We start from the raw sequence: 60,948 nt of genomic DNA, 5'->3' as shown, positions 1-60,948 counted from the left end.
CTCAAGCTAAGATTCTCCGCAAAAAAAAAATCTTCTATGCAAAAGCTTGAGGCAAGCTTTAATGGTTGGGGGAGCTATAAAAAACTTTAATTATTGAATCTAATCACAATTTCTCACCAAAAGATCTGCAAAAAAACTAAAAACTAATCAACGAGAAGAGATATGAGAAATCATGGTGGGTTTATTTGAGAAGAAGGAGATCGGGTGGTGGAGAGAAGTGGGTCTAAGTGTCAAGGTCTCAAGGAGAAGCCATGGCAGAATTTATTAATCAAGGAAGAAGATGACTTAATTTAAAAAATTTAAAAACTAAAAAAAAATTGGCATCTAACACAAAAATTCTTTGTTCACGCGACTCATTTGTTGGAAAAAACACGCACTGTCCATGTGGGCAAACTAGTGTGTATTAGATACACTTTGGAAAGGTTGAGTGTGTAATATGATTTCCATTCGCAAAAAATGTGTAACATGAATTTAGTCCATAGATTAGGGAGTAACTTATGTATTTTGCCATAACTAAACTATAAATCAAAGTAGCAAACGATCCTCATCGTATAGTTTAGATTTTTGGCAAGTAGGATCCATAAATTTTTCAAGTAATGATATGTCTAACATAACTAACTACATAGTCGTTTGGTATGATTTATAAGCAAAAATAATTCTGGATAAAAATTTGATAACCCTTTATCCCTTACTAATCTTGGGATAAGTTATCATAGGATTAAAAATAGTACCACGATAACTTATGTACCTACCAGAGGGTGGAATACTAATTTCAGGATAAAGCTGTACAATTGACAATCTCAGTATTAATGCAACATACCAAACAATCAATAAGAAATAATATTTGGATAACTAATCTCAATATAACTTGTCTTCAAACCAAACAACTCATAAGTAAAGTAGTTACTTATCCCATTTTAGTTTGAGACATACTTTCTTTGATACACACATTTAATAACAACAACTACATACCCAATATTATCCTACATCGCGGGGTCTGGGAGGGTAGTTGTAACGACCTGACCGGTCGTTTTGAGTGTTATAGCTCCGTTCCCTCATTTATTGCTTATTCTTTGCTCAATTGCCGTTATGTGACTTACCAGAGTAGTTGGTTTGGTTCCGGGGATGTTTCAGAATGAGTTGAGACACTTAGTCTCAAGGTTGGAATCTTAAGTTGAAAATATTGACCAGATGTTGACTTATGTGTAAATGGCTTCGAAATTGAGTTCTGATGGTTCCAATAGCTCAGTTGGGTGATTTTGGACTTAGGAGTGTGTCCGGATAGTGATTTGGAGGTCCGTAGTTGATTTTGGCTTGAAACAACGAAAGTTGAAAAATTAGAAGTTTGGAAAGTTGAGTAGTTGGAAAAAAAGAAGAAAGTTGAGTAGTTTGACCGAGAGTTGACTTTGTGTTTACCGGGCTCGGATTTTGGTTTCGGAAGTTGGAAAAGGTCTGATTGAATTTCAAAGATCTCGCTCGCTGTTAAAGCACATTGTGTCATTTGTGACCTGTGTGCAAAATTTGAGGTCAATCATACTTGATTTGATGAGTTTCGGCACCGATTGTAGAAGTTGGAATTTCTTAGTTTTCATTAGCCTTGAATTGAGGTGCGATTCGTGTTTTTGATGTTGTTTAATGTGATTTGAGGCCTTGACTAAGTTTGTATCGTGTTTTAGGACTTGTTGGTATATTTATTTGAGGTTTCGGGAGCCTCGGGTGGATTCCAGATGGTTAATGGACCAAAAGTTGGACTTGTAGCAATTCTGGATTTTTGCCTTCTAGTGTGACCGCACCTGCGAGGGATTTAGCCGCAGGTGCGACTGATGTGGCGCAGAAGCGGAGCTGGGCTGGTCTGGGGTTTGTCGCAGGTGCGAGGGGTCTTTCGCATCTGTGAGCCCGCAGATGCGAGCAAGGCTCCGTAGATGCGGAGAATGGGAGAGTGGTTTGTCTTCGCAAAAGCGGAGGGATAGTCGCAGAAGCGCATCCGCAGGTGCGGACCTTGTGGACTTAAGTGACTTATTCAAAAACGGGATTTTTATTGCAAAAGCGACTCTGCAGGTGTGAGGCCAGGCTCTGCAGGTGCGGATATGCCTAGGCAATGTTTAAATTTGAGGGTTCCGAGATTTTTAATCATTTTGGACTTTGCAAGCTCGAATTAAGGCGACTTTTGAGAGGGGTTTCGAGTGATTTCTTGAGGTAAGTCACTTTTGATCATTGTTATGCAATAATATTGTTTACCCATTGAATTTTCTACCTAGTTTGTGTATTTTTTAGGTGGAATTTTGGGAGTTTTGGGTTAGGGATTGGAGAGTTAAATTTGGGGATTTGAGTGACGATTTGGTGTCGAAATTTGTAAATTTTGTATGGTTGGACTCGTGGTTGAATGGATGTTCAGATTTTGTAACTTTTGTTGGGTTCTGAGGTGTGGACCCGGGGGTTGACTTTTGAGTTGACGTTTTGAATTTTGATTAAGAACTTAGCATTTTCATATGGAATTGATTCCTATAGCTCGTGTTGATTGTATCAAATTATTTGTGGCTAGATTCGAGGCGTTCAGAGGCCGATTCGCGAGGCAAGAGCTTGCTTGTGGAGTGATTCGATTTGGTTGAGGTAAGTATCATATTTAAACTTGGTTGAGGCACCAACTGCCTGAATTGTTGTGATAGCCACGTTCTTTTGGGTGCGCACATGCATGGGGATGAGCCCATGTGCGGGCACCAGGGTTATATATTCATGTTCGGGTTGTGCTCGGGCTCTTATAAGCCTAGAATTGACTGTTAAGCTTTAAGTTATGATATCTCACATGTTGTAATAGTTTATGTGATCAATTTTAGCCATGCTGAGGCTACTTAGAGGTTTAACCCCTGAACGAACTTGTTAAATGCATTTCAGTGATGAAATTGCCGATTTGAGCTGCGATAGCACACTTTGCACATGCCTATACTTTAGCATATTATTTATACCAGTCCAGGGACATGGGAATCTTATTTCACTCATCACATACATGTATACTTGCTTTATTGCTTCTGTATGATATGTTTGGACTAGAGGCTTATGACTATGCCGGGCGGATTATGTTATTGGCACGCGACTTATCCGTGCAGCACTTGAGTTATCTTTGCGGATCCATATATTGATATTATTGGCATGTGAGTTGTCCGTGCAGCACGTGAGTTGTCTGTGTCGCACGTGAGTTATCCGTGCGGATCCATATATTGATAATATTGGCACGTGAGTTATCTGTGTCGCACGTGAGTTATCTGTACAGATCCTATTGTTAGCACATGAGTTGTCCGTGCAACACGTGAGTTGTCCATGCAGTGTGTGGAATTTGTATTTTCTGGATCATTTATCTGATTTACTTATTCCCTTCCTCTACATGCCATAATACTGTTTGAGCAGGGTATTTGATAAACTGTGCACATGCATACACGGATATTTTTCTCACGAAGCTTAATGATTTAGTTTTAAATATTGTGTTATGCTGATATAAAAAAGCATAATTATTCCGGAATAACTAGTATCCTTAATAATTTAAGATTCTCTTACCTTGCCTTGGTTATTTATGATACTTATTGAGTTGGTTGTACTCACGCTACACCCTGCACTTCGTGTGCAGATCCAGGTATTTCCAGGCATGGTGGTTGTTGACCTTGGAGTTTCAGCCGTTTTTGAAGATTTTTGAGGTAGCTGCCTTGGCGTCCGCAGACCTTGACTCTCCTCCCCTATCTCTCAGTTTTACTTATTCTGTTATACTTTCTTAGATAGTGTATTAGACTATGTTATTGTATAGATGCTCATGTACTTGGTGACACCCGGTTTGGGAACTTCTATGTTGAGTTGTGGTATTTCATCCAGTTTTTATGAAATTCTTATTTACTTAAACCTAATTCAGTATATTTTGGAATTTAAGAAGCTGGTATTTGTGAGTTGTCGCCTTGCCTAGTATCATGATAGGTGTCATCACGACACTTGTGATTTGGGGTCGTGACAGTAGTGTGTACGCAGACCTTACCCTTACCTTATGAAGGTAGACATGTTGTTTCCAATAGACTCTCGACTCACATTAATTAAAAGATAGACAATGAGGGACAACACCAAAAAGCCATGTAAAAGCAGCACAGAAACAACACGATAATAAGATAAACAAAATGGAAGAAAATGACAGGTAGTCATAGAAACCTATTACCAACAGACTGCGAAAGTGCGTACTAATCCTACTAGTATGAACAATCTACCACTTACCCTACTTTCCTAATCCTGACCTCCACACCTTTCTGTCAAGGGTCATGTCCTCAATCAGTTGAAGCTGCGTCATGTCTTGCCTAATCAACTCTCCCCACTTCTTCTTCGTCCTACGTCTACCTCTCTGTAGGCCCTCCAATGTCAATCTCTCACACCTCCTCATCGGGGCATCTGTGCTCATCCTCCTCACATGTCCAAACCACCTAAGTCTCGCTTCCCACATCTTGTCCTCAATGGGGGCCACACTCACCTTATCGCGAATAACCTCATTCCTAATCATATCTAACCTGGTGTGCCCGCACATCTATCTCAACATCCTCATATCTGCTACCTTCATCTTCTGGACTTGTCACAATCCAAAATCCTAACCTGTCGTGATGGCGCCTATCGTGGTACTAGGCAAGCCGACATTAAAAAATATTTCCAACACTTTTAACAGAAAGCAAATTAAAGCAGTTTAAACTATAAAAATTTTCATAAACGAGATAGAAACCTAAAATACAATGTGGAAATTCCCAACATCGGGGCGTCACTGGATACATGAGCATCTATACATCACAAGTCCGAAAACTACTGTCTATGATAATATGAAACTAGATACAATAAGTGGAAAGATAGAGAAGGAGAAACAAGGTTTGTAAAACTCCAAGCAACTACCTCGATAGTCTCCGAGAATCCGAACTCCACAACTCAACAACCGCCGTGACCGGATGCACCTGGGTCTGCACACAAGGTGCAGGGTATAGCGTGAGTACAACCAACTCAGTAAGTAATAAGACTAAATAAAGAACTGAAAGTAGTGACGAACTTCATAGTTATAGTTCAATTACAGTGATTTCAATATAGGAAAGTAGACATGCTCTCAAGTTCGATAAATTGGGTCAAACAGTTATTCCATGACAAGTTTAGGTGAAACAATGTGTAATATCTTTTAGAAATTTCAAGACAGCGATACATGGCAGCTAAGTGCAACAATAATGAAATCAAATGCATCCTCTCAGGGTCACAGTCACTCAGCCTTCCCATCCACTCAGCACTCGCACTCAGTAGCTACCTGCGCTCACTGGGGGTGTGTGCAGACTCCGAAGGGGCTCCTTCAGACCAAGCGCTATAATCCGCATGGACAACTCACGTGTTATAGTATAATACCTGGATCCGCACGGACAACTCACGTGCTATAGTATAATATCTGGATCCACAAAGACAACTCACGTGCTATAGTATTACTATCTCACAATCAGGCCCTCGGCCTCACTCAGTCATAAATTTCTCTAGTCTCTCGGGCTCTCAGTAGTCATGAAAGTCATCCCCAACAGAAATGATTTAATGTATCATCAAGGAACAATAGAGACTGAGATATAATAAACAAGTAAAACTGTGACTGAGTACAAAATAATAATTTAGCAGATAATTCAACATGTACACGACCTCTGTGGGTCCCTACAGTACCAACACATAGTCTAAACATGATTTCTAACATGATTTGTGGTTCTATTTCTCTACTGTATGGAGAATGTACAAATAGCAACATATTATACAACTACACGGTTTCATGGAATTTGACCAAGTCACAATTCCTACAGTGCATGCACACACGCCCCATTCAGTCAGCTCTGAATCTAAACTCAATAATTACAATTCGATGATCTTATACATGATTTCAGCGAAATGTTCAAGTCAAAGACCGTCACCTAGCATGTGCGTCACCTCAAAACTAAATACATGACACGTAATACGGGATTTCCTACCGTCAGAACCAAATTTAAAACTGTTACTTACCTCAATCCGAGCAAATCTATACTCCAATACACCCTTGCCTCGCGAAACGGCCTCTGAATGCCTCGAATCTAGCCATAAACAATGTGATATAATCAATACGGGCTAAAGGAATCAACTCCATAAAAAAAATGCTAAGATATTAATCAAACCAGAAATCGGCTCAAAAGCTGGCACTCGGGGCCACGTTTCGAAATTGGATAAAATTCACAAAACCCGAAAGCCCACTCAAACACAAGTCTAACCATACCAAATTTATCAAAATCCGACACCAAATCGTCACCCAAATCCCCAAATCAAACTCTCCAAATCCCTAGCCTCAAACTCACAATTTACACCTTAAATACACACCAACTAGGTGGAAAAATCAATGGGAAAGCAAGATTATTGATAAAAAATGAGCACAAGGGACTTACCTCAAGAATCCTCTAGAAAACCCTCTCAAGAATCGCCTAAACCGTGCTTGAAATGATTGAAATGAAGCCAAAATCACGAACCCTTGTTTTAATAGTCTACCCAGGCTTTTCGCACATGCGACCAAATATCCGCACCTGCGGAACCGCTTCTACGGTAAATCCTCCGCTTCTATGGAGAACGCTTAAGTCCCCCAAGCCCGCATCTACGCTCCAGGTTCCGCACCTGCGGAGCCGCTTCTGCGGCTTGCCATCCGCTTCTGCGAAAACATACCTCTCCCTCAACTCCGCATCTGTGGAGACTCGCTCGCAGATGCGGTTAACCCCTCACACCTGCGCCCTGCCAAGGCCAGGCCAGCTCCACTTCTGTGCCCTTAATGCCACATCTGTGTAACCTCGTACCTGTTACCTCTGCTCACTTCCTCCATGGCCATTTTTGCGGCTCCCTTCTCGCTTCTGTGAGAATGCACTTGCGATCCCACTCCGCAGGTGCGATTACACCAAAAGCTGGTGAGCTTCAGCAATGCACTAAGTCCCCTTTTCGATCCGTTAACCATCTGAAACCAACCCGAGGCCCCAGGAACCTCAACCAAACATACCAACGAGTCCTAAAACATGATACGAACTTAGTCAAGCCTCAAATCACCTCGAACAACATCAAAAATACGAATCACACATAGATTCAAGCCTAATGAATTTTGAACTTCCAATTTCTACAAACGATGCTGAAACCTATCAAATCACGTCCGATTGACCCCAAATGTTGCACACAAGTCACATATGACATTACATACCTACTTCAACTTCGGGAATCGGAATCCAACCCCGATATCAAAAAGTCCACTCTCGGTCAAACTTTTTAAAAATTCTAACTTTCGCCATTTCAAGCCTAATTCCACTACGGACCTCCAAATCACGATTCTGACACACTCCTAAGTCCAAAATCACCTAACGGAACTAACAGAACTATGAAAACTCCGTTTCGGAGACAATTACTCAAAGATTAACATTCGGTCAATCATTTCAACTTAAGATTTCAACCTTTAGACTAAGTGTCTCATTTCATTCTAAAATCTCACCGGACCCAAATTGACTACTCCGGCAAGTCACATAACTGCTATAAAGTACAAAATGAGTAGTAAATGGGAGAACGGGGCTACAACTCTCAAAACGACCGACCGGGTCGTTACATCCTCTCCCTCTTAAACAAACGTTCGTCCTCGAACGGGTCTAGAAACGTACCTGGAGTCCCGCTCGGTCTCCCAAGTAGCCTCCTCGACTGGCTAACCTCTCCAATGCACCTTCACTGAAGTTATGTCCTTTGACCTCAACTTTTGAACCTACCGGTCTAAAATAGTGACCGGCTCCACGTCATAGGTCAAATCACCGTCCAATTGAACCGTGATGAAATCTAAAACATGAGATGGATCGCCGACATACTTCTGGAGCATGGAAACATGAAACACTGGATGCACACTCGACAAACTAGGTGGCAAGGCAAGCTTGTAAGTCACCTCCCCAATCCTCTGAAGTACCTCAAACGACCCAATATACCGAGGGCTCAACTTGCCCTTCTTCCCGAACCTCATAACACCCTTCATGGGTAAAACCATAAGCAGTACCTTCTCCCCAATCATGTAAGCAACATCACAGACCTTCCTGTCGGCATAACTCTTCTGTCTAGACTGCGCCATGCGAAGCCGCTCCTGAATCATCTTAATCTTGTCCAAAGCATCCTGGACCAAGTCAATACCCAAAAGCCTAGCCTCGCCAGGATCAAACCAACCCACCGGATATCTACACCGTATCCCATACAAAACCTCATACGGAGTTATCTGAATGCTCGATCGATAGCTGTTGTTGTAGGCAAATTCCGCGAGTGGAAGAAACTGATCCCAAGAACCCCAAAAATCAATGACACAACTGCGTAGCATGTCCTCCAATATCTTAATAGTGCGCTCGGACTCAATCTGAGGGTGAAACGTTGTGCTCCAATATCTGAGGGTGAAACATTATGCTCAACTCAATCTGGGTACCCATCTCTCACTACATGGCTCTCCAAAACTGCGATGCGAACTGTGCGGCCCGATCTGAAATGATGGACACTGGCACGCCATGGAGGCGGACAATCTCTCGGATGTAAATCTCAGCCAACCGCTCCGAAGTATAAGTAGTCCCAACTGGGATGAAGTGTGCGGACTTGGTCAGTCGATCCACAATCACCCAAATAGCATCGAACTTCCTCGAAGTCCGTGGGAGCCCAACTACAAAATCCATAGTGATCCTCTCCCACTTCTACTTTAAAATCTCTAACCTCTGAAGCAATTCACTCGGTTTCTCATGCTCGTGCTTCACCTGCTGGCAGTTAAGGCACCGAGATACAAACCCCATTATAACCTTCTTCATTCTTCTCCACCAATAATGCTGCCTCAAGTCCTGATACATCTTCGTGGCACCCGGATGAATGGAATATTGCGAACTGCGGGCCTCCTCGAGAATTAACTCACGTAGACTATCTACATTAGGCACACAAATTCGACCTTGCATCCTCAATACTCCATCATCCCCAATAGTAACATCTCTAGCATCACCGTGCTGAACCGTGTCCTTAAGGACAAGCAAATGAGGGTCATCATACTGACGCTCTCTAATGCGATCATATAAAGAAGACCGAGAAACCACACAAGCTAGAACCTGACTAGGCTCCGAGACATCTAATCTCACGAACTGGTTGGCCAAGGCCTAAACATCAACTGCAAGAGGTCACACACCAACAGGAATGAATGCAAGGCTACCCATACTCACCCTTTTTTACTCAAGGCATCAGCCACCATGTTGACCTTCCCGGGATGATACAAAATAGTGATATCATAGTCCTTTAGCAGCTCCAACCATCTTTGCTGCCTCAAATTTAGATCCTTCTGTTTGAATAGGTGCTGGAGACTTCGATGATTTGTAAACACCTCACAAGACACACCGTAGAGATAATGCCTCCAAATCTTCAATACATGAACGATGGCAGCTAACTCCAAATCATGGACAGGGTAGTTCTTCTCATGAGGCTCCAACTGATGAGAAGCATAGGCAATCGCTCTGCCTCCCTGCATCAAGACACACCCAATACCGATATGAGAAGCATCACAATATACTGTATAAGAACCAGAAGCTGAAGTTAGAACTAGAACTAGAGTTGTGGTCAAGACAGTCTTGAAATTCTGAAAGCTCTCCTCACACTCATCCGACCATCTGAAAATACCACCATTTTGGGTCAATTTGGTCAAATACGATGCAATAGATAAGAAACCCTCCATGAAGCGACGATAATAACCGGCCAAGCCGAGAAAGCTCCGAATCTCTATAGTTGAGGACGGTCTGGGCCAACTCTGAACCACCTCTATCTTCCTCGGATCCACCTGAATCCCCTCACTGGACACCATATGCCTCAAGAATGCCACTGAACTAAGACAAAACTCAGATTTGGAGAACTTAGCAAAACGTTTCTCCTCCCTCAACCGCTGCAACACAATCTTCAAATGTTGGGCATGCTCCTCCTGGTTTCGAGAGTGCACCAGGATATCATCAATGAACACAATGACAAACGAGTCAAGATGAGGCTGAAATACACTGTCCATCAGGTACATGAATGTTGATGGGGCGTTGGTCAGCCCAAAAGACATCACAAAGAACTTATAATGACCATAACGGGTCTTGAATGTTGTCTTTAGAATATCCGAGTCCCGAATCTTCAACTGGTGATACCGAGACCTCAAGTCAATCTTAGAGAACACCCTTGCTTCCTGAAGCTGGTCGAATTGATCATTAATGAGCAGCAAAGGATATTTGTTCTTGATTGTAACTTTGTTCAACTGCCTATAATCAATGCACATCTCCATGGTACCATCCTTTTTCTTCACAAACAAAACTAGTGCACTCCAAGGTGATACACTAGGCCTGATAAACCCCTTATCAAGGAGTTCCTGAAGCTGCTCCTTCAATTCCTTCAACTCAGCTGGTGTCATACGATATGGTGGAATAGAAATGAGCTGAGTGCCCGGTACCAAGTCAATACCAATATCAATATCTCTATCGGGCGGCATGCCCGACAGGTATGCAGGAAACACATCCGAAATATCTCGCACCAACGGAACAAAATCAATAGTAGGAGAATCGGCACCAACATCCCTCACAAAGGCCAAATAAGATAAACAACCCTTCCCAACCATCCAATGGGCCTTCAAATATGAAATCACTCTGCTGGGAACATAGTTTAGAGAACCTCTCCACTTGATCCTTGGCAACCCCGGTATCGCCAACGTTACGGTCTCAGCGTTACAATCCAGAACAGTATGACATGGAGACAGCCAATTCATACCCAAGATCACATCGAAGTCCACCATACTAAGAAATAAGAGATCACCTCTAATCTCCAATCCCCAATAGTCATTGCACACGACAAATATACACGGTCCACAACAATAGTATCGCCCACTGGCGTAGATACACGAACATATGAAACTAAGGACTCACAGCGCATATCCAGATAATGAGGAAAATATGATGATACATACGAATAAGTGGAACCAAGGTCAAATAATGCAGAGGCATCCCTGTGGCATACTGAGACAATACATGTGATCACTGTATCGGAGGCAACAACATCTGGTCTGACAGGGATAGCATAGAGTCGGGCCTGACCGCCACCTAATCGGCCTCCCCCTTTAGGGAGACCCCTAGAAGACTGAGCCCCACCTCGAGCTGGCTGAGTGGGTGGTGCAACTGCTGGTACTGGTGCTATCGGACGAGAACTCTGTTGTGGAGCCCCACTCAACAACCTAGGGCAATCCCTCTTGATATGACCAAAGTCTCCGCCCTCAAAACAACCCTTCCTATGACGGAACTGCTGCTCCTGATAACCCGAAGAACTACCTGTGGAGGCCTAAGCGGACGAGGCATGGTGAGAACTCTGCGTTGCAAGTGCACTGAATGAAGACTGGCCTGAGTGAGCACTGTAAGAACCGTGGCTAGCTGATGCACCACAATGAGCTGGGCATGTCATTTAAGCGGGCCTATAAGGATGACCCATGCTGTGGTAGGACTGCCCCTAGAAGATACACCACCGAAACCGTCCGAACCTCGAGGCCTTTTGGCCTCCCTCTCACCACGCTCCTAGCTACGGACCATCTCTATCTGCCGAGCAATGTCAACTACCTCGTCAAAAGTAGTACCAGATACCATCTCCCTAGTCATAAGCAACTGCAGCTGATACATGAGGCCATCAATGAACCTCATGATCCTCTCCCTATCAGTGGGAACCAACCAAACTGCGTGGTGAGCTAACTCAGAAAACCTCATCTCGTACTGGGTCACAGACATGCCATCCTGCCAAAGCTGCTCAAACTGTCTGCACAGCTCCTCCCTGTGAGACTGCGGCATGAACTTCTCCAAAAGGAGAACAGAGAACTCCTGCCATGTAAGTGGTGCTTCACCGACCGACCTGCGCCTCTCATAAGCCTCCCACCATCTGAAGGCAGCCCTAGAAAACTGAAAAGTAGTGAATAAGACCCCACTAGTCTCCAGAATACCTGTTGTACGAAGCATCCGCTGGCACTTGTGCAAGAAGCCCTGGGCATCCTCTGACTCAGCACTGCTAAATGATGGAGGCAGAAGCCTCCCAAATCTCTCAAGTCTCCTCAGCTCATCATCAGCCATAACTGGGACCACCTGGGCCTAAGAAGCTATAATCGGCTGGGTGGGTAGTACCTCCGGCGTCTAAAGTCCCTGCATCGCCTGCACTGGAGTACGGGCAGCGGGGGTATGAGTACCTCCCCCGGCCTGAGAAGTGGATGGTGCGGCCTGAGCTGAAACCACCTGAGCAAGACCAGTGCAAACTGTCAATATCTGGGCCAACGCCTCTTGAAGGCCTATAATCACAATGGGCACAGCTGGTGCCTGAGCTGGCCCTACTGGCTCAACTACATCTGGAACCTGCTCCTCAGCTGGAGCAACTGGTGGATCTGCAGGTGCTGCTGTACGAGCTGCACCTCTACCCCTATCGCGACCTCGGCCTCTCGTGGCCCTAGCTAGTGGCATTGGTGGCTATCCATCCTGTCCGATAGCACATGTCCTCATCATTTGCGAGAGAATAGAATACAAAAGTTTATCTACCGGAAACAAAAAATCCACACGACAAGAATACAAGAATGTGAAATTTCCTAAGGGTTCGGCAGCCTCTCGAAGATAAGTATAGACGTCTCTGTACCGATCCGCAAGACTCTACTAAACCTTCTCATGACACATGAGACCTATGTAACCTAGGCTCTGATACCAACTTCTCACGACCCAAAATCGTAACCTGTCATGATGGCTCTTATCGTGATACTAGGCAAGTCGACATTTAAAAATATTACCAACACTTTTAACTGAAAGCGAATTAAAGCAGTTTAAACAATAAAAAATTTCATAAATGGGATAGAAACCCAAAATACAACGCGGAAATTTCCAACATCGGGGTGTCACTGAGTACATGAGCATCTATACATCACAAGTCCGAAAAATACTGTCTATGATAATCTAAAACTAGATACAATAAGTGGAAACATAGGGAAGGAGAAACAAGGTCTGTGAAACTCCAAGCAGCTACCTCGATAGTCTCCGAGAATCCGAACTCCACAACTCAACAAGACTAAATAAAGAACTGAAAGTAGTGACGAGTTTCATAGTTATAGTTCAATTACAGTTTCAACATAGGAAAGTAGGCATGCTCTCAAGTTCGATAAATTGGGTCAAACAATTATTCCATGACAAGTTTAAGTGAAATAGTGTGTAATATCTTTCAGAAATTTCAAGACAGCAATACATGGAAGCTAAGTGCAACAATAATGAAATCAAATGCATCATCTCGGGGCCACAGTCACTCAGGCCTCCCATCCACTTAGCACTCGGCACTCGCACTCAGTAGGTACATGTGCTAACTGGGGTGTGTGAACACTCCGGAAGGGCTCCTTCAGCCCAAGCGCTATAATCTGCACGGACAACTCACGTGCTATAGTATAATATTTGGATCTGCACGGACAACTCACGTGCTATAGTATTACTATCTCACAATCAGGCCCTCAGCCTCACTCAATCATAAATCTCTCTAGTCTCTCGAGCTCTCAGTAGTCATGAAAGTCAGCCCCAACAGAAATGATATAATGTATCAGCAAGGAACAATAGAGACTGAGCTATAATAAATAAGTAAAACTGTGACTGAGTATAAAACATCAATTAAGCAGATAATTCAACATGTACAAGACCTCTGTGGGTCCCTACAATGCCAACATATAGTCTAAATATGATTTTTAACATGAATTGTGGTTCTACTTCTCTACTGTATGGAGAATGTACAAATAACAACAGATTATACAACTACACGATTCCACAAAATTTTACCAAGTCACAATTCCTACGGTGCACGCCCACACGCCCCATTCAGCCAGCTCTGAATCTGAACTCAATGATTGCAATTCGATGATCTTATACATGCTTTCAGCGAAGAAGTCAAGGACCGTCACCTAGCATATGCGTCACCTCAAAACCAAATACATGACACGTAATACGGGATTTCCTACCCTCATAAGCAAATTTAGAAGTGTTACTTACCTCAATCTGAGCAAATCTCTACTCCAACACACCCTTGCCTCGCGAAACGGCCTCTGAATGCCTCGAATCTAGCCATAAACAATGCGATATAATCAATACGGGCTAAAGAAGTCAACTCCATAAGAAAATGCCAAGTTATTAATCAAAATCAAAAATTGGCTCAAAAGCTAGCCCCCCGGGCCCACGTCTCGAAATTTGATAAAAGTCACAAAACCCGAAAGGCCACTCAAACACGAGTCTAACTATACAAAATGTATCAAAATCCGATGCCAAATTGTCACCCAAATCCCCAAATCAAACTCTCAAAATCCCTAGCCTCACACTCCCAATTTACATCTTAAATACACACCAACTAGGTGGGAAAATCAATGGGGAAGCAAGATCTATCCTGGCAAGTTACATAACAGCTATTAAATACACAATGAGCAGTAAATGGGGGAACGGGGCTACAACTCTCAAAATAACCGGTCGGGTCGTTACAATGGGCAATCTTGATAGGCCAATACTCAGCCCCATATAACATAGTCGGTCTGACCACCACTCTATAGATCTTACCTTTAAGTTTTAGTGGCACCTTCTTGTCACACAAAACACTAGAAGCAAATCTCCATTTCATCCATCCTGCCTCAATACGATGTGTGACATCTTCATCAATCTCCCCATCCCCCTGAATAGTAGACCCAAGGTACTTTAAACTTCCTCTCTTAGGGATGACTTGCGAGTCCAGCCTCACCTCCCTGAGTCTCATCACTGAATTTACACTCCAAGTATTTTGTCTTGGTCCTACCCAGCTTGAAACCTTTAGACTCCAGGGTCTGTCTCCACACCTCTAACCTCGCATTCACACCGCCTTACGTCTCGTCAATCAATACAATATCATCTGCAAATAACATGCATCACGGCACCTCCCCTTGGATGTGGCACGTTAGAACATCCATCGCCAGGGCAAACAAAAAAGGGCTGAGTGCGGACCCTTGGTGCAACCCCATCATGACCGAAAAATGGTCTGAGTCCCCTCCCACCGTCCTCACTCGGGTTTTTTCTCCATCATACATGTCTTTAATCACCTTAATGTAGTCAACATGTACACCTCTATCCTCCAAACACCTCTACAAAATCTCCATCGGGGCTTTATCGTACGCCTTTTCTAAGTTGATGAACACCATATGTAAGTCTCTCTTCCTCACCCTATACTGCTCTATCAAACTCCTAATAAGGTGAATGGCCTCTGTAGTCGAGCGCCCCGACATAAACCCGAATTGATTCTCAGAAAGAGACACACTCCTCCTCTTCACCCTTAGCTTCACCACATTCTCCCAAACTTTCATAGAATGGCTAAGCACCTTGATACCTCGATAGTTATTGCAATTTTGGATATCACCCTTGTTCTTGTACAAAGGAACCACCGTGCTCCACCTCCACTCTTCGGACATCTTCTTCATTCTAAAAATGACATTAAATAACCTAGTGAGCCACTCCAAGCGTGGTGATAAAGTATGAAAAGTGCATGTTTTGAGTGTGTTAGTGTGTTATTTCTTGTGTGAGTTACGAGAGTTCACACCGCTTTTGAAATAAAAATATACTCATTACGTGTTTCTTATGTGTAGGAACAAACTTATGCGGAAAATGATCAAATAATAGAAACATTGGTGAAAAAAGAGCTAAAGATAAAAGTCCCGAACAGCGAAGCGGGGTTCACTTCGCCAGACGGGACCCGAGCAGAAGAAACGAGAAAAGTCCCGGACAGCGAAGCGAGGTTCACTTCGCCAGATCGGGACCGGAGCAGAAGAAATTAGCTTTTCCAATCCGAAATAAGAGAAGGGAAATTCACCCCATACAAACCCTAGTCGCTATAAATACATCCTAAAACGTGCTTTTGAAGGGGATATAATACTTTTAAGAGAGAGAAGACTTTAGGGAGGCAAGAACACGCTTGCAGCAAGGAGAAGGATTCAACTTCACGTTTTTTCCTCTTTCTTCCTATTTCTCCATTGTTATGAATTCTAGTGTTGTATTTTTACATACTAGCATGAATAGCTAATTTCCTATCTAGGGTTTTGATGGAACCTTTTGAAGGATGAATTCTTGTTACGTTTTGATATAATTGAGCCTTTGAATTTCTCTACTTGTTTAACTACGTGCTTATTTCAGTTGATTGAAGAGCTCTCAATTGATTGTGCTTATTTAGTATGTATTGCTTGGAAAAAGGTACATATTTAGGTAGTTATTGAACAACATCACTCCTAACGTATATGAGCAATCAATACGGAGGGTTTAAAGAGGGGATTAGGAATAACGAAAACTTGGTGCGATTTTAGTGAGCGGTGAATTAGTGTCAGCTAGCGTAGTTCGAAAGAATATGTCTAGTAAATTTTGGTAGTTGTTCAGAAGAGAATTACGACACCCACAGTACTCATGATCGGTAAAGAATACATAGGCAAATTTATAGGAGACATAGTGAGGAGAATTCTGACGATTGGGGAAATTGTAACACTAGACTTTTCAAATCTTATCTCCAGCCCTTAGTCTTCTTAGTTGATAATTTTACTGCTTTTAATAGTTGCTTGTTAATTAGTTTAAAATAAGAATCACAATCTTTATAACTTAGGAATTGTTTGAGCTGTTATTCTTAGTAGTATTGAACAGTTATAGCGAAACCTTAATTCTATGTAGGATTCGACTCCGAACTTTTAGATCAGATTATATTTGTAACGACCGCTTATCCTTTTTAGGACTAGAGTTGGACGTGATCAAATTTTGGCATCATCGATGGGGAACTAACGGTGTAGCTGTTGCTGTACATATTACTAGGTTTCAAGTTTGAACTTTTATTTTATTTTCTAGTATTTGATTTATTATTTTAGTTTTATTTGTTAATTTGAGAAATATGGCATCTTGGAATTATGAGAGTTTCGATGTTGGTAATTCTACTGTTGATCTTCCTTGTGCTTATTGTGGAGGAAACCACCTGTGGCAAAATTGTCAAAATATTTTTGAGAGCGAGTTATGTGCACCAACTCAATCTTATGTGTGGAATGTGTGTGATATGTGCGGTGGTCAAGATGGTCACTTTCATGGTTGTGCTTATATTTCTTATCCTCCTCCAACCCCTTACTGTGATGGTTCTACTTTCTTTGTGAAGTTAATAGGAACAAAGAACCCAGGGATGATGACCTAAAAGAGATCAAGGATATGCTAAGGTTCCTTGTGGAATAAAATAATGAGAAACAACTACACATACAAAATCAAGATGTTACTATCCGCAACTTGGAGGCTCAAGTGAGTCAACTAGTTGAAACTTTTAATACTCAACAAGTTAATATTATAAATAGTAGCCAGGAGCAATATGCATTAGAGACAGAAATTGAGGTGTCAATTGAGGGGTCTAGAGTAGAACACCAACACTTTAACCAACTAGAATTTGATGATATCAATGTTGAAGAAATGATACTAGAGTCAGGCAAGGATATTAAGGATACAAATTTAGTTGACTCTAGTGTAATTTTTATCGAGGAGGTTGAAAATCTTGAAGTTCGAGTATTTGAGCGTGTTGGACCTCATTATAAATACTTCTCTACATTATGTTCGGATGGTGAAATGAGAATTGATCCTTATGAGCATAAAAAGAAGTCAAGGGCAGAGGTCAATGAACCTTATATTTTGAAATTTTCAAGGCCGTCTAGGCAAGGTGACACTCCTCGGCTGAGAGCCAAAAAGTGCATGAAAATTATTTAATTTTTGGCTCGGAAGAATTTGTACCGCCCCAAGAGAATAATCATAAGCTTGAAGCAAAAATTGGGGTTCAATTCATAAGCTCGAGGTGGAGGCAAAAAGTGATTCGCGTCGTGCCGCGACGTTAAATCAAGCATTTGTTGGGAGGCAACCTAACTTTACTGCTTTATTTTTTTTATTTTTTATTATTGTATTATTCGTGTAGTATTGTTTTTGATTTCTCTAGGAGTATGGGAAGCAAGGCCATTGGAAAAAAGCAAAAGCAAGTGAGATGGTTAGAACTAAGTGTGAGGTGCCCGCACAAAGATCCAAGTATGGGAGAAGTCTGAGTATCCCATGAGTTGCTAATGCTTCGGTCTTTGGCCTACCACAGAGTTTCTTTTACTCTTTTGTATTTATGGGTGTGAATTGGGGACAATGCATAAATTTAAGTGTGGGGTGAAGAGACTGTTTGGGTGAATTTCGATTTTATTTTAGTCGTGTTATTTCATGTGTGTTGAAAAAAAAAAAAAATAGAAAAAATAAATAGGTAGAAATAATTCTTCTTGGTTTTTCTTATGGCCGCGGTTCTTTTCCAAGGGATGTATCTTTGAACGGGGTAGTAATTATTTTCTTGTAGGTAGACTTTTTATAAAGTTTTGGACTTTTCCGGACGATGGACTTTCTGACAGTTTTCTTGAGGGTTTAAAGTCCAACGAAAAACACAAAAAGATTTTCATTATTTTTTCTTTTTGAATTGATAATGGAATGGGAAGAAGCTTGAGTAATTTTTGCTTTTAACTTGTTTTATATCGAGGCTTAGGTGCGGAGCATTTGAACTGAATACTTTCTTCATGGTCGTTATAATTACATGCCTTAACAATATGTGTGGCTTTATTTTGATACTGAGGCTCATCTTTTGACTCTTGTGATTAATTCACGGGTGCTTAAATTTTATGATGACTGTGCTAGTTGCTTTAACTTGAGAAAAAAAATGATCCCAAGGGACTTACCTCAAGAATCCCCTCAAAAACCCTCTCAAGAATCGCCTAAACCCTGCTTGAAATGTTTGAAATGAAGCCAAAATCGCGAACCCTTGTTTTAATAATCTGCTAAGGCTTTTCACACCTGCGACCAAATATTCGCACCTGCGAAACCGCTTCTGCAGTAAATCCTTCGCTTATGCGGATATCGCTTAAGTCCCCCAGGCCCGCATCTGCGCTCCAGGTTCCGCACTTGCGGAGCCGTTTATGCGGCCTTCCATCCGCTTCTGCAGAAACATGCCTCTCTCAACTCCGCATCTGCGAAGTCTCGCTCGCACCTGCGGGATCGCAGATGCGGTTAACCCCTCGCACATGCGGTCTGCCCAGGCCAACCCAGCTCCGCTTTTATGCCTTTAACGCCACATATGCGACCATGCATGTGCGGAAATAACCTCGCGCCTGCGACCTATACTCACTTCCTCCCTGGCCGCTTCTGCGGCTTCCTTCTCGCTTCTGCGAGAAAGCACCTGCGATCCCCACTCCGCAGGTGCAATTACACCAGAAACTGGTGAGCTTCAGCAATGCACTAAGTCCGCTTTTCGATCTATTAACCATCTCAAACCAACCCGAGGCCCCCGCGACCTCAACCAAACATACCAACGAGTCCTAAAACAGGATACAAACTTAGTCGAGCCCTCAAATCACCTCTAACAACATCTAAAACACGAATCGCACATAGATTCAAGCCTAATGAATTTTGAATTTCCAATTTCTACAAACGATGCTGAAACCTATCAAATCACGTCCGATTGACCCCAAATTTTGCACACAAATCACATTGTGTGCAATATTACGGACCTACTCCAACTTCCGGAATCGGAATCCGACCCCGATATCAAAAGGTCCACTCCCGATCAAACTTTTCAAAAATTTTGACTTTCGCCATTTCAAACCTAATTCCACTACAGACCTCCAAATCACGGTTCGGACATGCTCCTAAGTCCAACATCAACTAACAGAGCTAACAAAACCATCAAAACTCCATTCCGGAGTCGTTTATTCTAAGATCAACATCCGGTCAATCATTTCATGAGCCGTCCTGAGTGAGTCATGTGCATTGTGTGAGGTGAGATTCTGGTATACTCTGTGCCATCCTTTCTAGTCTAGAACTTTCCCCGTGTGTGAGTCGAAGCGAAATGATTAAGTCTTGTAAGTTTGGGAAGTGATATAGGCTTTCCTTGATTGACCATCTAGCTTATTTGCCTACCAATGCTAATATTATCCGTAGTCACCCCTTTTGAGCATGTAGACCTTTTCTTTGGCAACCACATTACAAGCTGAATCCCCTTTGTTCTTAATCAAATCTTGTTGAACCTTTCCTTCCTAAAGCACTTAAGAGCTAGAAGAGTAAAGAAAGAGATTGGGTAGCTTTTGAGTGGAACCATAGAAAGACCGAAAAGGTGCACTTGTGTACAGACAAAAAAAGGTACTAGCCGAAAATACCAAATTAAGGAGAGTGAAAAAAAGAATAATTGAAGAAAAAAAAAGAATAATACCCCCAGTGCCTTTGTCCGGGCTAGTATATATCTATATATTGGTGTGCTTAATGAAGAAGGGCTTAAATGTGCATGATTTCATGGCATGAAATTGAAGTGGTCATGACAAGAAGGTGCTTCGAAGTAATAGTGTATTAAAGTGCTTAGGAGGGTTAGTCACTATTTTCTCAAATATATCCAACCCGTCCTTTAGCCTACATTACAACCTATAAAGTCCTACTTGATCCTAAAATTTGCAAGCTTAAATTAGTGGAGACATACACTATGAGCAAGCCTATGATACGAGCTTTGGTGGCATAAGAGTTTCTTTGTGAGAGTGAGAAAATTCTTCTGATTTGAGAGACCTTAAAATATACTTGAACTTATATTGAGTGTGTGGACTGCTTTCTCTATGGTTTGTTGGTGAGGGCACATCATTTGCAAAGGATAGGTAGGGACCTTTATTTTTGAGTTGACACAAGGAGCGAGTCATAGTGTACAATGCATTGGAATCAAGTTTTAAAGTGAGGAGGTTAGAAAGAGTCACATGAATATTTTAAATAATCTTGGTATGAGTTTAAAACTTGAGGAAATGTATGAAGAGTGTATATGTTGGATTCTAAACATTGATATAAACCATTGTCATTGGTGTGATGCTTGAGTATGTTTTGAAAGGTATTTCTTGCCTATGCACTTAATTTTAAGTTGCTCGAGGACGAGCAAGAGTTTAAGTGTGGGATGATGATAAAGTATGAAAAATGCATGTTTTGAGTGTGTTTGTGTGTTATTTCTTGTGTGAGTTACGGGAGTTCACACCGCTTTTGAAGTGAAAATATGCTCATTACGTGTTTCTTATGTGTAGGAACAAACTTATGCGGAAAATGATCAAATAAAATAAAAATTGGTGAAAAAAGAACTGAAGAGAAAAGTCCCGGACAGCGAAGCGAGGTTCACTTCGCCAAACCGGGACCGGAGCAGAAGAAATTAGCTTCTCCAATCCAAAATAGGAGAAGGAAAATTCGCCCTATACAAACCCAAGTCGCTATAAATACATCCTAAAACGTGCTTTTGAAGGGGATACACTACTTTGGGGAGAAAGAAGACTTTGGGGAGGCAAGAACACGCTTGGAGCAAGGAGAATGATTCAACTTCACGTTTTTTTCCTCTTTCTTCCTCTTTTCCCATTGTTATGAATTCTAGTGTTGTATTTTTACATACTAGCATGAATAGCTAATTTCCTATCTAGGGTTTTGATGGAACCTTTTGAAGGATGAATTCTTGTTACGTTTTTATATAATTGAGCCTTTGAATTTCTCTACTTGTTTAACTACGCGCTTATTTCAGTTGATTGAAGAGCTCTCAATTGATTGTGCCTATTTAGTATGTATTGCTTGGAAAAGGGTACATATTTAGGTAGTTATTGAACAACATCACTCCTAACGTATGTGAGGAATCAATATGGAAGGTTTAAAGAGGGGATTAGGAATAACGAAACCTTGGTGCGATCTTAGTGAGCGGTGAATTAGTGCCACCTAGCGTAGTTCGGAAGAATATGTCTAGTAAATTGTGGTAGTTTCTCGGAAGAGAATTACGACACCCGAAGTACTCACGATCGGTAAAGAATACATAGACAAATTTATAGGAGACATAGAGAGGAGAATTCTGACGATTGGGAAAATCGTAACACTAGACTTTTCAAATCTTATCTCCAGCCCTTAGTCTTCTTAGTTGATAATTTTACTGCTTTTAATAGTTGCTTGTTAATTAGTTTAAAATAAGAATCACAATCTTTATAACTTAGGAATTGTTTGAGCTGTTATTCTTAGTAATATTGAACAGTTATAGCGAAACATTAATTCTATGTGGGATTCGACTCCGAACTTTTAGACCAGATTATATTTGTAACGACCGCTTATCCTTTTTAGTACTAGAGTTGGGCATGATCACATGCCTTGCCCACACTCTTCCAAAACTCCACCGAGATTTCATCCAGCCTGGTCGCACTGCCCCTGCTCATTTTACGCATAACCCTCTAACCTCCTCAACTCTAATCTGCCTACAATACCCAAAGTCGCAATAACTCCCGAAAAATTCCAAATCACCCAGTATAATATTCTTGTCTCCTTCCTCGTTTAAGAGACAATGGAAGTAGGTCTGCCATCTCTGACGGATAAGCCCCTCATCCAACAAAACTCTACCTTCCTCGTCCTTGATGCACTTCACTTGGTCCAAGTCACGGGCCTTCCTTTCTCTTACCTTGACTAACCTGAACAACCTCTTATCCCCACCTCGGCCCTCGAGTTCTTCATTCAAACGACCAAAAGCTGCAGTCTTGGCCGCCGTAACTGCTAATTTTGCCTCCTTTTTAGCTAACTTATGTTGCTCCTTATTCACCCTTCTCTCATCCTCTACACTTTCCACTAGCTTTAGGTATGCCGCTTTCTTGGTCTCCACTTTTCCTTGCACCTTTCAATTCCACCACCAGTCTCCTCTGTGTCCACCAAAGTAACCCTTCGAGATCCCTAATACCTCCCTAGCAGCTTCACAATCTAAATTTATTTAAATTTTACTTTTAGTTTGTATCTTTTGCTTTTATTATTAACTATTTTTAACTGTTTCATTTCATTATTTACATTCAAACCATCGTATAAAAGATGGAAAATTAGAAAAACTACAGTATTATTTATGTGACACAGACTAAAATGGCATCCAGAAATAGTGACATATTAGTCTAGCCTTTGAAATTTTCTCGCAAGGAATCGATGCTACCAGCTCTTCCTATTTCTTTTTCCATCTACCAACTATAACAAAGATATTTTTATCTAAAGAGACGTTGTTAGTGTCCAAGCATGAGCAGATAGAAAATGATTTTTGGAGCCATAAAAGCTCAAATCCCACAACTCAAATATTGTCTTTATTCTAGTAAAAATAAAAGCTTCTGTGGCAGTCAACTGGCTTGTGAAGCTCTAACTACACAAACAGTAGCACAAGAATCTCAAAATCTTAGCGGAATCTTCCGTGAGAAATTTTGTATTGTAAAATATACAAACATCAATCCAACAAAGGGCCACCGACACCTATGACCTAGTAAATTTTGTCAGAGAATTAATATTTTAAATGAAAGATCTTACTGAGACCTGTGTAAATTTCTATAAACTTCAAGACAAAAAAAAATTAATGCATGCATTCGATTTTTTCTGTAAGGTAAATGATTTTAATTGCATTCATTTCCTATTAGGTATTATATGACAGCAGAAATTGTCAGTAAGTTGGTAGCTGTTGCAACATCCAATTGCTACATTAGTTGGGCAGTTCATATCAGGAGGTGTTCTCTCCCATACTCTCGCACAATCACAGGCACACTTGTAGTTGGTATCTGGAAAACACCGAAAGACCATGAAATGAGTAGGGATAAAAGGATATAACGGGAAAAACTTACCCGCACACCCGGCCATTAAACAATCAACACATGTCACTTTACAGAATTATTAGTATTTAACTATTGTCAACTAGTTTTGAGATATATCAAATATAATAATATTCTACTAAAATACTTAATATTTCCACATCTCCATTATGCTAACAGTAACATCAAATCGACAGTACTTTTTTGTTTTTGTGCCACCAAGGCCATCATCGGCCATTACGCCATTACCAACATAATTTTTTTTACTTCTACTTGCTGTAAGTATAATTAATTATACAAACATATTTTAGCTTTTATCTGGAAAAGAAATTTTTACATCTGTTTTCATATCGTATGCGTAGTTACAACTAATAATATATGCTTACCTGCAAAACTTATCTACCATAATATATACTTATGGTTGAGTTCTTGGCAAAATACTTTGCATTACTTTCCGGTAACTATCATTGTAAAGGTAAATTCAATTAAAATCGAGCAAAACACCATCATGCTTTATGAAAGATTCTTGCCATTTAAAAGTAGAAAATATAAAAGCTTAAATAAAATTTCTTTATGTTATGTCTCTTAATCTGAATTAGTAGGCTATTGTTTCGGAATACGCAAAGAATGAAGAAAGAAGGCCTCTTAGGCCTTACTTCTTTTACGTTGTTATTTCTTTCTTTTTAATTTTTTATTTATTTAAAATAAGGCTCTTAGATCTTAGTTGTCTTCTATGGTTAGCTTAATTATATTGGGTGTAAACACCCGGTGCAGGTAAGTTTTTTCCGGATATAACTCCTAAACATTTCACATTGCAATTATGAAATCTAAAGAACTAAGGTTGCAAGCAATATTGTGAAATCCACTTACCATGCCATAATCTGTGATGATCATCGAGACACAGTCTGAAGGAGTAACATCATACCTGTTAGAATCATGGATTTAAGTATTAGATGAATGAGAAAATCTTATTTGTCTAATTTCCTTTAAGGGTGGACAAAAAACTTCACTGAGAAAAAGTTCTTCTACATTTGTTCATACGTTTTCAAAAACTTATTACCAGAAGAGCATCTTAGGAGTCGGACTTTCTTTTTGACTAGTGTCTTTTTTTTTGATAACCGTGGTGTCCGGGCCAGCTTGCGCGCACCTCGACTAATTCCACGGGATACCTGCCACCTCCCACCAGCAACATGTACCAGGTAACTCTATCCACCAACGCTTGGATAGATGGGAAGAAATCACCTAGTATTTGCCTCCGCTGGGATTTGAACATGAGACCTCATGGTTCTCACCCACTTCATTGACCACCAGGCCACATCCTTGGGTGCTTGACTAGTGTCTTAGGACTCACATATATGTTTTCTAGCCTAAAATTTTGCACTACAATGAATCTTTGTTTTTCTGACTCACTTCTAGTTGACAACATTCGATTTCTTAAATAACCATTTTTGTCCGGAAACTTTAAGCAAGTTATAGCTTATGAAGGTGTTGAGGCAGTGATTTTAAGAGGAGCAGAGCAGTGGAAAATGACTTTTTCCTAGGTGGGCTCAAGGGCAACTCAGTTTGTTCTTGTAAATATTTTGGGAGGATTCTAAGATTTTGTGCACTTCTACTCCACATTCTTCATAAAATTAAGGTTCAGCCTTTTCTTGATGGCATGAAACTTCTCTTTTCCTAGGTATACATGAATTTCTTTGGTCCCACCCCAATGCCCTTGTAATGTATCTAATGCACATGGTGAAGAAAGCAGATAGACCATAACAAACTCCCCAATCACTAGAAACTCCATTTAACAAAATGACACTATGGACACATAGTTTTATAAAAATCAAAGGAAACTAATAATTTATCCTTCAGTTGTGAGAGAAAATGAGAAGAAGAAAATCACTCACATCAAATTCAGAAGCTGAATATTATCTTTACTTATCCAGTTATCCGAAGAATTTACATCCAGTCTACCAGGAACTTTGGAAATGGCATCTGGTTCACCTGCAATTGAGTTAATAGACAATAAAGCCACACAGATGATATTGGAAATATAATCTATGAATAGGACATACCTAGCTCATTGGAACAAACAGAGTCAAGCTGCACTCTCTCATGAAACTTATAAGCTTCACAACAAATCAGTAGAGGAACACGGAATGCATGAGCAACCATAGCAACGCATGCAGTCCCAATTCTAGAGTAGACGGTCCCATTAGATAATACAGATGCAGCACCCATGAACACTCTAGTGACTTCATGCATAATGTAAGAAACAGCATTTATATGAGTGTATGTACAACACAGGCCCCCCTTCACCAGCCTCCGAAGTAGTGCCTTGCCTTCAAGTTTAGGGCGAGAATCTACCACTATTACACGGAATCGCTTCCCAAGCTCATAAGCATGTAACAGAATCATTTCAACAACAGAGGAAGAACCATATGTGAGAAGAACATCACCATCTCTGATCTTCGTAACTGCCTGTCTTGTTATTACTCTGTCAGCTAATATTATCTTCTCATTAATGAAGCGCTCAATATCTGAGTAAAGAGCGGCTTTTGCTTCTGCCTCAGAAAGAGTTAAAGATAACTTGGCTATACGAGCTTTTAGAAAGCGAATTGCATTCCCCATGCTAATAGAAAGGGGTCTACACTCATTAAAAAATGAAACGTAGCCATTGATTCTTGCTGTTAAATCTCTACCTAGAGCTTTTTCACGAGGTGTAGAGTAATCTTTGATGGCTTGTTGAAAAGCTTGCAGCATTGCAACACAGCGAGCATTGCCCCCAACTACATCCCCAGCCAAATACTGCAGTCCGACCTGGTAAGAATTTCACAAACAATCGTGAAGACATGTGACATTCCTAAGCCATTTAGTGTCATACTAGAATTAACAATGCTTTAAGTCCACATCAAATAAAAATTTATTGGGTATAAGGATATCATAAAGCAAACAAAATTAACCTAAAGTAAGAAAATTATAGAGGATAAATTAGGGAAAGATCCTGTAGCTCAGTAGTTAGAGCATCTGCTTCCTGAAGTACGAAAATATAGAAGATAAAATGAGAGAATATCATCCGATATGGTTTAGCCGTGTACTACTTAGATCTCCAAATGTATCCGTATGTAGGCGAGGTACCATGGTGATTGGAGGGTTTAAAATGGGACGAACGGAATGAAGTTATCTCAAAAGACATATAATTTCTCCAAAACAACGCAAACTTAATGAATAATCGAAAGTAAAGAAAGCGAAAAAATCCATATAGGCCATGCCAACTTATGAGATTTAAGGTTTTGTCGTATTAGTACACTTCCATTAGGTTCAATCATTCAATGTTTGCTAAAGTTCTTTTTAGTTTGTTTAGAGATTTGTATGTCCATAAAAACTGTAGGGGATATCTAGTGTTTGAGAAACCTAAATTATTGAGTAATGGAATGAAACTGGTTCAAAGCGAAAAAAATATAGAGGATTCATATAATGACTCAAATTAGGTTGGGACTGAGGCATAGTGAAAGTCACAACAGCAGTGATCTCAGCAGTCAGGTGGTAATACAGTCGTAGTGTATCTGACAACAGATGCAAGATCAAGAAGCAAGATGATAATGTGCATCTGTCCTTCTCACTTGCTGACTAAAGTCCTCCATGGCAAGCTTAGTATCTTATACAACTACTTCTGTGAAATGTTTCCCACTTTAAAGCAGAAATAAACGAAAATGGGAGATGACGCATAGGGAAGTTACCTTGTAAACTGCAGGATGCATAGGGTCAAGGTGGAAAAACCTTGATTCAAGATCAGGTAGCTGAGTTCCTTGTTCATACTGAGGTAAATGCCGAAACAGTTCTACCCTATTTCTAGCTTCAGTCTTTTTAACTACTGCACGCTTCTTAGCTTTTTCAACACGATTCTTATCATCAAATTGCATCCTAGGAGCAGGTACATCTTTCTTGCGATCTTTCTCTAGGGGTCGGTCACCTCCTTTTGTCTCATGAGTAGCTACAGATGATATCATCGGGCCACTATCTTTCTTTTGTGAAGGCTGCTTAGTAGGTTTACCAGACTGTCCGCGTAACTTTGTCCCAGATGTTTCCCCACCTACATATGATCCAAAAATAAAATAAATTTTACAGAAAGATGATTTAACGACTCAGCAAAAAGATTTTCTGACCTAACTTCAATTAGCATACAGCTTTTGAAAGCTCCAATTAGTATTCACTATTCAGAAATCCTTCCAAGGTAATGTCACAACTATAAACCTTCATTCATGTTTCAGAAACAAAAAAAAGAACAACTATTACTACTACGCTTCAATTCTGAGCTAGTTATGGACTTGTGGTCGACTAATGAATCTTCAATATTCATTTTGCTCCATTTACTGTCGTTTCACTCCAATCCTCAATGATTCAAGAAAGTAAATAAAAAACGAAATGAAAGGAACCAATTCATATCTTAGGGGCAACAAATGCAGATGTTGTTGCGACCGGAAAAGCTATTCAAGAAAAAATTATTATAGGCTCATGCATAACTGATTCATATTGGCAAAGTCAAAGCAGCTTATACAGCTCAAAAAAGAATGTATTTATGGCCAAAAAGGGTAGAAAAATATTAGGCTGAAGAGCTCCTGATGGCTAATGAACAGCACCTAAATTATCAAAGTACCCCATAGTAAAAAATTCTAGAAATGCTACAGATATGAATATAAGAAGGAAAACCTGAAAACAATAATTAAGACTAATAAATTTCTTTGACACAATTTGGTGGTTACAAATGAAAATAAACACGCCTTCAGACATTGACCTACCTAGGTCCTTGAGAATTTTATGGATGGCAAACACATATATATAGTGTATCACTCAGCTAGCTAGTACATTTAATGACTTTACTCAGAGACACACAACTAGATATTCTCAACATCACAAAACGATGGATATTTAAGAATAATGCTAATAACACTTGTAAGAGATGCCAGGTGATGGCGTAGCTTTTTCTCAAAAGGAAAATCAGGATATATGGAGTCTCACAAACACAAGTCATATAAAAACTTACCAAGTATAACTTATCAACTGAAAAGAAATAAAAATATTACCAAGTATATACTCTATCCTCTATCAGTTCCACTATCTTTATATATTTTTTATTTTCTATTAGTTCTCCCATCAAGCATGACTATCAAACAACATGATTGATGTTCCAAAAGCAGCATATCGAATAAACTGAGTTATCCATTAACAAGAAAGAAGCACAAGCAACTGGAAAATGAGGGGATTGCTGACAAAGAGAGGCGTTTAATAGAAATCACAACGTTGATCAAGTACGTAATCCAGCAAATCATATGATTCTAGAAAATGAACAATAACAAAAATCTGAATAATAAAGACACAAACTAGTTAACAGAAGTTGTATCACAAAGAAAGGAAACTCTAAGAACCTTGTTTCCGCACTCCTCCCCTATGTGGAGATAATGTATAGTGGTTGCTTTCCTAACTAAATAGGGAAGATGATTGAAACCTTTTCCAGTAGCTTTTGCAGCTCGTTGAGCCTCCTGCAGTGCACGCCTTTCAGCCTTGGTGCTCTTCCCTTTTAGTGGCTTTCCATTTCTTTCTACTTCATTCGATGTTTCGGCAACTTGTGCACTGATCTGTTCTGCAAGACAAAAATGTTTTTTATCATCATCTGAGAAACACTGGTTCTAGCAAGATCAAAGTTCTTGGGAGGAAGGATCGCTTTTCAGCCCACCTAATTGTAATTAATTGACGAATAAAGGAGTTCAGTGCAAATAATGCAAGCAGGAAAGCATTATTTATCACCAGCATTCTTACTGCTCCTAAGATGTGAAAACTCAGAAATGATAGCTCAGACAAAAGCTTTGAACAACATCAGTAATAATGCTCCACACGTCGTCCTAATTATAACATCAAACATTACCATATAGGGTCCCATACATAATAAGCTACAAGATGATACTGAATGTGCAGAGTATATGGTCTCAGAAGAGTATACTACATAGAATCTCTGGATCTTGTGTTCAATTGATATTTAGGATTGGGTTAATCTAATTGTCATCTACTCCAAATCGAGCAGAGAATGAAATGAAGAGACCTGAGTGGACAGAGTTACCTGCTACGTGTGTTGGTGTGAGGTCACAAGTACCTGTGCAGGTGGGAGGCAACAGGTACCTCGGTGCTGGTGGGAGGTGAGAGGTACCTGGTGCTGGTGCGCGGTAGGTGCGCGGTAGCAGGTATGCCAGGAGAGGTAGCACTTACCTCGTGGAATAATCAAAGTGCGTGCAAGCTAGGTGGAACATCACCATCATAAATAATAAAGAAAAAGAGCAAAAGTTCGTCCTACCATTTTAAACAAATACAACAGGACATTTTCCACATTATCTAGCATTGCAAATACCTATACTAAAACTGAGGGATTCGAAAAAAATCATAATGCCCAGTTTATATGGGCTAAATTACAAATGCTAGAGATACCTTGATCGTCTTTCGACTCCGTCAATCGGGCAGCTGAAGTCAAACTGAAGCCGTCAGTCTGACGAATCCAGTGTGTTGAGTCCTCGGAAAACTCTCCCTCTACGCCAATTCCACTAGACGTCGGCGAAGTTCCAAGCACCGACTGCATAGGATTGTAACTTCCTACCACCAATTGCTCACTCTCGTCAAAAGAAGACCGCCGAGGCCGCGACGTCGACGTAGAATTAGGAACAGGGACAGCCTGTGAGACGCTCTCGAAGGCGTGAGGGATCACCGAATTGCCGGGCGGAGATGAGGAAAGCCCGGGATGGTTATCCGGGTCGGAAGTGTGTGGGTCGGGTGCGAAAAAACCCACCCGACGAACTTTTGGATCTATAACCCGAGAGGGACGACGAGGATCCATAGAACCAAAGAGTTAGGGTTTGAACTAGCAGCTGAACTTTTCCTCTGAAATGTTCTTTCGCAGGCAATTCAAACACACTGCTAATGGAACGCTGCCAGAAACTTATATGTTTCTCGCGTTTGGATTTTTTCTTTTTTGAAAAAGAAAGATTTCAAATAAAGTTTGTATAGTAGCATGTCAAACAATGTTCCAATATAATATTCCAATATGATAATGTGATATTCGAAATATTACTTCCTTAAAGGAGAGAATTAAGGAAGAGAATATATTTATATCAATAAGAAATTTTTTAAAATTTCATGTACTTTACTATAGTACATTTGTACATGAAATGTTTTAAATGCCTTTTATATTTAGAAATATTTGAAAAATTATAACAAAGAAAATTGGTTGATTAATCAAAATATATATATGTTGAGTAAAACTAACAAATAATCTCTATATGAAACTAAAAACCTTGTTAGTTCTTTATATTCTAGTAATGAATCAAAGCAGCAAACCAATATAAATCCTAATTCAACTCTACAATTTCATGTGTATAAAAATGGAAAACATTGGAATTAGAATAGAAAATCAATATAATCAAGTTTATCAAAGCAAAATATTCTTAACAAAATTTGAATTATCTTGCGAAGGTATTTCCTTTTTCAATCAGGAAAAAAATTAAAAGGACAAGGATTTTCTCTATATAATATCAAAATTATCATCCATACTATCTAAAATAAGTTTAAGAATTCTATTTATACTAGGTGTATAATGGGGCAGAACACAAACAAAAATACTAAAATAACTTGTTGTAGTGTCCGACACACGGGACGTGCTTAATTCTTTCTACTTTCATTTATATAAGAAGTGGTGTAGAAACAGGTGAAGCAGGGTGTGCTCTCCGTTGACATACCTGCTTCACCTGAGGACATTTTGGTCATTATGAAGTTATTTTTGTTTTAAAAATGTATATTATGCCATTCTGATGGTGGACTTCTGTAGTTCAACAAAGGATTTCTTGATTTCTTGGTAATTTTAAGAATAGATTTCTTGGTAATTTGCTTCGTCAACACAACGCTTGTTAATTAATAAAAGGTTCTGCTTGTTTCATAAGTTCTATTTTACGTGTTTTATTTTTCTAAATGTAATTGCATAGTTAAAAATTAAAGTTACTTTCTATTTTCAACGGTGGTGTGTTTGTTATTGTAATATTGGCTAAGGTAATTAATAAATACGTTTTCTCTCCCCTTTATTTTTTTGGTTGTGATGTTTTTATAATGCCTTTTTAATATTTTGAATTGTTAAGTTTTTTAAACTCTATGATAAAGGTTGAATTGAATCTACTAGGCACTGCAGTTAAACAACTAAGTTCTTTGTATTCTAACCTTTTAAGTTCTGAATCTTGTTTCTTAACTTCATATTTTATGTAGCCATTGTTGAGGTTTTTTTAAGCTTAAAAGAGGGTAAATGAGAAATGGGGGGAAATTGAAAATATTTGAGTTTCCCTCCTTGACAAAGGGACATTGTCCCATATTGGAAGAGAAAAATATTTTGATGGGTATATATACAATTGAACTTCTTCTAGTTCTTAAAGAGTTAAGAAGAAGGCAAGCCTCGCACCGTCGTCGTCGCTTGCTCGCTCGGCTACGACTTCGGATTCAGATTCGGATTTGGTCAAGTGATAATGTATCGGATCTACTTACAAAAGGCCTAACTAGAGAGGCAGTTGAGAAATCATCGAGGGGAATGGGACTATGGCCGAGAACAAGCCATTGTGGCGGTAACTCTACCTAGAAGACTGGAGATCCCAAGATCTAGGTTCAAGGAGATCAAACAAAGTCATTAATAACGATTCAGCATTGTCAATTAAAGGTTTGGTCCATTCTCGTGATAAGATAATGTTCAGTACCAAGGATAAAGCATTAAGGCTTTTTAATAATTTCTAAATTTGATACGGGGTATATCAAATAATGTATCGATGGGATGACACGTTTAGGAATCACCTATATAAGTGTGAAGTATTAGCCGCTTCAAGGAGAACTTTGTAAGGCCAATTCTCTACACACTTATAAAACCAGGCGGTGTTCAAGGCTGAAACGAATACAACAATGAGAGCCAAAGGCGGTTAAGGGTTGGTTGTGTGATTTATGCTTGTCTAGGTATACACCAAAGTTTGACGATTCAAAGATATCAAATCTAACGATTGACCGAGTATATCCGACATAAGTTCACTACGGAAAGTTCAAAGGAAAACCTACTTATCCAGATGCAATTAATCCTTGCTTGCGAATCACACAGTTTTTCATGTATATTTTTGTGATATAGCCATTCCCCATTCATGTGGGAGATTGTTGGGTTTTGTTTTAATCTTAAATGTAGCTTAAAAGAGGGTGAATGAGAAATGGAGGGAAATTAAAAATATTTGTGTTTCCCTCCTTGACAAAGGGACATTGTCCCATATTGAAAGTGGAAAAAATTTTGATGGGTATATATACAATTGCACTTCTTCTAGTTTTTAAAGAGTTAAGAAGAAGGCAAGCCTCGCGTCATCGTCGCTCGCTCGGCTCGGCTTCGGCTACGGTTTCGGATTTGGTCAAATGATAGATTGATTGATTAATTTTTTGGACTAATTTTTTTTGTTAATAATAAATATTAACAGAAATGTTATTAACTCTTATCCAACATAAATGATATTTTTTTTAAAGCTTAAATGTAGCTTAAAAGAAGGTGAATGGAAAATAGAGGAAAATTAAAAATATTTGAGTTTCCCTCCTTGACAAAGGGACATTGTCTCATATTGGAAGAGGAAAAAGTTTTGATGGGTATATATACAATTGCACTTCTTCTAGTTCTTAAAGAGTTAAGAAGAAGGCAAGCCTCGCGCCGTCGTCATCGCTCGCTCGCTCGGCTCGGCTTTGGCTACGGCTTCGGATTAGGATTTGGTCAAATGATCGATTGATTGATTAGTTTTTTGTACCAAATTTATTTGTTAATAGTAAATATTAACAGAAATGTTATTAAATATCCGATTTTTTATAAACAGAATATTAATATTAAATTCGACATAAATGATATGCTGATAATGAGTAATGAGATATATGTGGATGATATGCTGATAATCTGGTCCAAACCGTTGGCACCAATATGCATAAATTGCGATAGTCAAGCGGCAATTGGAAGGGCTGGGAGCGTGATGTATAATGGTAAATCTCGTCATATACAACGAAGACATAAAATCGTTAGGCAATTACTCTCTAGAGGAATTATCACGATTGACTATGTAAAGTCAAGCGATAATGTATCGGATCCACTTACAAAAGGCCTAACTAGAGAGGTAGTTGAGAAATCATCGAGGGGAATGGGACTATGGCCGAGAACAAGCCACTGTGGCGGTAACTCTACCTAGAAGACTGGAGATCCCAAGATCTAGGTTCAAGAAGATCAAACAAAGTCATTAATGATGGTTCAACATTGTCAACTAAAGGTTTGGTCCATTCTCGTGATGAGACAATGTTCAGTACCAAGGATAAAGCATTTTGTAATGCCAATTCTCTACGCACTTATGAAACCAGGCGGTGTTCATGGCTGAAATAAACACAACAATGAGAGCCAAAGACGGTTAAGGGTTGGTTGTGTGATTTATGCTTGTCTAGGTATACACCAAAGTTTGACGGTTCAAAGATATCAAATCTACCGATTGACCGAATGTCACGACTTAATTTTCTCTCCATTGGGTATCGTGATGGCACCTAGTCTTAGGGACTAGGTAAGCCTAACAATAATTAAAACAACAATATTATTTAATTAGAATCTCTTAAAATTCCCAAAACTAGTAGTACAAGTCATAAGCTCTACAGAGTGTTTGCTAGAAAACTTATAAATACAACTGTCCAGAAGTAAGAATAAACAGTGCAAAACAAAAACTGGAAGGTGACTCCGAAGCCTGCGAACGAAGCAGCAGGTTTACCTTGAGTTTCCACAGCAACAGTCCACACAGCTAGCTAACGAACAAGTACCTGGATCTGCACAAAAATATACAGAAGAGTAGCATGAGCACACCGCAGTGGTGCCCAGTAAGTATCAAGACTAACCTCGGTAGAGTAGTGACGAGGAATAGTCAAGACACCCACTGGTCTAATAAACCGAACAAATATAAGTACATGAATAACAAAAGTATGATGTCTACATAAAGACTATACAATATGACTCACAATACAGTGATGCATTAAAGCAAGAATCAACAAGTATCAGCGGAATATCATGAAAATGACGCAGACAAAGTGAGTGAAACACAACCTAAATCCGGAATCACAAATACAACAAGGACAATAATAACTCAGTAATTACAACCGCTTTTACATCAGGTTTTAGTCAACAACTCCACGAGGTACCGAACCTCGGACAATTTACAATCTCACGGGTCTCAATACCTGAACCCTAACACTTGACAACCTGTGCTCTCATAACACCTCATAACCACACTGACGACTCACGTGCCAATAGAGCCATTCTCACATAGAAGGCAAGTAAACAAGGGTGAGAATCTATGCTCAATAATATCAAGAACACCTCTTATTCGATAAGAGTGCTTAATTACGTGTATGCTTGTGCAAGTGTCCTAACATAATCCATACCAGCAAAATAGCATAAGGAAGAAGAAGAACAGACAACACGTAGAATATTTTCTCACAGCTTTCACAATATCAAGCTCACACAGGTACGTATACCACTACACAAATATCAACAACAAGAATGCCCCCAGGCCATAAATCATCACAAATCAATCCATGACACAGCCCACCTTATTTCGCCACGTGTGCAATAGAAACATAAATGCCCGCCTTGTCTCGTCACACGTGCAAAATAATATTCCCACCTTGTCTCGTCACATGTGTAACCCACACATATATATATCCCACCTTGTCACGCCGTATGTGCAAATATCAATAGTAACAATAGCACGACAGAAACCTCGTGCAATCCCATAACAACAATCGCACGACAGAAACCTCGTGCATCACCACAACAAATACAACAACAACAATGGCAATAATACAAAGTACGACAAGTAAATCAACTCAAGAACTTTTAAATCACAGGAAAATGTGGGACCAAATCACAAGGAACAACCACAGTAAAGAATGCTAGGCGTAAAGAGAACAACTCAACAAAGGAAAAACTAATGTGTATCAACGATCCCACAATATACATTTCAACAACAGGGAAACTAACATGAGTCAAATAGTTCCAAATAAAACAAGTCGACTAAGACATAGGATATCTAAAACTTCTTTTAAGGTTGAGAAATTACTAAGGATTTTCAACAATTTAATTAAGGATAAGCAGCGAAAAGATAATCATAACCTCAATTAAGACTGAACAAATTATTGAATGAAATAATATAAATTCCAAGTAAAGATAAGCAGTTATGAAAAGATAGCATGACTATAAAAGAGATAACAGTTTCAATTAAGGCACATATGAATCAAGTAACGATAATAGTGGATCATGAAATAATTTATTCTAATTAAGCAGGTAGATGTGAATCTAGAAATTTAGATATATAATCATAACAAGAACAACTGCATATTCAATGAGTACAAGGACCTAAGGACCCTAAAAAGGCCAACTTTACACAAATAAGCCCGTGCACGCGCTCATCACCTCGTGCACACGGGCTACAATCAACATAGAAGACTCAAATCCTAAGGGAAAAATCCCCCACACAAGGTTAGGCAAGATACTTACCTCGAACCAAGCTCAAACAATCAGTGAGAATGCCCTTTTCTCAAATATCTGGCTCCGAATGGTCCAAATCTAGCCAAACACAATTACATAACATGAATACAACAATAATAGACTTATCTAATCAATAAAATCAATATTAAATAAAAATTCCGAAATTTGCCCTAAAAAGTTGACCCGGGCCCACATCTCAAAATCGAGTAAAAATAACAAAATACGAACACACATTCACTCACGAGTCCAACCATATACGAATTACTCAAATCCGACCACAAATCCCCCTTCAAAACTCAAAATCTTTATTGAAGAAGTTCTTCCAATTTTTCTCAATTTTAACACCAAAAATCGGAAACTAAATGGAGAAAACAACTATAGATTAATGGAATACAACCAAAAACGAGTTAGGAATCATTACCCCAAAGCTTCCTCTGAAAATCCCTTGAAAAATCGCCAAATTCCAAGCTCTCAAGTCCAAAAACGAAGAATGAAACCAAACCCTCGAATTTCTTTTTTCTGCCCAGGCGTGACCGCACCTGTGCATAATTAGTCGCATCTGCGCGACCGCAGGTGCGCACGTCCAAATCGCACCTGCGCTTCCTCTCGCTTCTGCGGAGCCGCTGGTGCGCACAAATTCTCCGCACCTGCGGAGACTGTCAAGTCCAGCTCTTCTCGCACCTGTGCCTCAACCTTCGCATCTTCGGGCATCGCAGATGTGGAATTTTCCTCGCACCTGCGACCCCTGGCACTCCTCCATTTTTCCGCTTCTGCGCTTGCCTCTCCACACGTGCGCTCTCGTACCTGCGATCTCTTCACCGCAGGTGCGAAAATACCAGAAGCCTAAAGACTTAGAAGTAACACAAATCAAACTTTTAATCTGTTAAGCACCCGAAACTCACCTGAGGCCCCCGGTACCTCAACCAAATATACCAACCGATCCTAAAACACCATACGAACTTAGTCGAGACCTCAAATTACATCAACTAACGATTAAACTATGCATCGCACCATGAATCGAACTTATAAATTTCAAATCTTTCAACTTCTAAAACCCGTGCCGAAACCTATCAAATCAACCCGGAATGACGTCAAATTTTGCAGGCAAGTCCCAAATAACATCACGGAGCTGTTCCAACTCTCGGAATCGCATTCCGACCCCGATATCAAAAAGTTCATTTCCGATCCAAATCTCCAAAAATTTAATTTTCGCCATTTCAAGCCTAAATCAGCTACAGACCTCGGATTTATAGTTCGGACATGCTCCTAAGTCCAAAATCACCCAACGGAGCTAATGGAACCGACGGAACTTCATTCCGGAGTCGTCTTCATATAGTTCCGACTACGGTCAAAAATCCTAAGACTTAAGCTTCCATTTTAGGGACTAAGTGTCCCAAATCACTCTGAATCATCCGGTAACTGAATTCAACCACGCACGCAAGTCAATACACATAATATGAAGTTGCTCAGGCCTTATGCCACAAAACGAGACTTAAGTTCTCAAAACGACCGATCAGGTCGTTACATCCTTCCCCTCTTAAACAAACGTTCGTCCTCGAACGTGCTAAGCATCGCCTCGAAGTTTTGAAATCACTGAAAGTATATATCCAACATACACCCGTGGGTGACCCCACGTCACCCCAATCCACATAAGCCTAACGACACCATCCCAACTGTAATTTATCCTTTCTATCAACACCGATAAGCCTTAGAGTCAAAATTCTCACCTTCCATTTGTCTTTAAAAGACTCGATTCTAAATCCATAACCGATATCAGTCTCAACCAGCGGTAACAACTCATGCCTACACCCACAAGGTACGACCACACAACAAGACACACCACATATAGGCCCATAATAACATCTCTGATCACAATAGCTGCCCGAAATCAAAACCAGCACCGGTAATTAGACCCATATCCGTTAGCGACCCGTTTCAAAACTCCACAACGGTGACAATGATGCAAGAAACATGAAGACCTCATAACTATACACCCAAATCGACAAGTCACAACTAACACTACCGGGCACACACCCCGTAGGCGAAAATTCAAGAAGCACATAATGAAATTGACTAAATAGGTAAAGAGAAACACATAAGATAAATATCAAACAAGCCCGACAGGCATAACTTTCTAACAATACCTTACTACAAATCAATTCAAAAGGAAAAATCAAAGTACATGAACAAATCATAAGGATCTCATCCTGGTATCACCCTCTACCGCGGCACGCAGCCCGGATCAAACATATCAAATCACATGGAATCGCGAGGGTCTCGCCCTCAACTCTGAATCACAAGTCGAATACATATCATACCAATGAAAATCCTCCACTAACTCAATTCTGCCAATAAAATCTCAACACTTGTTAAATTCTCACCCAGTAGAGTATCAAATCACAAATTATAACTAATTTACTCAAGAATCACATCAAACCTACCATAATGGACAACGTGAATTCACTTATAATCTCGTAACTTTCGATAATAAATAGAAACAAACGATAGACACGGGCTACCGCTCATAGTCTCCCAACGGGGTAAACATCTAAACATAATACTAAGTCATAAACTCACCCATAGGTGGGACAACAAGTAGGGGAACTCGCCCCGATAAGCAGGACCGAATAAAAATATGAATGGTGCCCCTCTGTAACAAATCAAAGCATACATGTATGACATCATCTGGAGCAATGACCTCAAGCCTACTATATGAAACACATCAACGGGCTGGGCCTTCCCCTCTTGGGCGCCCTCTACTCGCCTGAATACTCCGCTGTGACATGCCTGTCCGGAGCCTAGGACAATCTCTCACCCTGTGGATGGTATCTCCATACTCGAAGCAACCTCTCTGTTGACGTGGCTGTGGGAACTGTGCGGTGCGGGTACTCTAAGACCCATGAGCACCTGGAGTACTGTGCGAAGCCTGAAGTGCAAACTAAACTGGCTGATCCACAAAACCTCTACCATGCCATACCTTGCCTCCAAAATAAGGACCAGTAGATCTCTCCGGTCTACGAGGCCTCCTCACCACCCTGTCCTCTCTCTCCTGATCTCGCCTGTACTCTCTCTCGTAGCCTCGCCTATCTCCTCTCTACTGGTCCCACATGCCCTCTACTTGGCGAGCGATCCCTACCACCTACTAAAACGAAACATCTGACTCTAACTCCCGAGCCATGCTAAACCGAATATCATGTCTGAGTCCCTCAATGAATCTACGGACACGCTCTCTAACTGTGGCGACCAAAGCAGGTGCATGCCTGGCCAAATCACTGAATCTCACGGCATACTCTGACGCTGACATAGTGCCCTGGCGCAGCTGCTCAAACTCCGCGCGCCATGCATCTCGAAGGGACTGAGGTACAAACTCTCTCAGAAACATCTCTGAAAACTGAACCCATGTAAGTGAAGCTATCTCGGCTGGGCTACCCAACTCATATGCCCGCCACCACTGGTAAGCCGCTCCCCTGAGCTGGAACGTAGTAAAAGCCACCCCGCTCATCTCCACAATACCCATAGTATGGAGAACACGGTGAAACTCCTCCAGAAAACCCGGTGCACTCTCTGAAGCCAAACCACTAAATGTAGGAGGGTCCTATTTCTTGAACCTTGCAAGTCTAAGCTGCTCTTCCTTAGATGTTGCTGCCCCGACCACGGGCTGAACTAGGACCATAGGCTGTGTCGCCATGACACCTGGAACTTGACCAACATGAACTCGCTGCTCTGGGGTGTGGGCGGCGGGAGTCTGGGTTCCTCCTCCGGTCTGTGAAATAGCTGGTGCAACCAGAATCAACCCCGCCTGAGCCAATGTACTAATCATGCTCAGGAACTGTGTTAAGGTCTCCTGAAGTCCGGGGGTAACAACAGGCGCCTCCGGTACCTGCTCCCAGACTGGAACTACTGGCGGCTCCTCAACTGCTGCTCTGGTAGGCGCTCTAGCTGCGGCACGTACTCCTCGTCGACCTCTGCCTCTGCCCCTAGCGGTACCTGCTCCGGGAGCAGCGTCGTCGATAACTGCAGCTCGTGTCCTCACCATCTTTGAGAGAATGGAATGATAAAAGTTTAAACTCTGAGATCAATAAGCTCGCACGATAGGAATGAAAGAAGTGAAATTGTCCTACTAGTTCCGTAGCCTCTCGAAGATAAGTACAGACGTCTCCATACCGATCCGTAAGACTCTACTAAACCCGCTTATGACTCGTAGCACACATGAACCTAGAGCTCTAATACCAACTTGTCACGACCCAATTTTCCTCCGTTGGGTATTGTGATGGCACCTAGTCTTAGGGACTAGGTAAGCCTAACAATAATTAAAACAACAACATTATTTAATTAGAATCTCTTAAAATTCCCAAAATCGGTAGTACAAGTCATAAGCTCTACAGAGTGTTTGCTAGAAAACTTATAAATACAACTGTCCAGAAGTAAGAATAAACAGTGCAAAATGAAAACTGGAAGGTGACTCCGAAGCCTGCGAACGAAGCAACAGGTTTACCTTGAGTCTCCACAGCAACAGTCCACACAGCTAGCTAACGAACAAGTACCTAGATCTGTACAAAAATGTGCAGAAGAGTAGCATGAGCACACCACAGTGGTGCCCAGTAAGTATCAAGACTAACCTCGGTAGAGTAGTGACGAGGAACAGTCAAGACACCCACTTGTCTAATAAACCGAACAAATATAAGTACATGAATAACAAAAGTATGATGTCTACATAAAGACTATGCAATATGGCTCACAATACAGTGATGGCATTAAAGCAAGAATCAACAAGTATCAGCGGAATATCATGAAAATGACGCAGACAAAGTGAATGAAATACAACCTAAATCCGGAATCACGAATACATCAAGAACAATAATAACTCAGTAATTACAACCGCTTTTACATCAGGTTTTAGTCAACAACTCCACGAGGTACCGAACCTCGGACAATTTACAATCTCACGGGTCTCAATACCTGAACCCTAACACTTGGCAACATGTGCCCTCATAACACCTCATAACCACACTAACGACTCACGTACCACTAGAGCCATTCTCACATAGAAGGCAAGTAAACAAGGCTGAGCATCTATGCTCAACAATATCAAGAACACCTCTTATTCGATAAGAGTGCTTAATTACGTGTATGCTTGTGCAAGTGTCCTAACATAGTCCATACCAGCAAAATAGCATAAGGAAGAAGAAGAACGGACAACACGTAGAATATTTTCTCACAGCTTTCACAATATCAAGCTCACACAGGTACGTATACCACTACACAAATATCAACAACAAGAATGCCCCTAGGCCATAAATCATCACAAATCAATCCCTGACACAGCCCACCTTGTCTCGCCACGTGTGTAATAGTAACATAAATGCCCGCCTTATCTCGCCACACGTGCATAATAATGTTCTCACCTTGTCTCGCCACATAAGCAACCCACACATGTATATATCCCACCTTGTCACGCCGTATGTGCAAATATCAATAGTAACAATAGCACGGCAGAAACCTCGTGCAACCCCATAACAACAATCGCACGGCAGAAACCTCGTGCATCACCACAACAAATACAATAACAACAATGGCAATAATACAAAGTACGACAAGTAAATCAACTCAAGAACTTTTAAATCATAGGAAAATGTGGGACCAAATCACAAGGAACAACCACAGTAAAGAATGCTAGGCGTAAAGAGAACAACTCAACAAAGGGGAAACTAATGTGTATCAACGATCCCACAATATACATTTCAACAACAAGGAAACTAACATGAGTCAAATAAAACAAGTCGACTAAGACATAGGATATCTAAAACTTCTTTTAAGGTTGAGAAATTACTAAGGATTTTCAACAATTTAATTAAGGATAAGCAGCGAAAAGATAATCATAACCTCAATTAAGACTTAACAAATTATTGAATGAAATAATATAAATTCCAAGTAAAGATAAGTAGTTATGAAAAGATAGCATGACTATAAAAGAGATAACAGTTTCAATTAAGGCACATACGAATCAAGTAACGATAATAGTGGATCATGAAACAATTTATTCTAATTAAGCAGGTAGATGTGAATCTAGAAATTTAGATATATAATCATAACAAGAATAACTGCATATTCAATGAATACAAGGACCTAAGGACCCTAAAAAGGCCAACTTTACACAAATAAGCCCGTGCACGCGCTCATCACCTCGTGCACACGGGCTACAATCAACATAGAAGACTCAAATCCTAAGGGGAAAATCCCCCACACAAGGTTAGGCAAGATACTTACCTCGAACCAAGCTCAAACAATCTGTGAGAATGCCCTCTCCTCAAATATCTGGCTCCGAATGGCCCAAATCTAGCCAAACACAATTGCATAACATGAATACAATAATAATAGACTTATCTAATCAATAAAATCAATATTTAATAAAAATTCCGAAATTCGCCCTAAAAAGTCGACCCGGGCCCACATCTCGAAATCAGATAAAAATTACAAAATACGAACACCCATTCACTCACGAGTCCAACCATCTGCGAATTACTCAAATCCGACCACAAATCCCCCTTCAAAACTCAAAATCTTTATTGAAGAAGTTCTTCCAATTTTTCTCAATTTCATCACCAAAAATCCGAAACTAAATGGAGAAAACAACTATAGATTAATGGAATACAACCAAAACGAGTTAGGAATCATTACCCCAAAGCTTCCTATGAAAATCCCTTGAAATATCGCAAAATTTCGAGCTCTCAAGTCCAAAAACGAAGAATGAAACCAAACTCTCGAATTTTTTTTTCTGCCCAGGCGTGACCGCACATGCGCATAATTAGCCGCATCTGCGCGACCACAGGTGCGCACGTACAAATCGCACCTGCTCTTCCTCTCACTTCTGCGCGCAAAATCTGCTTCTGCGGAGCCGCTGGAGCGCACAAATTCTTCGCACCTGCGGAGACTGTCTAGTCCAGCTCTTCTCACACCTGCGCCTCAACCTTCGCATCTGCGGGCATCGCAGATGCGGAATTTTCCTCGCACCTGCGTCCCCTGGCACTCCTCCATTTTTTCGCTTCTGCGCTTGCCTCTCCGCACGTGCGCTCTCGCACCTGCGATCTCTTCACCGCTGGTGCGAAAATACCATAAGCCTGAAGACTTAGCAGTAACACAAATCAAACTTTTAATCCGTTAAGTACTCGAAACTCACCCGAGGTCCCCGGGACCTCAACCAAACATACCAACCAATCCTAAAACACCATACGAACTTAGTCGAGACCTCAAATCACATCAACTAACGATGAAACTACGCATCGCACCATGAATCGAACTTATAAATTTCAAATCTTTCAACTTCTAAAACCCGTGCCGAAACCTATCAAATCAACCCGGAATGACGTCAAATTTTGCAGGCAAGTCCCAAATAACATAACGGAGCTGTTCCAACTCTCGGAATCGCATTCCAACCCTGATATTAAAAAGTCCACTTCCTGTCCAAATCTCCAAAAATTTAATTTTCGTCATTTCAAGCCTAAATCAGCTACAGACCTCGAATTTACAGTCCGGACATGCTCCTAAGTCCCAAATCACCCAACGGAGCTAATGGAACCGACTAAACTCCATTCTGGAGTCGTCTTCATATTGTTCCGACTATGGTAAAAAATCCTTAGACTTAAGCTTCCGTTTTAGGGACTAAGTGTCCCAAATCACTTTGAATCATCCGGTAACTGAATTCAACCATGCATGCAAGTCAATACATATAATATGAAGCTACTCAGGGCCTTATGCCGCCGAACGAGACTTAAGTTCTCAAAATGACCGGCCGGGTCGTTACATCGAGTATATCCGACATAAGTTCACTACGGAAAGTTCAAAGGAAAACCTACTTATCCAGATGCAATTAATCCTTGCTTGCGAATCACACAGTTTTTCATGCATATTTCCGTGATATAGCCATTTCCCATTCATGTGGGGGATTGTTGGATTTTTTTATTAAGCTTAAATGTAGTTTAAAAGAGGGTGAATGGGAAATGGAGGGAAATTAAAAATATTTGAGTTTCCCTCCTTGATAAAGGGACATTGTCCCATATTGGAAGAGGAAAAAGTTTTGATAGGTATATATACAATTGCACTTCTTCTAGTTCTTAAAGAGTTAAGAACAAGGCAAGCCTCGTGTCGTCATCGTCGCTCGCTCGCTCGGCTCGGCTTCGGCTTCGGATTCAGATTCGGATTCGAATTCGGTCAAATGATCGATTGATTAATTAATTTTTTGGACCAAATTTATTTGTTAATAGTAAATATTATGTGAAAGGTTATTAAATATCCGGTTTTTTGTAAACAGAATGTTAATATTAAATCCAACAGAATAGTGTATGCCCTTCGCTTTTTTGTAAAAGACATTTACAATATGGCCGGCCGAAACAGTTTTCACCTCTTCGGATTTGAAGAAACAGTTTGCACCTCTTTAGATTTGAAGAAATAGTTTGCACCTCTTCGTATTTGAAGAGTTGCACCTCTTAAGTTTTGAAGAGTTGTACCTCTTCAGTTTGAGCTCAACATTGGCTATAAATACCAGTCCATTCTCTCAGATTTTCAGATACTAATTTTCTGAATTCTCCTCCTTTTTTCCGCATTATTTTAACTACAAAAATAGCAACAGTAAGTGTGATTTGTTACCGATCTTTGTGTTCACTGAAACACTGGGGTATGAAGTACCGCTACACCAGTGTGTAATTCGTTCTATTCTGGAAGGAAATAATCCACAATATTGGGTACTAGGAGGGGATTAAATTCTTTAAAAAAATACTGTGAATTCAGTGGGCTCGGATTAAATTCTATTTCTTTTTCATTCCTGTTTATTTGTTATTTTATCTTCTCCAGAATTATTTTACAAATACATATAAATAACAGCCATTACGTTGTAAACCTGAACAACATCATCAATCTTTTTGAACTCTAGACCATTTTATCCAAGAAGCAAAAGCATAAAGATTTGATGTCAAAAATAAGAAATAAAATCAAATATTGTTCTCACGAATGTCACACCTCCTTTTTCCCAATTAAAGTGACATTATTGAAATGAGATTATTTTGTTTTTGATTTTAAGAGTCGCCACTTGGAATAATTATTAAAGGTGTCTCAAGTCACTGTTTATTTTAAAATCTCAAATCAAGCAAAATTGACTCCGTTTAAAGTTTGCGAAATACAGAAGACCGAGTAAGGAATTCTATTAGCCCGGAAGAAGGTGTTTAGGCATTCCCGGATTTCGCGGTTTTAGCGCGGTCGCTTTATAATCATAACTTGGCCTGAAATTACTGCTTTGAAATTACTCGTTTATAATAATTATGGAACGAACCACATGTGTGTGGATTTATTTTGTTTGGTGTGTCAAAATTATATCACGTGTACATGTACACAATTAATAACACTTAATTATTATTAAGATTGTTTGGCCAAAGTCACGCGAACACGTACTTTAATTTATTGTGGGATCATAATTATGTCACGCGAACGTGTACATAATTACGATAATATATTAAAGACGTGCCTAAAGCATTCTACAAGTGTTCGTCAATTAAAACCCGCAATTGGGAATAACCCCGAAATCTTCAAGTTTAAGAAGTCATTTGTTAATGTAATACGTACAATTTTACAATTGAAATACGATTGTGGGCTTCCGCAATGAGCCCAACACATACAATTTGGTGAAAATAGCACGGTCTAGCTAGTTTTTGGACTAATAATTAAAAAATAGCCAGCGTTTGCAAAGTCATTGAAAAATAGCCACTATTTTGCTGCAACACAGAAAGTTCCAGCATAATATACTGGAGATTGGTGCATATGTATATGCACTTCTAACATATTATGCCGGGACTCCAGCACACAGAAAGTTCAAGCACTGGAGAATGGAGCACCTGTGTATGAACTTCCAGCATATTATGCTGGACCAGTATATTATGCTGAAATTCCAATATATTATACCGAAATTCCAGTATATTATGCTGGAATATTTTTTGAATTTTGAATAGTATTTTCGTTCAGATTTATCTTTACATGAAAAGTTGCTAAATTTTAATTACTTTTGAAACGGTGGCTATTTTTCAATTACCACTTATAAATCTGGCTATTTTTGAATTTCACCCTACAATTTGAGCAAATCATATTCAAAAATGGTGAACGAGCAGCTTAAATTATTACAAGAATACTAAATTAACATCTGCATATACATATGAATTAAAAGACCGCATTTCAATTGATTTCACTAGTATTAATCTAATTCTACGCCTTCAGGTTGTTTTTATTCTGAAAAGAAAGCTGAGCCATCCAATTTTCACCTCTTCTAAACAACTCTAAACTCACAATGAAGCAGCCACTAGGCTATCCTTGCAAATTTGATTGCCATTGATGTACAAAACAAATTAGACACACTGAGCATACTCGATTTTAACCCGTTAATGTTATTTTGAACATGTGCCATTAATCTTATAAACTAGAAGATTTGTAATAGGAGATGCTAATCTACTTATTGACAATGGATTAACTCAAATATGGAATCACGAACATTGATAATTCACGCTTGATCAGAGAAAGGAATTTTAGCTTAAACTAACACTTGCCTGTGTATATTTAAGGATCCTAACATATTTGGAACATAATAACTTCATAGCTTAACATGGGAAAGCAAATCAAAACAAATCAACAACTACATACCATAGATCTATAAAATTGAACAAGATCAACACATAAATAAGTAGAACTTTGATTCAGGATTCAAAAACAGTGACAAATATAGTTGAACATACCTAAGCAGCAATCCAAGACCAAATAAAGGTCTAAATAGAAGAAAATGAGGAAAAGAACAGCTACGAGTTATCAGCAAAATAGCAAAATGACAGCAAGCAATGACAGAAGGAAGAACAACAGAAAACAAACAGCTCCTTCAACTCAAAACAGCTTTCAAAGGCCAAGAAAATATGGAGTAGTTGAATGAATTCAAAACCAGCTTTAAATCTTCTTTTTTAAGGTTTTTGTTTATGTTTTTGGGAGTTTTTGGATCTAAAATTCAGAATTTGAAGTGCAGATTTTCTGAATGTGAAGGTGAAAGAATAAAAAATGAGGAATGAACTGCATGTGAGGGAATCCTGTGTATCAGTGAATGAATCCAGAATAAATTATTGTACTATTTTTATAGAAAACTTTCATCATTTTTTTCGGTTAGTTCTTTTCTTTTTAGCCTCTTTTATTTTTGTTTTTAATCTCTTAGTCCTTTAATTGACCTAGCTTTTCTGTTTGATTGCTTTTCAGTCCTTACTGCTCTCTTTTAGAAGACTCCAAATCAGTTACACCCAAGATTCCCCAAGTTTCTTATTTTTCTTAGCCCCCTCGAGTTCTTGTAAATTACATTTGACTACTAGAGCCTGCTTGGGCTTTTGGACAGCAGGCCCAAATCTTATACCAAAATCAAACCATATAGTAATTAAATTTAGAGTATGAGGACATTTTCTTCTACTTTTTCCGCTGCTCTTTTACCTTGACGTGATACCTCATATTCATACACTCTTTGGATTTATAAGAGTGATAGGTTGGTCTCTCTTGTTAAATGATACTGGGTCTCATGTCCCATATAAGGTCTTTCTTTAAATAAAGTACAATACTAAAATTGCATTAGAACTAAATCAAAAGAAAAAATAGCGAGTAACGTAAATGTGGAATACCAATTGTTTAAAGACAGAAAATCACCTACAGGATATCTTGCTAACAGCAACAACCAAAGGTCAGATTCGAATTCAATGTTCACCGCCGGCCATATCGGGAAATTTCCCGGTCCTCCCCCAGCTCCACCGGATACTACTAACATGCAAAATTCCTCTTTTCCTACACTAGTTCATCGAAACCTATCTGCAAATCAAACAAATAATTTCTAAAAGGGAGTAGTTCCAAGTACTGAATCTTTCCCGACGGAATGTATTCCCCTGAACTTTGCATCAAGACTTGGAGGTTCTAGCAACAATAGAGCCTCAACTAAGAAAAGAATCCAACTCAGGCATACACCATATGAAATTGTCGATGGGAAGTCGGTGGTAAGTTTCACGAAGGAGGAACATGATATGTTAGCAGAGACATGTCCACTCACCATTGTAGACAAATTCCCAAGAACCAGGCCCTCTATTGAAAGGGTTCAGTCTGAATTTACTCGAATGATCTCTCTTAAAGGAGCAGTCAAAATAGGTGCGTATAATTTAAAGAATGTTTTCATTGACTTTGATTTGGAGGAAGACCATCGAAATGTTTATGTAAGAACCTTTCTAACAATTGGTGGAATGCAAATGAAATTGCAAAAATAGACCATTGATTTCAAACCTGAAGTAGAAATGACTATGGCCCCGGTATGGATTAACCTACCTAATTTACGGTGGCATTTCTTTGAATGGGTAGCTTTATTAGAATTGTGGAGCCAATTGATATTCCTATTATTACTGACAAGGCAACTTTATCAAAGACTAGGCCAACTACTGCAAAAATTAAAATTGAAATTGATATAACAAGATATTTGCTTTATGAGATCTGGATAGATATTCTCAATGAGAAAGGACAAAAATAAACTATTCTTCAAAAAGTGAAATATGAATCTATACTAGAGTATTGCAACCACTGTAAAATGCAAGGTCACAGTGACCTTAAGTGTGGAATTCTTCATCCTGAGCTGAGAAAAAATATTAACAAAGCTAACGAGAGGAAGGATATAGATCCTAATCCAAATGAGAAGGAGATGAGAGAACCTGGGGGAGGGGGAGGGGAGGGGGGGATCGTGCTAGTGAAATGCAAGTCGACAATAAATCTGAAACAAATGTTAGTAACAAGCTTCAAGATTCAACTTCTATGAATGTGAAGAATTTAGAGGACGAGGAAGGTTGGACTACTGTATCTAATGGCAGGGGAAAGAAGAAAGGCAAAACCAACAATAACAATGTTCATCCAAAAATCAAAATCTCCAAGAAGAACAATTTTGTTGAAATAATAAAATATCCTAATGAAAGGGAGACAAAAAGTAAGAAAATGAGATTTAATAGAGATGATGCTGAGGAAGATAAAGCCAAGCTCACAAATCAAGATCAAGGATTAGATCTCAGAGAGAGTGTAGAAGGTCAGAAGATGTTGAATCTTTAAATGGGGAAGCTTTCTAAACCTCCAGATCCGGAGATACATCCCAACATAAAGGAAGAGCTAAAGAAGGGAAAGGATTAGACTAACAGTGAAAATCCTATTCATCTCCCTAACATTATAACAAATTTTGCCATGGAAGTCGATATAAGGAACGAGACCCACAAATCAGAGGAAGAAGACATAGAGAAGGTAAACGATGATTATTCTCATTACGAGACATAATCTGAGGAAGAAGTTGAGGAAACTCAACTCCAACCTAGGAAGGAGTCTATCTCAAATAGTGAATTAGAAAATTCAAAAGGTGGGCATACTACATTGCATGAAGATGTGGATATGGAACTAAGTCAAGACCAATATACTTTAGCAAACAACAACAATCTATCCCTAAGAGGGCTCTACACTGAAAAATAGAGGGCCCAATACTATGAAGAACAATGCCAACAGAGAGAAAACAAAGCTCTATTACCTTTTGTCTTCAATGATTAATACAAACTCTTGGAATATAAGGAGCGTTAACTTCCAAAGTGCTTTTGATCGACTCAATACTCTTAAAACTCAATACAAGGTTAGTTTTATTGGACTGCGAGAACCTTTTGTGAATGCAGACCAAATAGAAAGATACATGAGACAATTTGGGATGCACGGTTGTCACTCAAATGTTAATAACAAAATATGACTTTTTTGGTTCAATGATTTTGAAGTTGACATAGTGACTAACTCTAAGCAACAAGTCACTTGCAGACTACATCACATAATCTCTACTACATTGCTTCATATTACAACTATTTATGCCAAATGCAGAACTTCGCTGAGAAAGGATTTATGGGGTGAGCTAAATGTTACGTCTAATGTCGTGAGAGGTCCCTGGGCTATCATGGGAGATTTTAATGTTATAGCTGATCCTGAAGAGAAAAATGGAGGAACACCCTATAAAATATATAAAACTTTTGATTTTATTTCTTGTATGTGAGATTGTGGTATGCAAGATGTTGGCTTTACTGGAAATATTTTTACATGGTGTAATAATAGAGGTGCCCCTAATACTATTTGGAAGAGGCTGGACATGTTTCTGTATAATTGTGAATGGTTTGATCAGTATAGCAGAACCACTGTCACTCATTTGGCAAGGGCTTGTTCTGACCATACCCCACTACTCATCCAATTTGGTAACGGCAATGAGAGCAATATTAAGTACTTTAAGTTTCTAAACTTATGGACTGAACATGCTTGACGAGCGCAAAACACACACTTAAATTGTGCTCGCTAGTCAAAGATAGTATAGTATAATATCGTATCCACAAGGATTGGATTTAAACAGTATTCTCATAGTTTCTAGCTTGATTGCTATCCAGGAGGATCAAAAATTAAGATTTATATAATTAATAATCTAAAATCTACAACTATTGACTAATGACAATCGCAACAAAGGTAAGCAAGGAAGTTATAAATGGGAGCAAATGGGGTTTTGATGGAATAAGTACAAGATAATTGTCTGGAATTTAACTCTAGATAATTTACTTCTAATGTTCAAGTGAGTCTCTCGAATTCACTTAATTATCAGTACATATGTTTAGTAGAAACTCCTCTCTCGATTAAGTTTCAACCTCACAATATGAACCAATTTAAGCTCTCTCAAGATATGCAAGAATGCATAGTGGATCGGTCTTTAGGAAAATCTCTTTCGATTATTCTGCTAACTAGATTTAATCAATGATTCAACTAGCCTCTTTCGATTACTTAGAAGAATCTATGAACTCATCCAACAATATAATACAAATATATCACAAGTTATGCCTCTTTCGTTTACAAGAACAAGTGAATATAGATAAAATAATTAAATCTTCCAAAAAACGATTCAAATACATAAAAATAGAGTTATAATCCACAAACAATTATCAATACACCAAATCCATCAAAACCCAAAAGGATCTACTCCATAGACATATAGAAGTTCTTCACAAATATAATTAAAGTATAGGAAAATATAGATTCAATCCAAACCCGGATCTTGAGTGAAGAAGGAATGATGAAATCTTTGTGCTTGTGTTCTTCCAACCCCTCCTTAGCCTCCTTGGCCTCCTTAGGTCGAAAATCTGTCCAAAAGTGCAGAAATGACATTTTTTCCGTATATTTAAGCTATCCCTAATAAACCCCGGACAAAAATATCATTTTTAGCGGAAATGGGAAGATACTCTAAGATTTTTGTACTACCCCACCGCATGTCGCGCCGCGGCATGCGCCGCGCTTGTGGACAATTCCAGAGTACTTCACAATTCACATTTTGGGCATAAATTGCACTGTTGCCCCGCCCCATGCGGCACGACAGTGTAAGGTTCTTAGATTAATTCGTTTCTTTTCAGTTTTGACATCCGGACTTGGTACTCGACCCCCGAACGTGATCTCGGTTTAATCACTTGGGCTTCTACTCAGACTTCAAAGCTCCAAATAGCTCGAATTTGCTCCGTAACATCTAAATAATTTGGAATCACTCTTACACGGCATAAACACACACAATAAGTGTAAAACACTATTAATTAAAGCTCAACATAAGTAAAGTGCAATAAATTAGAGTGCAATAAGCGACTAAAATACGGGTTTCTAGCCTACCATCAACACCCCATACTTAAATCATTGCTCGTCCTCGAGCAATCAAACTACACTTCACATAGACATGACCTTTTTAAATAACTCTCCTAACTCATCACACCAAGAATAATAGAATAGATTAAGTACAATACCGTAACATCCTCGCCTCAAGAGTTGACTCAACAACACCACACATTTTTCACAACCTGCTCACTTACTCTAACACAGAGGTTAATGACATTACCTTTCCTTCATGAATCAAGTGTCCTCACACAACAATAGAGAGTAGTTCCACACACAATAAAATTCAAGAACACATAGGAACTCAAGATAGAAAGAATTAACTCACTCTCAGAAATGAAATTCATGCACCACAAAGAATGTACCATAAGCTTGACCGTAGTGTACTACTCTACTAATTGAGCTTATTCAGTCAAGGATCAAGTAGGACTTTGTTTGGTTGTAATGTAGGCTACATGATGGGTAGAATACATTTGGAGATATTGACTACACCTCCCTAAGCACTTTGATACATTCATTTGGCCGTTCACAATCCCACACTTTTGTCAAACCATAACTTCACCCTTACATCAATATATGTCAACTCCCCACTTCTTTAAGCACACATACATCAAAAGTTACTACTATCAATGAATATTTGCACAACAATGCAACTATATTTTTTATTCAATTCACGTGACTCTTATATATATATATATATATATATATATATATATATATATATATATATATATATTTATTTATTTTTATTTTTTCAAAATAGTGCACCTTTCTCCTTATTTTATTAGTTCCACTCAAAAGCCAACCAACACCCCCACACTTTAACTTTTACAAAGTTCATAACAATTTCAAGTGCTCGCGAGAGGTAAAATGGGCAAGGCTTGTAATGTGGTTGCCAAAGAAACAGGATTACAGGCTCAAAGGGGTTAACTAAGATACATAATAATTAGGTGGGTATAACATATAACTGGCTCAACAAAGAAATGCATATATCACTTCCAAGACTGAATAAAACTACTATTTTGCTTTGCAAACATGCGGGGTAAGTTCTAGACATCAAATGCAATGCACAGAATACATAAATCCTCACACACACATGACATATAACTCACTTAGGATCGGACTCATCAAGACACTCTAATCAAAGTAGTTAAGCAAAGTTAAGATCATAGAATTTAAGGTGCTTATACAAGAGTAAAAAAAAATTGAGCCTAAGCGTCACAACTAAAGCACTTACTATTCTCAAGGCATAATACAGTCAAGAGATATTGCTTTCATTTCAAATCACAGTACAAGGTTTCCTACTTCTAAAAAAAATAACTACACCCGGTTCAAACAAAACGTTTGGAAAAGAACCGCGGCATAAAGAAAAATCAAGGGGGAATTATTATACTACCTAAAGAAAATAATACAATTTGTTTTTCGACTTTATCCCTCAAGAACCCTGTCGAATGACATCCATCGTCGGGAAAAATAAAAAAAATTAAAATTTTCAATCAAATGAATTACAAAAATACACATAAACATTTATACATTCTAAATATATATACATCCCCACCCCATACTTTAAATTTTGTCATATCCCCATGACACACAAATAAAAAGAAAGAGGTAAGGACAATTTCCCTGAACATCTAGTTGGGGTTTGAGTCGAAGTTGGGCTCCATCCCTCGCGCCCGAACTAGTGCACTCATCTATGCAGATAGCTTCTTCTAAGCCTTCTTGGGGTACACCCCACACTTATCTTTTTTACTCATTGTAGCCTTCTCTATCACACCCTTCACTTTTCACACAACACTAGCAACTAGCTTCTCCCTTTTTACTCCCGTTTCTATATCCATCTTAAAAGTCATAGTTTCCTCGCCTACTCTAAGCATGAGTTTTTTCTCATGTATATCTAATATTGCTCTACCCATTTCTAGGAATGGTCTTCCTAGGATGAGGGAGACCTCCTTGTTATCTTTCATATTAACCACTATGAAATCCACAGGAAATACAAAGTTATCTACCCGAACTAAGACATCTTCAACTATTCCCTTGGGTATTAGAGTCGTTTGGTCTGCCAGCTGCAAAGATATTTGTGCAGACCTTATCTTTGCAATCTCCTTCTCCAGTTTCCTGTAAATAGATAGAGGTATTAAATTAATTGAGGCACCAGAATCACATAAAGACTTATCAAAATTAGTAGTGCCTAAAGAGCAATGTATGGTAAAACTTCCTGGATCTCCACACTTTTGTGGGAGTTTGTTTTTCAATATTGCACTACAATTCTCTGTGAGCTTGACCACTGAGGTCTCTTCTATTTTCTTCTTATTTGTGAGGACCTCCTTCAAGAACTTGGCATAAGCTGGCATTTGTGAGAGTACTTCTATGAATGGTAGGTTTACATGAACCTGTTTCAGCACATCTAGAAATCTCTCAAACTGCTTGTCCAGCTTTTATCTACTTAGCTTTTGGGAAAAGGCAGCGCAGGCATATGCTTGCTCGCCTCAGGTTCCTCCCTTCTCGAGTTCTCTTCCTTCTTCTTTTCGACACCACTTTTCAGCTGCTCCCAGTTTTCTTTTTCATGTATCACATCCTTGCGGATTGGGTGAGATCTTTCAACACTTGCCCATTTCTCAAAGGTATATTATTCACTGTTTCTTTAGGATTTCTTTTTGTATCAGCCGAGAGTGTTCCTGGGATTCTCTCAGATATTAGAGTAGCTAAGTGCCCAACCTGTCTTTCCAGACTTCAAAAAGATGTACCCAATTCTTTGATAGCTGCATCATGGACATCAAGCCTTTCATCCGTCTTGATAATGAAGGTCTTCATAAGATCTTCTATGCTGGGTTGATTCGACTGTGGAGATTGATACTGCTGCCTCTGCTGATTTTGAAAACCTGGAGCTCATTGTTCCTAGAATCTGGGGTTATTTCGTTGCCATGCATTTGCAGTACCCCCAGGTGAACTCCATGAAAAACCGGGGTGCCTCTGACCCATTGCACAAAAATTATAGTTTCCTACAACATTCACGTCCTCAGTTGAGACTTGAAACTCATGAGTAGGGTATCCTCTTCCACATATATCACAAGCTGCATGGTGTACATTTTGCATCGAAGCTACAGTTTGCTTTCATATTTCTTTAGCCATAACATCAAGCTGTACTTGCGCAGATGTAGTAGCATCAACTTGGTGAACACCAATTGATTTTCTTCTTTCCACACTATTAGAGGGCCACTGATTAGCATCTTCGGATAACTCATCAAGAATTGTAACTATCTCTTATGGAGTCTTCTTCATAAAGGGGCCTCCAATTGCATTGCTCAATGTTCTATGCGAGGTCGGTGTCAATCCATCCCAAAAATCCTGGAGTTGCATCCAGAGTTCAATTCCGCTATGTTGACACCTCCTCACTATCTCCTTAAACCTCTCCCATGCTTCAAAAACATTTTCATTCCCTTTCTCGCAGAAGTTATAGATTTCTCTTCTAAACTTGACCGTCTTAGCTGAGGAGGAATATTAATCAAGAAATTTTCTAGTCATTTTCTCCCATGTTCTAATTGATCCATTTGGCAAGCTTTGAATCCACTGCTTCGCATCATCTTTAAGTGAAAAGGGGAATGCTCTTAAATACACTACATCTTGTGATACCCCATTGTATTGAAAGGTGTTCATAATCTCCTCGAAGTCCATTAGACGTGTGTTTGGATCTTCGTTCATCTTCCCTTTTAAAATGCAACTATTTTGAATAGTTTGAAGCAAACCTTGCTTCAGCTCAAAATTATTGGCTGCATTTGGAGGTGGTCTAACACTTGAAAATCCTTGATTGTAGACTGGTCTGGCGTAGTCACCCAATGCTCTACCAACCCTTGGTACCGCATTCTTGAACTGGTCTTCAATCAAGGGTTGATTTATATTGAATCTTCGACCCCTATTGTCTTCGACAGTTTCCTCAGCAGCTCTATGGGCTGCCTCAGCAACTATCCTTGCAGCTGCCTCTACCTCATTGTCATCGTTATTAGCCATGTGTTCTTGGTTTAAAGGTTGGCCCAAGAACCTTACGGTAAACTCTTTCTCCTTTCTCAGTTGCCGCATGTGTTTTTCCAATTCCGGGTTATAGGGTATTACGTCTTTACAAGAAGATTGTGTCATACACTACGGACTTAACATGTTGCCCTGCACATGGAGGAGAAACCCGTGAAGACGAAAATAAAAGTAAAAAAAAAATAAAAAAAATAAATTCCTGAATTAGCACTACAAACTATTTCAAATACTATTGATTGCCAATCTCTGGCAACGATGCCAAAATTTGACGAGCGCAAAACATACACTTAAATTGTGCTCGCTAGTCAAAGATAGTATAGTATAATATCGTATCCACAGGGATTGAATTTAAACAGTATTCTCATAGTTTGTATCTTGATTTCTATCCAGGATCAACAGTTGAGATTTATATTATAAATAATCTAAAATCTATAGCTATTGACTAATGACAATCGCAACAAAGGTAAGCAAGGAAGTTATCAATGGGAGAAACTGGGGTTTTGATGAAATAAGTGCAAGATAATTGTCTAGAATTTAACTTTAGATAATTCACTTCTAATGTTCAAGTGAGTCTCTCAAATTTACTTAATTATCAGTATAAATGTTTAGTAGAAACTCCTCTCTCGATTAAGTTTCAACCTCACAATATGAACCAATTTAAGCTTTGTGAAGATATGCAAGAATGCGTAGTGGATCGGTCTTTAGGAAAACCTCTTTCGATTATTCTCCTAACTAGATTTAATCAATGATTCAACTAGCCTCTTTCGATTACTTAGAAGAATCTATGAACTCAACCAACAATATAATGCAAAGATATCACAAGTTATGCCTCTTTCGATTACAAGAATAAGTAAATATAGATACAACAATTAAATATTCCAAAAAATAATTCAAATATATAAAAATAGAGTTATAATCCACAAACAATCATCAATACACCAAATTCATCAAAATCCAAAAGGATCTACTCGATAGACATGGAGAAGTTCTTCACAAATGTAATTAAAGTATAGGAAAATATAGATTCAATCCAAACCCGGATCTTGAGTGAGGAAGGAATGATGAAATCCTTGCGCTTGTATTCTTCCAACCCCTCCTTAGCCTCTTTGGCCTCCTTAGGTCAAAAATCTGTCCAAAAGTCCAGAAATGGTGTTTTTCTCGTGTATATAAGCTATCCTCAATAAATCCCGAATGAAAATACCCTTTTTAGTGAAAATGGGAAGATACTCTAAGATTTTTGTACTACCGCACCTCATGTCGTGCCGCAGCATGCGCCGCGCTTTTGGAAAATTCCAAAGTACTTCACAATTCATAGTTTGGGCATATTGCACTGCCGCGGCGCCCCATGCGGCGCGACAGTATAAGTTTCTTAGAGTAATTTGTTTCTTTCCAGTTTTGACATCCAGACTTGGTTCTCGACCCCCGAATACGATCCCGGTTTAATCCCTTGGGCTTCTACTCAGACTTCAAAGCTCCAAATAACTTGAATTTGCTCATTAACATCTAAGTAACTCGGAATCACTCCTACACGGCATAAAACACACAATAAATACAAAACACTATTAATTAAAGCTCAACATAAGTAAAGTGTAGTAAATTAGAGTGCAATAAGCGACTAAAATACGGGTTTCTAGCCTACCATCAATGCTGAATTTCAGGATATGGTCAAAAATATTTGGGAAGAGGAATATCTAAGAAACCTTATGTGGACCCTGCATCAGAAGATTAAGAAGGTTTCTACTAGATTAGGTTCTTGGTCGATGGAAACTTATGGGGATATTTTTGAGGATCCTAAAAGACCGGAAAAAGACATTGATGTCCTAGAATAATTGTTGGTGGAAGACAATAATCAGGACAATCGAATCAATCTTAATAAAGCCAAGGCTGAATATACTCAATATCTGAAGTTTCAAGACAACATCCTGAGGCAGAAAGCTAGAGTAGACTGGCTGACCAATGGAGACTCTAATACTTCATATTTCTATGAGGTTATTAAAGATATGAGAAGAAGGTTGAGCATCAATAAGATTCAGAATGAGTCTAACCAATGGGTGGAGGGCACTAAAGAAATATGTGAAGCTGTAATTAGATATTTCAAAGGCATGTTTTGCCAGACTCCTGAGTACAATAATTTTTATGATCTGGAAAGTGTTGCTCCTGTGGTGTCAATGGATAACAATGAGTTTTTAGAGAACATGCCCTTTGAAGAAGAGATGAAGGAGTGTGTCTTCTCCATGGATCCTAATAGTGCTCCAGGTCCTAATGGTTACACATCGAAGTTCTTCCAAGCCACTTGGACCTTTATAAGTTTCGATGTGACTAGAGCCATACAAGCTTTCTTTTGTGGAGCTAATATTCCTAAATACTTTACGCATATATGCATAGTGTGCTTCCCAAGGTCAATTCACCATAATACTTCACTGATATAAGACCTATTAGTTTGTGTAATGTTATTAGCAAAAATTTTGCTAAACTATTGAGATCTAGACTAAATAAAGTGCTTCCTAATATTATCAGTAGGAACCAGAGTGGGTTTGTAAAAGGAAGGTCCATTACTGAAAATATCCTTTTAACTCAAGAGATTATTCAAGTCATTGGTAAGCCAAATACCAATGGTAATGTGGTTATGAAATTAGATATAGCCAAAGCCTATGATAGAGTTTCATTGCTATATTTATGTATTTTAATGAGGAAGATGAGGTTTGAGAAAAGGTGGATCGATATGGTCTTTAGGCACATATCAATAAATTGGTATTCTTTGATAGTCAATGGTACAAGGCATGGGTTCTTTAAATAAGAGAGAGGTCTTAGACAAGGGGATCCTTTATCTCCATCTCTCTTTGTTCTATCTGTTGAGTTTTTATCTCATAAACTGAATTCTATTGCTGGTAGAGAGGATTTCAAAGGCTTCTATATGAATAAAAGAGGTTCTTTGATTAACCATCTAGCATTTGCTGATGATATTATTTTCTAGTGGATGCAAGAAATTCTCTAAAGATGCTCATGAAGACTCTAGCTACATATGAGGCGATGTCTGGACAATTGATAAACAAAAACAAGTCTTGTGTGATACTAGCTCCTACTTCACAACCTGAAGAAATAGCTAGAGTGGAAGAAATCACTGCCATAGAAAATAAAACTCTTCCTTTTAAATATCTAGGATGTCCCATATATGCGGAAAGGAAGAAAATTTCCATCTTTTCTGATATGATTACTAAAGTACTAAATAAGATTAATGGTTGGCATGCTAAACTTTTTTCTATTGGTGGCAAGGCTATTTTGATCAAACATGTATTAACAATACTCCCAACTCACATGTTAGCGGCCATTCACCCACCAAAAGGAGTCCTCCACCAAATTGAGAGAATGATGGCGAGATTTTTCTTGAGCAGCACAACTGAGAAGAAAATATGTCATTGGGTAGCATGGGATAAATTATGCCTCCCATACTCTGAAGGAGGTGTCATTTTCAGGAAATTAGAAGATACTTGTAACGCTTTTACTACTAAACTATGGTGGAATTTGAGAACAAGTCAGTCACTATGGAAAGAATTCCTTATGGCCAAGTATTGTCAAAGGTCTCACCCTCTAGTGAAGCAATGTTATTCAGGGCAATCACAATCTTGGAATGCTATGTGCAAGATTAAAAGGAGAGTGGATCATTATATTTTGTGAAAAGTACAAAAAGGTGATATATCAGTGTGTTATGATAATTGGACCAACTTAGGACCGCTAAGTGATTTTCTACATGAAGGAATTAAGACAAAGAACCTCAAGATATCTGAGATTTTAATTAAAGGGCAAAAGTGTTGGAATGGATGGGATATCTACCTACCAGAGAGTGTTAAGAATACCATAAGTAGCCTATAAATTCAATTCAGCATGGAAGGGGTAGACATGCCACTGTGGATAGAAGATACCAAAGGCATTTTCTCCATTTCCCTAGCTTGGAAAATCCTCTGGAACAAGAAGAGCAGAACTTGGGTGGATACTATGACTTGGAAGAAAAAGGTACCATTCAAGATGAACTTTATAATGTGGAGAGTTCTCAGGGACAGGATACCTACTGATAATAGAGTAACTAGATTTCGTTTTGCTATGCCATCCAAATGCTCATGTTGCAAAATACCTGGTATTGAAGATGTAGAACATATGTTTGTGGTGGCACCTTTGTGTCATGACCCAATATCCCAACCTATCGTGATGGCGCCTATCATGGTACTAGGCCAGCGACTCTTTATCAAAAATAACGCAATATTTCATTTCAAAAATAACCCTCAAGCTATTTAACGATAAATCTTTCATAAGTAATTTAAATCAAAGAAAAGTGCGAAAATAAAGGCCCAACATCGGGTGTCACCAGTCATGAGCATCTACAATATCTATCTGATAATACCAAGACCAATACAGTCTGGAAAACAACTAAAAACATTTATAGGAAGACAGGAGGGAAAAGAGCAGGGCTGCGATCGCCATGCAGCTACCTTTCTAACTCCAATAGATCCGTGATGGGATGAAATCAACACTCGCTAGCACGTCCAGTAACACCTGGATCTGCACACAAGGTGCAGGGAGTAACGTGAGTACGACAACTCAGTAAGTAACAACAATAAATAAAGACTGAGCAGTAGTGACGAGCAATAAAACATATCAAGTTCATATCACAAAAATTTAGTAAAGTACAACATGCTTTAAAAATCAGAGTTTGAATCAAATAGTCTCCTTTAAACTCGGTTCCAGTTAAAATTATTTAAAGATATTTTTTAACAGTTTTTCAAACAAAGGCTCAATGCAAAGGTAAGAAAAAATGATGAAATCATAAATAACCCATCGGGCAAAGCATCACTCATATACAACCCCTCGGGCAAACCTCACAGTCACTCGA

General features: G+C 39.3%; 3 protein-coding genes and 1 non-coding gene across 5 annotated transcripts; 1 reads left to right on the top strand and 3 right to left on the bottom strand.

The window, feature by feature from the left end:
• Positions 1–681: 681 nt before the first annotated feature.
• On the bottom strand, positions 682–12,143 carry LOC138903346 (uncharacterized). Its single transcript, XM_070191304.1, has 6 exons — positions 11,613–12,143; positions 11,053–11,370; positions 10,223–10,342; positions 9,848–10,120; positions 9,443–9,535; positions 682–783 (listed from the first exon to the last, which is right to left on the bottom strand). Exons 1-6 carry the CDS (start codon positions 12,141–12,143, stop codon positions 682–684), a joined length of 1,437 nt encoding a protein of 478 aa, XP_070047405.1.
• An 11,164-nt stretch (positions 12,144–23,307) lies between these two features.
• LOC104104080 (uncharacterized) lies at positions 23,308–30,697 on the bottom strand. Of its 2 annotated transcripts, XM_009612073.4 has the most exons (7): positions 30,173–30,697; positions 29,202–29,336; positions 27,436–27,788; positions 25,771–26,515; positions 25,603–25,699; positions 24,581–24,635; positions 23,308–23,680 (listed from the first exon to the last, which is right to left on the bottom strand). In XM_009612073.4, the coding sequence occupies exons 1-7, from the start codon at positions 30,573–30,575 to the stop codon at positions 23,618–23,620; spliced, it is 1,851 nt and encodes a 616-aa protein (XP_009610368.1). In that variant the 5' UTR covers positions 30,576–30,697; the 3' UTR covers positions 23,308–23,617. The 2 variants fall into 2 exon arrangements, with proteins under 2 accessions (XP_009610368.1, XP_070047646.1); XM_070191545.1 differs by lacking the exon at positions 30,173–30,697 and having other exon boundaries at positions 29,122–29,248.
• Positions 30,698–53,824: 23,127 nt separating this feature from the next.
• On the bottom strand, positions 53,825–54,391 carry LOC138903345 (uncharacterized). The gene has a single exon (XM_070191303.1). The coding sequence runs from the start codon at positions 54,389–54,391 to the stop codon at positions 53,825–53,827; it is 567 nt and encodes a 188-aa protein (XP_070047404.1).
• Positions 54,392–55,410: 1,019 nt separating this feature from the next.
• Positions 55,411–55,514, top strand: LOC117275749 (small nucleolar RNA R71). The gene has a single exon (XR_004505947.1). It is a non-coding gene; the product is annotated as a small nucleolar RNA R71 (small nucleolar RNA).
• The last annotated feature ends 5,434 nt before the right edge of the window (positions 55,515–60,948 follow it).

Source organism: Nicotiana tomentosiformis, chromosome 12, assembly GCF_000390325.3.
Source record: "Nicotiana tomentosiformis chromosome 12, ASM39032v3, whole genome shotgun sequence".
NCBI lineage: Eukaryota > Viridiplantae > Streptophyta > Magnoliopsida > Solanales > Solanaceae > Nicotiana > Nicotiana tomentosiformis.
Note: the sequence above shows the minus strand (reverse complement) of the source record. Positions and strands in the feature narration are given on the sequence as shown.

Bases quoted from the DNA above. Each gene is read 5' to 3' on its own strand.
- LOC138903345 (XM_070191303.1), bottom strand. From the start codon at position 54,391: ATGCCAGCTTATGCCAAGTTCTTGAAGGAGGTCCTCACAAATAAGAAG.
- LOC104104080 (XM_009612073.4), bottom strand. From the start codon at position 30,575: ATGGATCCTCGTCGTCCCTCTCGGGTTATAGATCCAAAAGTTCGTCGG. The intron at 27,789-29,201 runs GTTTCAATCATC...GATCATATGTAG, and splicing joins TGCAAAAGCTACTGGAAAAG to GTGGGGAAACATCTGGGACA. The intron at 26,516-27,435 runs GTAACTTCCCTA...AATTCTTACCAG, and splicing joins TGCATCCTGCAGTTTACAAG to GTCGGACTGCAGTATTTGGC.
- LOC138903346 (XM_070191304.1), bottom strand. From the start codon at position 12,143: ATGGCTGATGATGAGCTGAGGAGACTTGAGAGATTTGGGAGGCTTCTG. The intron at 10,121-10,222 runs GTGTTCTCTAAG...GGTCATTATAAG, and splicing joins ACCAGCTTCAGGAAGCAAGG to TTCTTTGTGATGTCTTTTGG. The intron at 9,536-9,847 runs GTGGATCCGAGG...GTCTTGATGCAG, and splicing joins TGTCCAGTGAGGGGATTCAG to GGAGGCAGAGCGATTGCCTA.